The sequence below is a fragment of the Armigeres subalbatus genome, chromosome 2 (assembly GCF_024139115.2).
Source record: "Armigeres subalbatus isolate Guangzhou_Male chromosome 2, GZ_Asu_2, whole genome shotgun sequence".
Taxonomy (NCBI): Eukaryota; Metazoa; Arthropoda; class Insecta; order Diptera; family Culicidae; genus Armigeres; species Armigeres subalbatus.
Window position 1 is genome coordinate 441,567,415 of NC_085140.1, and position 59,000 is coordinate 441,626,414.

The 59,000-nt window shown below is 39.4% G+C and overlaps 3 protein-coding genes across 3 annotated transcripts; 1 reads left to right on the forward strand and 2 right to left on the reverse strand.

The window, feature by feature from the left end:
- Positions 1 to 22,074: 22,074 nt before the first annotated feature.
- Positions 22,075 to 23,689, reverse strand: LOC134218111 (very-long-chain 3-oxoacyl-CoA reductase-like). Its single transcript, XM_062696979.1, has 4 exons — positions 23,441 to 23,689; positions 23,148 to 23,381; positions 22,514 to 22,956; positions 22,075 to 22,457 (listed from the first exon to the last, which is right to left on the reverse strand). Exons 1-4 carry the CDS (start codon positions 23,583 to 23,585, stop codon positions 22,371 to 22,373), a joined length of 909 nt encoding a protein of 302 aa, XP_062552963.1. The 5' UTR covers positions 23,586 to 23,689; the 3' UTR covers positions 22,075 to 22,370.
- A 1,603-nt stretch (positions 23,690 to 25,292) lies between these two features.
- LOC134218114 (very-long-chain 3-oxoacyl-CoA reductase-like) lies at positions 25,293 to 27,404 on the reverse strand. The gene is made up of 4 exons (XM_062696981.1): positions 27,134 to 27,404; positions 26,841 to 27,074; positions 26,334 to 26,785; positions 25,293 to 26,268 (listed from the first exon to the last, which is right to left on the reverse strand). Exons 1-4 carry the CDS (start codon positions 27,297 to 27,299, stop codon positions 26,173 to 26,175), a joined length of 948 nt encoding a protein of 315 aa, XP_062552965.1. The 5' UTR covers positions 27,300 to 27,404; the 3' UTR covers positions 25,293 to 26,172.
- Positions 27,405 to 43,567: 16,163 nt separating this feature from the next.
- Positions 43,568 to 44,842, forward strand: LOC134218115 (inactive hydroxysteroid dehydrogenase-like protein 1). The gene is made up of 4 exons (XM_062696982.1): positions 43,568 to 43,794; positions 43,863 to 44,096; positions 44,157 to 44,605; positions 44,662 to 44,842. Exons 1-4 carry the CDS (start codon positions 43,635 to 43,637, stop codon positions 44,767 to 44,769), a joined length of 951 nt encoding a protein of 316 aa, XP_062552966.1. The 5' UTR covers positions 43,568 to 43,634; the 3' UTR covers positions 44,770 to 44,842.
- Positions 44,843 to 59,000: the final 14,158 nt, after the last annotated feature.

Genomic DNA, 59,000 nt, shown 5'->3' on the forward strand with positions numbered 1-59,000 from the left:
AAGATACAACCTGCAACACGGCAAACTAACAAAATGCTGCCCTACGAAAACGCGCGCCACCATTCGAAGTAATCGATTGTCATTTTCAACCAATCGGCAACCGGTACGATTGTGACAGCAAATCGGTACGATTTTTACTGACTACTTGGCACATCCTATCCTAGCGCAAGCGTGATGTACTCTGTGGATGGCTCCTTTATTTGTTTATTTATTCAGACTAAGGCCGAAGTGGCCTGTGCGATATATAAGAGTCTTCTCCATTCGGTCGGTCCATGGCTGCATCGCCAACCACGCAGTCTACGGCCGCAAGTCATCTTCCACCTGATCGATCCACCTTGCCTGCCGCGCACCTCGCCTCTTGAACCTGTCGGATCGTTGTCGAGAACCATTTCACCGGGTTATTGTCCTACATTTGCTACGTTCCGCCCACCGCAGTCGTCCGATTTTCGCGGTGTGAACGATTGATGGTTCTCCAGCAGCTGATGCAACGTGGTTCTTCTGCCTCCACGTACCGTCCGCCATCTGTACCCCACCATAGATGGTATGTAGCACTTCTCTTCGAAAACTCCAGGCGTTGGTCCTCCACGAGCATCGTCCAGGTCTCGGTTCGTAGAGGACTCACGGTCAAGCGTTTTGTAGATTGTCAGTTTGCTGGCGGCGAACTCTATTCGATCGGAGCGTCTTGCGGAGTCCAAAGTATGATTTCCAGCCACTATGCGTCTCCGAATTTCTCTGTTGGTCATTTTCGGCAGTCACCAGTGAGCCCAGTACACAAATTCTTCTACACTGATTTCGTCACCACGATGCAAACTCGTGGTGGGTGACTCACATTGTCTTCTCTTGAACCTCTTCCTATAATGTACTTCGTCTTCGACGTGTTGATGACTAGTCCGATCCGCTTAGCTTTCCTCTTCAGTCTGGTGTAGGCTTCCTCCATCCTCTCAAAGTTTCGTGCCATAATATTCATGCCGTCAGAGCCAAATTGCTGGACGACTTATTGAAAATTGTACCACCTGTGTTAATCCCTCGCTCTTCGTATTACCCATTCCAAAGCGATGTTGAATAGCAGACACGAAAGACCATCACCTTGCGTAACCTCTGCGGGTTTCAAGGAATCGAGAATGCCCCCACTCGAACTACGCACATCCGATCCATCGTCGCTTTGATCAACCGTGTCAGTTTATCAGGAAAACCGTTTTCGTGCATCAGCTGCCATAGCTGTTCTCGATCGATTGTATCATATGCGGCCTTGAAGTCGATGAATAGATGATGTGTGGGCTTTCTATTATAGCAAGGGATCAACTATGGTATACTAATTTTGACATTTACTGTGTACAGATTTATAGCGCTGTTCTAGTAGGATAGATTTATGCAAAACAATTCAATTGTCAAAATATTGAGCTAGCAAATATGTTTCGATTTGTACCGTTTAATTATCGTATTGTATAATAACTAATTTTTTATTCTTTTTAGGAAATGCAAGCACCTGCAATACTCTTTCCTGGACCGTTTCATTTGGACCGTTTCATTTTTTATGAACCTTCATTTTAAATACGGTTCAACATTATTCTGGTGTAAATATCAGTTTTAGTTTGAGAAGCCCCACATATCGTGATTTTTTCTTACGAAGGTGGTCGTCAAGTAGTTTTCATAAAACGATGTTTCTGACTCAACATTTAATTCTACAAATTCTATCCCTCAAAAACACGCGGAAAATCGTCCCAATGTGTCTCACACCAATTTATCTATTCCCATATAAGGATTTTTCAGGAATCTTATTTCCGTTACGGTACGTCGAAATCTGAATTAATTTGTTTCATCAATTTCTTCATTTCTTCATTCATTCTTCATTCTTCGTCAATGATAATTCTTTGACACATGTGAGTCGTAGAAATATATATTTGTTAAATGTGTTTTCTAAAATAATATTGAATCAATCAAGAGCCTGGTATAAAAATGTGTAGAATTCTACGTCATGTCGAACTATTTAGAAGGATTTTGAATATCAAACACTTGTTGATCACCAATCAAACAAAACTACAGAGATATTTGTTATAAATCGTCATCTTTATTAGAAGGTTATTTCAAACCTATGTCAAGTGTTGAAGTAGAAAATCCAGTAAAGTGGTCCTTCAATGTTAAAATGGGCGTAGAAGCAAAACGACATTGTCTTTATGTAACTTTCAAGTTCTACGTATACTTATAATGCTGAGAGCAAGAGCAGAACGCGATTATAATACCAACTAGAATGCGAGGATTTTGTCCGCAATTAACTAAACGCGACCCCAAAAGTTATTGTAGTATCAATATTCAAGCTCCAAATACAATTTCTATACTCGTCTGCCTTATATTACCTTCGTTATCCATTGTCTTGGAAAAGATTGTCTGCACTCATAAAACTAGAATAATATAATAAATTAATATGAAATTAACCCAATATTATCCACGACCCATCATCTTAAAGTAAACAAGATGAAATTTTTATGAATGTAAACTGTTTAGTGAACCTAGGCAACTGCGATATCGATATAAAACTGTACAAGGTATGTGCAGAAATGTATTACATAGTTGATTTATGGCAAGCGTAAAAGCTGGTATCCGGACGTTTCTCAAGTTCCGCTTGCAATATTTCGGGACTTTATTTAAACAACCCACACTCGGTACGTTATCTAAAACTCATGTAAGTCACACAACAGGGGAGAGCCTGTCATCCACGAACAAATCTAGTACCTAAGATGTATTATCGGCCTCGCTGTTGGGAAAGGCGGCCACCCTTCACACCCTGCTTGGCAAGTGTAACATTTTCGAACTGGATTCTTGTAGGATATTGGTTAACCTACACTACTGCTGACTAACGAAAAAATTGTGATGTTTATTTACATTTGCTTCATACTACATGCAGAGGAGGCGCGATGCACCGCATATTACCCCCCTGCACACACCGGCTTCAACGAATTCAACGAAAACATCGATGACACGGAAAACAAAAATGGTTGATTCTGCGCGTCGCTTGCTTTGATATGTTTTTCTCGTCGACAATTTGCTTGCGTCATGACGTTTAGTTTTTTTATTTCGTGTTAAGTATCTGGATCTCCCTTTCATTACCAATGAACAAAGTCCCAAAGTTTATTATTTATTGCCCGTCAACAAATACAACTTGTATATACACGGAAGAAATAAACTACCCAATAGTGAGTTCAATTCACCCAACCTCGAACATCCGTACGGGAAGCCAAAATTGAGTAAATGGGGTCGAAGTAGTTTTCCTTTACTCCCATGTTAAAAAGTACCCAACGGAATATTTATTTACCCAAATGGAGGTTTATTTCACTCAACTTAGACCTCAGGTAATAAAACCAAAATTGGCTTCCTATTGAACTGGCGTCGTTGGATCTAGTTGTTGGATTGTTTTTCCTCTTTGTTTTTGACAACAGAAGAAAGAGTGGATGAAAGAGAAGAGAAAAAATAACTCAAAAGGAAGTTTAAAAAAACTCAACGCTGGGTACTTTCGTGTAGGATATTGTGACCATACGTCCCGCATTTTCATTGTTTGTCCCGCGCTGAAAAGTGTCCCGCGAAACGTCCCGCATTCAACTTATTATTATCGAATTTACTTTCTTTGCCTAAAACACTGCAAAATTAATTCATAAGTAACATAAAATACGCTTTTATCTTATGCTGCGCGCCATTGACAGTTGCATAAGACCTCCGCATATCGTTTCTATCCATGTTTTCCTGCGTTTCATCTATCACACTCTCTTCGTGTAGCCTTTTTTTCTGCGTGGATTGTTCTCTTCTGCCCTTGCCAAACTGTAGGAGATCAGACTTGATCCCTTTTCTGATTTCCGATGTATCAAAGCCAAAAATAAAACATACGCGATTTTACACAGATCTCTAAGAAATATAGTATTTTTTTCTGAGGACAGTCCTAAATTATTGTTGTTATTGATACATAATCGATTTTTGGAGTGTCAAAATCGACTTTTAAAATATCTGGGGAAATTGATCCTCTCCAAGAACTTGCTTGAAAAATTAGAAAGGTGCCTCAGATTTTTTAAATATTTTCCTTCGAAATACGCGAATTTTCGAATTCGTTCTGTATACGTGAACGATTTTGATTATTGAATTGGACAACACATGTAATTTTAAAATTTGGGAGACTTGATCCCTTTTGTTATATTTACGCAATGAATAATTTTTCTTGACAACCCTTCATCAAATCTGTCAACATAAAAATTAGAAGCCTGAGAATAAATTTATATTTTTTTATTATTTCGCCAAATTTTGTATGGGTGCTAATGGGGATCAAGTGTCCTCATATTGAGGCAATATCAAATCGAAATATACTAAAACTTTAATGGAATGTTAGCATTTTCTACTAGTACAGATCATTAAGCGTATTTATGGCTTTGTGCTGTGAAAAACGAAAGCATTTGGTCATTGTTATGAAAAGGTCAAATTTTGTTGCCAATCAAAAATCTTAGGAAGGTCAAAACATACAAACGCCCTGCAGAATAAATATGTGTCAATCCAAAAATAACTCACACTTAATGGTTATTTGTCTAGAGCATGGTTTCAAATGTGGGTCCTGATCAGGGGTGCGAGCGGATTGTTGGTGGGTCGCGTAGAACAAATATTAATTGCAGCTCGAAGCCGAACCATGTGATCATTTTTTTCAGAAACATAATTTAAGTTCAAACTGTTATTTTAAACATCCACCTGCTATTTTAGAAACATTTATGCCTAAAAGCTGTTCCTGAAGTAAAATAAATGCTAACATTTTGACAAACAATATCATGTTCGCATTTTTGTATATGTTCATGTAAGGTAACGTGAATATTTTTATGTGGAAGAAGCCGAAACAGATGACATTCTGATTCAATTAATGCTTAACATCACTTGGTAAATGCATTTTTCATCGGTGGGTCGGAGACATATAGAATTTGAGGTGGTGCATACCCAAAAGTTTGGGAAGCTCTGGTCTAGAGGATCTATACTAAAAAATACGCTAGAACAAAACTTCTTTAGTCCTCGATAAAACAGGGGTGATCAAGTCTCCCCGGGGATCAAGTCTACCCACCTTCCCTACCGCTTTCTGTTGTGGAACGGAGGAGTTAGGAGAACGGTCCAAAATGCACCTGGGCAAAATGGCCTCACTATAAAATCACTCATATAATCTGTTGTAGTACATTCATGAACGAATATTACCATTACAATTCATAATTAGTTATCCATCATTGAGCTCCATTGGAAAAATATGGAAAACCTTCATATTCACTCAAATTAGATTTGCTATTCTTCCAACATCCGTAAGATTGCAGTTCAATCCATTAAGAAAAACAAACAACCATGCGTTCACCATCATTTTACATGCAATTGAGTATTTAGACCACCATTCAAGGTTTTGCCAGGTCTGTTTTTAAACATTTTTAAATGCGTTAGAAAGTCATGAAAACCTTATTGTTTTGAACAGGAGATCATTGTGAAATGTAGCTGGTTTTGTACATTTTGCATCTATAGTTGAAATGGTTGGGTATTCTTGTTTATATGGGCGAAAACATCGAAAAAGCTTAAGGGGTGCATTTTGGACCGTTCTCCCCTACTAGCATTCAACTCCTAACAACATTTTTCTCGTTCGTCACTCGCTGGCACTCCTCATCAAACCAACAATTTCGTTAGCGTCGCTCTGCAGTACATAACACTTCCTGCGCTGTTGTAGTCACAGCTTCGTGGATATTTTCCCTCAATCTGTTGACGTCGCCAGATCCGGTAGCATCTCCTATCCCCTGGTCCAGCTTCTGGTGGTACTGTTCAGCAACTGACAAGCTTTGGATATTGAAACGCATCGTTCTGTTGTTTCGTGAATTCGTGACGCTGGAAAGTCGCGCCCGAATGTTTGCAACTACAAGATAGTGATCCGAGTCGATGTTCGGACCTCTGAAGGGCCCTACATCCACAACATCCGAGAAATATCGACCGTTGTGGTCTATCGCAGAGTGCGTCTTCACTCGGGTGCCAGGTGTGGTTGGATATTCACGTGCGAAGTAGGTACTGCTTATTGCCATCCCTCTAGCAGCAGCAAAGGTTACAAGTCGCAGACCATTATCGTTGGTAGTAGATTCACACCCGCACCAAATGTGTGATGTGCAAAGCGCTCATAAGACCGGCAGTCCTCTACGGAAATAAAACTTGGAGCATGCTCGAGGAGGACTTGCAAGAGCTCGGAGCACTCGAGAAACGGATGCTTATGACCATCTTTGGTGGTGTGCAAGAAGACGGTGTGTGGTGGCAAAGGATGAACACGAGCTCGCTCAGCTCTGCGGCGAACCCAGTATCCAGAAGGTAGATAAGGACGGAAGGGTACGATGGGCAGGGCATGTTGCAAGCATTCCGGACAGCTACCTTGCGAAGATGGTGTTCGCTTTCGATCCGGCAGGTACAAGAAGGCGTGGAGTGCAGCGAGCTAGGTGGGCTGAACAGGTACAGAACGAGTAGGCGAGCGTGGGAACATCGTAAATGGAGAGATGCGGCATCGAACCGTGTATTGTGGTGCCAAATTGTTGATTCAGTGTTATCTCTTTAGATGTAAGCGAAATAGTTGAAAATCAATTAATGGACAATCAATCATACATCAGTTTTAAAGAGCTACGAATTTAATTTGACTTTACAAGGATATTCAACTGAGTTGCTCTTCTGGCATAGATAAAACATTTGAGAGTGTTTGACGTGAAGGTTTGTTTGAAAATTGAATTTTGATTTTCCTGTACATTATTAAACTGATCCAAAATTATTCATCTGCTCGCTCACTGCAAGTGAACTAATCTGATAGATTACCCGTAAGAGCTATGCAACATACTGGGGCTATAAGTGAGCGTTCCCTTACTCGATACTGAAAGAACCATTGAGTTAGGAGGTATCGAGATAGGGAGCATCATATTTGGCGAATGCCGTTTGATCAAATAGTTCAAATTTGTATTCTTATCTCTAGGGAAGTGAGAAGGAATTGAAATGAATCTGGAAAGTGAGAACGGTAGTGAGAAACTGATGCTCGAAAATGAGAACAGTAGTGAGATGTGAGCAGTAACATGCGAGCAGGGAAAGTGAGACATGAGAAATAGTGGTGAGAAATGAGTAGTGTAAGAGAAGGAGATGAGAGTTGCGAAGTGAGAAGTACGATGTAAGAGTTAGAAAACAGAATCAAGGGTGAGAAGGAGAGATGATTTAAGGAAATGAGATATGAGTAGTAAGAAGTGAATGGGGAGATATAAGACAGAAAAAGAAGGAAGACAGATGAGGGAAGCAGAAAAGAAAGAAGGAAAGATGAAGAATCTTTCGTCACCTATCGTTTCTCGGTCCTCACATCGCCTACTAATCCCCACATCTCACATCACACTTGCACTACTCACTTCTCATTTTCACTTTTCACTTCGCTCATAGCTTCTTATATCTTGATTCTGACTTCATTTTGCACTTATCACTTCACTTGAAACTTTTCATTATTCACTTTTACATTTCGCATTTCGATTTTCTCAATTTTAACTTCTCATTTCTCATTTCTCACTCACTTCTCACTTATCACTTTGAGTTTCTCTCTTCTTACATTTCTCATTTCATTTCTCACTTCGCACATCTCACTTCTCACTTCATACCCTTCATTTCTCGTTTTTAAATTTTCAATTTCATCATAACTTCTTATATCTGACTGACTTTTCAATTCTCTCCTATCACTTCTCACTGTTTTATTTTTCACTTTTTACTTGTCACTTCTTACTTTTTACTTCTTACTACTATTTCGCGCTTTGAATTTCTCATTTCTCATTTCTCACTTCTCACTTCTCATTTCTCTTTCTTACTTCGCACTCCTCACTTCTCATTGGTTAGTCAAATATTTAGGACTTATGCTAGACAGCAACTCAGTTTTCTACTCAAGCTGTTTACTTTCAGATTTAATTTATAGCAAATCGTATCAGATATCTCTCAACTCCATAATTGGGTTGTTTAGCAGATAAAAATATGAGGTTTTTATAGTTTAACATAAAGAGCATGCTTTTCTGAAATCGAACATATTTTTATTTTGTTTGTAAACGTTCTATTTACATTTTTGTATAGCAAACAATAAGTCATATCAATCGATAGAATGACACTAACATTCATAGAATGACAGTTGAGGCATTCCACGGAGGCATGCCAGTCGATCCTGAGCGACCATTTCAAAAATATCTGAAACAAAATTTCAGAATTTTTTTAACTCATGGTTTTCTATTTCTTTGCACAATTTTTCAATATCATCCAAATCGTCAATTTTCGACATCAAATCTTCATATTGAGTCACGACTAACTTTTCAAAAGGGTGTATATGAAAATAATTCAAAAATATTTAAAAAGCTGCACAGCAAAAACGGAATGTTGATTGTTATGATTTTTCAGCAAAGTTAGAAACTAAATAGTGATTCTTAAAATGCGCATAGTGGAAAAAGTTTTTTTGTTCAGAAATATCATTTTGTCAGAAACTCAAATCTCAAACCCTATCTTTTTACCAACGTAATTCACGAAAGGCCCTTAATAAAATCAGCATCAAACTGCAATTCTCGAAAAACAAACGGAATTTTTTTTTTGCTTGCTATATGTCAAAATTGTGAAATGTTTGAAATGTCATAACTTTTTGACGTTAACTATACGTCTAAGGGGAAGCCTCGGATACAGGGTGCAAAATGAAAATTTCCAAATTGGGGACCATCACGAAATCATGTAAGATTTCAAACGGTAATGGCGACTTTATCTTTTGACGGATTTTCGAGATTTTGTTATTAATAGATTCGGAAACTTTCCACCAATTTGCTTATTGTATTAAAACTATTTATTATCAACGGCAAACTATTGAAAATGTTATTTCTTTTCAAACCGGGTGAAAATTCAAAAATAATCAATCCGTTCAAATCCCAACACGGACATCAGATTGTAGTAAGGCATGGGCCTTTGATCCACTGCTTCGTTTTTCCTGTATAAAAAGCCCCGTGTTTCATTCTGGATTTCATGGAAAGCGGACCAAGGCGTCCAGAAGCGGTCCTAGCGACAACGGCTGTGGTGTGTGCGGATGAAAATTTTTCGTTCGATAATGGTGGCGGTCGGCAACAGCAGTACATCTTACATCCGTGTTACAAGCAGCATTTGATCTGGCAATTAACGGCGTGCGTAGAGCCGAATCATCAGATGGCTGTCGGCAGTCCAGTAGTTGTTGTTGGTGAGGCACATAATGGTAATGAATCGGATCTTTTCAGAACCACCATATGTTTGGGAGGAAGGTTGAGTTGAAATAATTTGTCTATAGTGCAAATGTAGTAGAAAAATTTTCAGTGAAATATTCTAGCGTGATTCTGAGCTCAATTATATGTTGTTTGTTCAGACTTAACTACTTCTTGCTGTGGATTTAATTATGAACAATGATTCAGTGATTGATAAGTGATTGAGGAAGTTGATATAAAACGAACTTTTTCATAGAACAAAGTCAATTGTTTGGTATCGGTAGCGGAATCATAGCATTACTGCCGGTCCGAGCGCGCGTCAGAAGGAGAAGCTGCAAATATGTATTCGCATGGATGGAAATAAAACCTTAAGCAAGTAGGATCACTACTAAAATTATAATCTTGATGGGAAATTTCACTTGACTGGCTTGCTATCCACGCGAATAATAATTGGCAGCGTCTTTTATAACGCGCGCTTGTGGTTTCTACCGATGGAAAACAATCTGCCATCACCAAGCAATTAAGTTTTGCTTTAAACAAAATTCATCTCGCCTCAAGTTGTGACTTTAAGAGCTATTTTCTCTGATGGCAGCCAATCATTAGTACTTCAGACAAGAAAATTCAATCTGAGCGCGAACGACGCATGAACCAACCATCGATGAGAATGAAATTTCCGGTAGCATCCGCCGAAGCGATGGTGGGACTACGATCTGTTTTTCGCGACATCTCGACGAAATGGTCGCGCGAAGAGTTGTTTTTAATCAATAATAAAGTTAAACCTGTAGTCACGCCCTTTAGTAAGTGTTTGACGGGTACACAATATTTGCAGTCTTACCGGACAACAAAGAGGGACCAGGGTCATCTTTATTGATTATAAGAAAACTGCTTTCCCCCGTGCGCGTGAGATATCGCTCCATCATCGGTAGAGACGTTAATCGATAATAATCGAGAGTAATCATCGATTACGATAACGTATTAGATTTCATATCATGATCCTATGATAATCGATTAATTTTGGTCTATCTCACACGATCTCTATAATCGTCAAGAATCGAGAATAATCGATTAGTTACTAATCGATTAATCGAGATTTTACGACATCTCTAGCATCGGCGGAGTTACTGAGCCAATTTTATTCCAAATACATGGGATATTGGAAAATCGGTTCTTCTCAGGGCTTCCATTCTATACAAAGGAGGATTGAGAGGCGAACTTTTTCAAAGTTGCCTGGCGTCTGTAGCAGAATCACGAGCGCGCCTCGGAGGGAGATGCTGCAAATATGTATTCGCATGGATGGCGTCAGTGGCAGCAAGTTTAATTCTTTCAAGATTCTTATTTGGTTTTGTTATTCCAGCCTATGGCGTGGGTCGTGTGGTTGATTCGAAATATGCTATTGGGAATTAATCGATTCTTCTCGACACCTTTAAACATAGGAAGATTGAGGCGAGACGAATTTGTTCAAAGTACGACGTCGTAGCAGAATAACGAGCGCGTATTGTAGAGAGCTGCTGCAAATATGTATTCTTGCATTGGCACTAGATTCTTCATTTCACCAAACTGTTTTACGTAGTTTACGTCTTGCGGTCGTGTCTTGTACACAACCCTTATGATTTTTGTTTATTAGTTTACCATCACCAAATTTGTATGGTAGATAGCTAATATAATGGACCAATTTCCCATAAAAAAAACGTTAGTTAAAAGATAGGGTTTTGAGATATTTGAGTTTTTTTGACAAATGATATTTTTAAAAGCAAAAATTTTTTTTACTTTGTACATTTTTAAGAATCACCATTTAGTTGTTCAATTTTGCGAAGAAATTATACAATCGAACATTCCGTTTATGCTGTGCAGCTTTTGAATATATTGAACCATTTTCACATACACCCTTTTGAAAAGTTATGTGACTCAATATGAAGATTTGATATCGAAAATCGACGATTTAGAAATTGAAAAACTTTATTGAAAAACTGTGCAAAGTTTCAACTCAATAGAAAACCATGAATTAAAAAATTTCTTAAATTTTGATGCTGTTGCTTGGAATCGTTCAGCTGTAAAATTTTCAACCTTACCAGGGTTGCGCTACCTACATCGCGTTGCCTTCTCGATGCAGCATGATGTGCAAAGTTTTGTTTAGAGTACCTCACTGGTACTTGGACGATGATCAGCAGCCTCTAACATGGGGAACAGACGCTGTTGTGAGCCGCTCCTAGCATGGAGGACAGACGCTCGATTAGATTTGCATTTCCGGAGGAGAATTGCTAATTTCAAAGAAACCTGTTTGGCATGAATTAATTTGAGACTGCAATCAAAAGCTTTCAGTTGTTCTTTTGATTGCGCTATTCAAATTAATTCATGAAAAAATGTTACTTAGGTCCTTTGAAAGTTAAGCGAAATCTCACTTCCCTTTCAGCATACGACCATAGTTCCCACCTGGGTTGGTTACCCGATCTTCCCTAAAGTTGCTCGTATCCCGACCAGTAGATAGTAACAGATTCATGTCAGACCTTGTTATTCTGTTACAGCAGTTTTATATAACAGCGGTTGTTATAAAGCCATTAGTAGTTTTAACAAAAATATTACTAAATATGTTATTAAGTTCCTATCTAGTTGGTCGTAAAATGTCTGTCAAAATCGGAAATAATATATCAACATCTTTCAACGTTACATCAGGCGTACCGTCAGCATCTCGGACCATACCTTTTCTTACTATATCTAAACGATGTAAACTTTCCATCGACTGCTTCAAAGTTTCGATGCAGATGATTTCAAACTCTATTCGTACCAACCGATGCTTTATACCTGCAATCTCAGTTGATACTTGCGAATGGTGTTGCCAACGATGGTTTTGAATGTCTAAATGTTCTGTTATAAGTTTTGCTCGCAAGCATTCAATCATAAATTTGACTACAAAATCTTTGACATAACTTTAAGGAAGGATACAAACATGAAAGACTTAGGGTATGCTTGACTGTAAGCTCTCATTCAAGGACCATAGCGTACATTTCTTCGCGGAAAAGTCTTGGATTTCTATTTCGAGTTACAAAAATTTCAAGTTACGTGTTAAAGGCTATACTGCTCCTTAGTTAGACCAATATTGGAATATTATAGTGTGGTCCCGTATTACCAAAATGGCATCCAACGCATTGAGTCTATCCAGCGCCACTAAGGGTAATCGGACAAAATCCTGGCCAAAATTATATTTCGGCGTTTTCTGGTAGGTTTTGCTTTTATGATGCAAAAACATAATAACAATCGATTTTCGAACATTTTTACAGGTGCAGATTCACCTACAGATAAATGACCATTCTTGATATGTTCAAAAATGAAATTGAACCGTTTGTTCGAGAAACTGCATATGTAACATTTTTGGCCAAAATGAGATTTTTATATATTCTGAATCCTCATCCAAAAATACGTATTCTGGCAAAAAAAAAGAAAAAATTTGTTCAGGAAAGTATGAATTTTTTTCGTTTGTTTGAGAAACTACATATGTCCACGTACTTTGAAGAGCAATTGTGGAGTACTGCTTACATTTTTTGCACTGAAAGTGTCCCAGTGTGTTGAGTTTTGCCAAAAAACTATTGATCTGCATCGAAGAAATCGAAAGATTCGATGCGTGTCTCACTTTACTCGACTTAGATACACTAAAAGAACCTTACTGTTGAGGTCGAAATACGTATCTGTCAAGGTAAAATTATGGTGGAATTAAATGGATTGTACATACTCGTCTTATGGCAAGTAAAGATTCCACTAAAAGCTCATAATAATTTTCTTAATAAAGTTTATTATTTTTATGAAGCTACTGAGAAGTACAATCATCACGCATAACATCAGTTGCATCGGAAAATTTAATTGATTAAACAAAAGTCTGGCTATTGTTTTTGCAACTTAGGGTCGTTCATAAACTTTTTGCTTAAATCATCTTCATCTTACAATAACATAGGATTGGTATTTTTGGAGAGGAAATGTTTCTTTCTATTTCCTGTTTGGGTCCTATGTACAAAGTTGCCTCAAGTGGTTACTTCACTTAAGACCAAGTAAACTGCTTATTCAATTGTTTCTATTTAGCTTGAAGTGGCACTTCCGTTTTATCCCCTACCCCATATATATCCATCAGTAAAAACAACTACCCCAGTACAATCCGTAATAACTTCAGGACCAGGTGGCCAATCCTAATTCTGAGTTGCTTGTCATAATCTAGAAACCTATCCGGTTCTTCTGAGAAAAACAGATTAATCAACCTAGCGGCGACGGTGCCTTTCTCGTTCTCTCGAGTGAGTAATTTCTACGCACTTTTGATATGGAAAAATATATTTTAATCATAACTTCCGATCCTATAGTTCGATCCAGCTAATTTTCAATAGGAAACAATAGAACAATAGAATTTGTTGCGAGCAAATCAGTTAAGGGTAAGTTCCTGAAAAATAAGCGAGACTTTTTTACGCGTTTTTAGCGTAAAAAATGTATTTTGACCATAACTTTTGATCCCATAGTTCGATCCGGCTGATTTTCAACGGCGTTAATCGTTGATCAACATTAACAAGTGTCACTGTTAGAAAAATATTTCAACGATGTAGCAGATTTTTAATGGCAAACAATAAGACAAGATTCTCCGTCGAATTCAATTTGCCGCAAGCAAATCGGTTAGCTAAAGTGCCCGAAAAATGACTGAATTGTGCGATCGAGCCAATTTTTAATAGTCAAAAACCAACGGGATTTCAGTCGGATGCAGCTTGTCGCGAGCAAATCGGTTGAGAATCTTTTTTACGCGATTATTCCGTAAAAAAAGTATTTTGGCCATAACTTCCGATCCCATTGTCCGATCTGGCGAATTTTCAATGGGATAGAATTCTGCGTCGGATGCAACTTATTGCGAGCAAATCGGTATCCGGAATCCTTTTCGGATTTTGTACGGAAGTCTTCCACAATTCTATCCTGAATCCTTCTCGAATTCTGTCCAGAAACATTTCCTGATTCTATCCGCAATCCTTCCCGGATTATGTCTAGAATCCTTTCCAGATTCCGTGAAGATTTTTTCCCGGTTCTGTCCTGAATCTTTTCCGGATTTTGTTCGAAATCCTTTCCAAATTCTGTTCGGAATTACTTCTAAAATTTGTTCAGAATCTTTTCCGAATCTGTTTGGAATCCTTTTCTGTTTATGTCCCGATTCCTTCCCGGTTTCTGTCCGAAATACTTTCATCAATTCTGCCTGGAATCCTTCTCTAATTCTGTCCGGACTTCTTCTCGGACTTCTTCTCAGATTCTGTCCGAAATCCTTTCCGAGTTGCTGTCCGGAAACTTTTTTGAATTCTGTCTGGATTCTGTCCGCCATCCTTTCCGGTTTCTGTCCGGAATCCTTTCCGAATTCTGTTCAGAATCTTTTCCCGATTTTGTCCGGAATGCTTCCCCGATTCTGTCCTGAATATTTCCCGGGTCCTGTTGAAAATTCTTGCTGAATTCTGTCCGGAATCCTTCCCGGATTCTATCCTGAATCCTTTCCGGATTCTGTCCAGAAACCTTTTCGCATTCTGCCCTGAATCTGTCCCGGATTTTGTTTGGAATCCTTTCCGAATTCTGTTCGGAATCGTTTCTGAATTCTGTCCAGAATTCTTTCCCGATTCCGTCCAGAATCCTTTCCCGATTCTATTCAGAATTTCTTCTAGATTCTGTATAGAATCTTTCCCCGAATCTGTCAGAAATACTTCCTCAATTCTGTATGGAATCCTTTCCTTATTCCGTCCAGAATCTTTCCCGAGCTCTGGCCGGAATTCTATTCAGATTCCGTCCGAAATCTTTCCGGATTCTGTCCGAAAACCTTTTCGCATTCTGTTCCGAATCTTTCCCGGGTTTTGTCATGAATCCTTGCTTAATTCTGTTCGGAATCCTTGCCTTATTCTGTCTGAAATCCTTCTCTAATTATGTCGAGAATCTTTCCCTAGTTCTATCCGGAATCCTTTCCCAGATTCTGTCCGAAATTCTTCCCGAAATCTGTCCGGAAATCTTCACGAATTCTTCCTCGACTCTGTTCGGAATCCTCCATGGATTATGTTTTGAGCCCTTCCCGGATTTTGTATGGAATTCTTTCCTGGATTTTGTCCGGAAACCTTCCCAGAGTCTGTCTGGAATCCTCTACGGATTTTGTGTGGAGTCCATCCTAGGTTGTGTCGGGAATCGTTTACGAATTATGTCTTAAATCCTTTCCGGATTTAGTCTGGAATTCGTTTTGGATTCTGGTCGGAATTCTTCCCAGATTCCGTCAGGAAACCTTTTCTGATGCTGACCGTAATCCTTCCACAATTTTGTCCTAAATTCTTCCCGGGTTCTGTCCGGAATCCATCCCGTATGCTATCCGGAATCCTTACCGGATTCTGTTCAAAATTCTATTCGAATTACGCCTGAAATCCTTTCTTAATTCAATGCATTTCGCTTGAATTCATGAATTCTGTCCGAAATCCTTTCTGGATTTTTTCCGGAATCCTTCTCGATTTCTATTTGGAATCATTCCCGAATTCTGTTCTGAAGTATATTTGAATGTTGACTAGAATCCTTCCCAGATTCTGTTCGTAATCCTTCCTGGATTTTGTCCGGAATCCTTTTCGGATTCTTGCTGGATTCTGTCTGGAACCTTTTCAGGATTCTATCCAAAAAACTTCTCAAGATTCTTTTCAGCATTTTAGAAAAAAAAAAAGATTAGTCCACCTATCGGTGATGGTGCCATTCTCGTGCATTATAAAAAAAATAGTATTTTGACCATAACTTCCGATCCCATTTCCCATTGTCCAATCTGGCCAATTTTCAATAGGAAACAATGGAATAGAATTTTGCGTCGAATGCAAGGATAAGTGCCCGAAAAATGAGTGACCCTTTTGCTACATTTTGGTACGTGGGTGCGCACACACACACACACACACACACACACACACACACACACACACACACACACACACACACACACACACACACGCGCATTGCAAAATCGCTGGGCGCAGAGGCGGAAGTTAAATCCCTGACCCCAGAGATGGTGATTATGTGCAGGGATCTAGACGAGATCACGTCGGTAGAAGAGCTCAAGGATGCTCTGAAGTCACAGTGCAACCTGGGCGAGGTTCAAATGGCAATCCGAATAAGGAAAACATTCGTAGGAACACAAACAGCGATAATTCGTCTGCCAGTAACCGCTGCTTACAAGGCTCTAGCGGTAGGCAAACTGACTGTAGGATGGTCTAAATGCCCATTGAAAGCTGCCCCGCCAGTGAATACAAACAAGCGGAGAGATGCTTCAAATGTTTGGGCTTCGGACATCGGGCAGAGGCTTGTAAAGGGCCGGACAGAACAAACATGTGTTGGAAATGCGATGAAACAGGTCATTTTGCGAAAGCCTGCACGCAAAGACCAAAGTGCATGCTTTGCTTTCCAGAGGATGGAAATGACCATCAGACGGGTGGCTACAAATGCCCTGCCTACAAGAGGGCGATCGCAGGTCAACAGTAGTGGAGATAATCCAAATTAATCTGAATCACTGCGAAACCGCACAGCAACTGTTGTGGCAGTCAACAACGGAAAAGAGGTGCGATGTCGCGATAATTGCAGAGCCGTATCGAGTTCCTCCTGATAACGGCAACTGGTTGACAGATAGTTCGGGAATGGCTGCGATACAAGTTATGGGCAAATTCCCAATTCAAGAAGTGGTGGAGAGCTCATGTGAAGGCTTCGTGATTGGCAAAATCAACGACGTCTTTGTATGCAGTTGATATGCACCTCCACGATGGACCGTGGAACGGTTCAGCCATATAATGGATCAGTTAACCGACAAGCTGATTGGACGAAGGCCAGTAGTCATAGCAGGTGACTTTAATGCCTGGGCTGTGGAGTGGGGCAGTAGAGTGACCAACACAAGAGGATATGTCCTGCAGGAAGCTCTAGCGAAGCTAGATGTACGATTGTGCAATGAAGGCTCCGTGAGCACATTTCGGAGAGACGGGAGGGAGTCTATAATTGACATCACGTTCTGTAGCCCTTCACTGACGACAAACATGGACTGGAAAGTAAGTGAAGACTACACCCATAGCGACCATCAGGCGACACGTTACCGTATTGGCCAACGAAACAATGGTGAAACGCGGGGAAGGATGACCAGTGAGAGGAAGTGGAAGACGAAAGCCTTCAATAAAAACCTCTTCGTCGAGGCACTTCGATCAGACAGTGGTACCGAGATCGTAAATGCAGTCGAGCTAACAAAGAGAATGGTAACGGCTTGTGATGCAGCAATGCCACGTAAACTGGAGCCGAGGAGCAATCGGCGTCCAGCTTACTGGTGGAACGAGGGACTCAGTACGCTTCGTGCTGCTTGTCTCAGAGCCAGGAGGCGGGCACAGAGAGCGAGGACGGAACCAGAGAAAGAGGAGCGCAAGGCGGCGTTCCGGGTTGCTAGGACCGCTTTAAAAAAGGCCATAAAAGTTAGCAAGTCAGACTGCTACAAGGAGTTGTGTCGAGAAGCAGACGCCAACCCATGGGGGGATGCTTATAGAGTCGTGATGGCGAAGATGAAGGGTCCGTCGACGCCGGCCGAAAAGTGTCCGATCAAGTTGAAGGAGATCGTAGAGGGTCTTTTCCCGCAACACGACCCGATCACGTGGCCACCAATACCGTACGGTGAAGAAGAAGAAACAATCGCTGAGTACCAACAAGTGTCCAATGAGGAGCCTGCAGGCGAAGAAAGCCCCCGGTCCGGATGGAACACCGAACGTGGCGCTGAAAGCTGCGCTCGTGGCATGTCCGGATATGTTCAGAACAGTGCTGCAAAAGTGCCTGGACGAAGGCAACTTCCCAGAAATGTGGAAGATTCAGAAGCTGGTGTTGCTGCCGAAGCCAGGAAAGCCTCCGGGTACTCCGGCTTCGTACAGACCTATATGTCTGTTGGACACACTCGGGAAGCTCCTGGAGAGGATTATCCTGAATAGGCTTGCGAAATGTACGGAGGGCGAGTTCGGACTGTCGAAGATGCAGTTTGGGTTCCGCAAAGGAGTATCGACGGTGGATGCTATTCGGACAGTACTCGAGAGCGCTGAGAAGGCGTCCAAACAGAAGCGAAGAGGAGATCGATATTGTGCAGTGGTAACAATAGACGTAAAAAATGCGTTCAATAGTGCCAGCTTCGAAGCCATCGCACCAACGCTGCATAGAATGCGGGTCCCTGGCTACCTGTGCCATATTCTGAAGAGCTACTTTCAGAGCATAGTGTTGGTGTACGACACTAATGACGGGCGTAAGTCAATGCGGGTTACAGCGGGCGTTCCTCAAGGCTCCATTCTCGATCCAACTCTTTGGAACGGGATGTACGAGTCCTGAGTCTGTGGTTGCCCATAAAATTTAAAATTGTGGGTTTTGCGGACGACGTGTCATTAACGGTAATGTGCGAAACACTTGAAGAAGTAGTTGGTGTTGGCGACGTAGGCGATAGCAATGATCGAGAGCTGGCTAAACGGAGTGAAGCTGTAAATAGCTCACCATAAGACGGAGGTGCTATTAGTCAGCAACTGTAAGGCGATTCAGCGGATGGAGATCGTCGTTGGTGATCATGCGATTGCATCGAAGCGATCACTGAAACATCTGGGAGTGATGATCGACGACCGGCTAAATTTCAATAGCCACGTCGATTACGTCTGCGAAAAGTCGGCGAAGGCTATGACCGCAATAGCAAGGATCATGCCAAACGTTGGCGGTCCAAGAAGTAGCACCAGACGTCTACTAGCTAGTGTCTCGTCATCGATACTGCGGTATGGAGTCCCTGCTTGGGGTAATGCGCTGGAAACCATGCGGAACCGTAGAAGGCTACAAAGTGCGCCTACAGAACGATATCGTCGGAGGCAGTATGCGTTATCGCTGGGATGGTCCCTATCTGCATCAGCCCTAGCGGAAGATATTGAGTGCTATCATCGGAAAGACACGAGAAATGTGAGAAAGATGGAGAGAATCCGTTCAATGGAGAGGTGGCAGCATGAATGGGACAGTACAGACAATGGGAGGTGGACCCACCGACTCATTCCAAACCTGTCAACGTGGATGAACAGGAAGCATGGCGAAGTAAACTTTCACCTGACACCTGACACCTGTCAGGCCACGTCTGCTTCAGGAAATATTTACATCGGTTTGGGCATGCTGCTTCACCATTTTGCCCGGAATGTGAGAACGTCGAGGAGACGGTGGAGCACGTGATCTTCGAATGCCCTATGTTTCAGGCAGTTAGAAGGGAAATACACGGTTTCAACCAAGAGAACGTGATAGGAAAAATGTGCCGAGAGGAAAGCACGTGGAATGCAGTCGACAGGGTAGCTACACGGATTTCATCCGAGTTGCAGAAGAAATGGCGTAACGACCAAAAGAGCATCGGTATCAGGAGAACTTCCTTCGTCGGGAACTCTCCGTCGGCGTAGGCTAGATCCGCCGCCGGGGACTAGACCGAGTAGTTCGCGATGAAATACAACCAGTTACGGGTCGTCAGGGCACCAGTGAACCGGACGCCCTGCTCCCCGGAATCGCTGGACTGACCTTGGCACTCGGCTGGTTGGCGTCGGTATCGGAAGAACCTCCTTCGCCGGGGCACTGTTAGATTCCCCGTTGGCACGAGGCCCAGTAGATTGTGAAGAATGAGCTGCTAAAGTCGCCGAGACACCAGTCAATTCAAGGTGAAAGCTGGGTACACCGGCGATAGTATTAAGGAGTGGTGCTGAACAGCACAACAGGCCGACTTTTCCGAAGTAAAGCATATTGGTAGTACCGGAGAAGTTTAGGCAAAGACACGAATAGGATGGAAAGATGGAAAGTTCGAATGGTAGAATCCATGAAGTAGACACTTTATCTTGCGGTCCGAGAGGAAGCAAGGTAACAAAACAAGTAAAGGAGGTTTTTTTTCCTCAGTCGAGGGTTTTTCCTCCCACCACGGTGGAAGCAAGCTTCCATAGAAGCAAGATTACCTAATTGTGGAAGATAACTTAGCAGGCGTGATCCCCAGAGCCCAATTCCCCTAGCAGGCCGCAAGAGGAGAAGGTGAATGTTTCCAAGCAGTTTTGCGAGGAAGTGCAGACGAAAGTGTCATAACTCAATAAAAACACACACACACACACACACACACACACACACACACACACACACACACACACACACACACACACACACACACACACACACACACACACACACACACACACACACATATACGCACACACACACAGATATCACCTCAATTCGTCGAACTAGTCGAGCGAGGTTTTGAAGCCGAGTTACCCTTTGTAGGCGCGCATCTTATCGCACGGCTAAGGAAGGCCCCTTATTCTCGTATTTATTGCCGTATTGCGTTCATAGTTTCGTATTTTGTGTGATTTTTGATCCGATCGAGTTTTGTATGTATAGTTTATGGTACCGGTTCCTTATCGAAAGTTAATGTCCAGCTTGCGATAAATGTGGATTTAGTGCGAGGAAAATGTGTTTTGCAGTTTCGGCTGGCATGGAATACTTCTATCTCCAGATCACATCAAGATATTACTTATAAGTACAATTTTCAGAGTTTATGCCTTCCAGAGAATAAAAGTGGTACCTAAGAATCGGTGAGCACGGGTGGCGGTAAAGTTTCGCTGAATAGTAATCAATCAGTGAATTATCAGCTACACCGGTAGTTGGTGACAATGAATAGTGAAGTAATGTTTTGATGGAAAGCAGCGTTACGGGAATACCGTCGCGCTGTGTGAAATGACGAATTGGTGACGATGCAGCTGAAGAACTAAAAAGTTTGCGGGAGCTGCAATATGGTTTTATAGAATAAGGGTTAAGGTGGTTAGGGTGGTTAATTAAAAAGTATCCAAAATATTACCATGTTAAATATTAAATTGGGTTTTATGATTTTTTTTGAAAGTTTACGGTTTTCAAAATCCTTTACTTTGCTTGCCCAGCTGTCGAAACATATTTCTGACTCCTTCATTATACAGATTAGGCTCAATTCCTGTAAATTTGAAAATTACATGCTTCCTGATAATTGAGTTTTCCTGATATTCCAAAACAGTTTTATTTCCTTTCGACTTTCATTATCATTATCAAGAATGAAGTCGATCATTTGGTCAGAGATTAACATATTCTACTGAGCTTTTGGATCAGTTTTTTTTCTAGAACTATATTTGACAGAGTGTTGTAAGAAGTCTAATATTCACTGCGTGAGAATGCTGCCATCAGTAAGAATAATAATTTTCAATAATTTGGTACACGTGGTTTAACTATAGGGCTCTAACTCAGTATCTAGAGTAATTCAAATAATATTTTTTAGCGAGTCTATAGGAAAAATACAGTTTAGCAAAATTAACAGAACCTTATTGCGAAATCAGCTTCTGGAATGAGTGATTGGTTAATTAGTCAAAGCTCTGCCTTTAAATGACTTATTAATTCCGATTGGAAACAAATGATGGGTAGGGTCATTTGATATATTTTACTTTCTTTCTCGTTTCAGAGAGCGAAAAATGGCGCTTAAACCTAGGCGTATTAGCCAGGACAAGTTTAATAGCTTCGTCCCATGCCAGGACAATCATCAATGGAGTGACATTAATTTTCTTAGCATGGTCACTCCCAACGTTCGTTCAAACTCATGATATCATTTGCTTATGATGATACTCCTAAAATAATTTCCCAAAACAATCCAACCCCTTGACATCTATGAGGGCGTCGGTGAGTCGCTGGCCTCTCGTTAAATAGATGTCATATCATCATTTCCTTCCCTTTCCTAGTAACGGAGAAGATTGACGTGGCCGGCAATAGTAGTTTTCATGCTTTAACATTTTGGACCAATTGGGTTACTATTAAATCCCAAATAGTAATCCATGAGCAGTTGGGGTAAGAAAGATAAATAATATACATGACAGCTATCAGTTTGCAATCTACGAAATACTCCGTTACAACGCAACGCAACGCAATAACATGATGTCCACCAGACGTAATAGAGGTTAATTATTTGTTCCATGTGGCGATAGATACATCCATGATTTATTTCAAAGTTTCAAGTATCAAAGAATATCCTGTTTACAAAAACTAGAAAGAGAAGTTGTAAGAATGACATTATATTAAAATAATTCACTTCACCTTTTCTTTTCATTTCATTTCTGGAAATGACGATCTCATAAACAAATGATATAGTCTGCATAGCACATCCGTAGGAGCTAATTTGGCAAAAGTTATCTGAAATTCACAATTTGCTAACAATGTACAATAACATCCTCTCAATGGAACCTTACCTCAAGTGCATGTTGCCAATATCCCGATGTCCGAGCCGTTCTACCGATCATCGTTGTTAGGCACTTCCCATAACGATCCACATCGACGCTAAGAAACGCCAACTTGGTCCTTAAAAAATCCTTCGCCAAAGTCGTTTTCACGAAGAATGGAGTAACGGTTTGGCACTCGACTCCAAAGGGGCGCAATTCCTCACGCAACGCCTGGCTGAAGCTCAGCACGAACGCCTTCGATGCTGCGTACATCAACACGGCGGGCACCGGATGGATCCCGAGGGCGGACGACATGTTGATCACCAATCCACGGTGGCGCCGTTTCATCTGCGGCAGCACGATTCGGCTCATCATGACGGCTGCATTGATGTTAATATTGACCAAACGCTCGTGGGTTTCGCATTCGATGGTGTCGAAATATGCCGGATCCTGAGCCGTGCCGACGTTGTTAACTGTTTGAAACGAGAAATCGAAATAACCTTTTTAAGGCTTACCTTCGTTTTGTAAGACAATACAAAAGGTATTTTAAATTTAAATTGTTATGAAAAAATAAATTATAATTCTGGACTCCTAGACTTGAACGATACAATATTCTATTTTTTATTTTAATAATGGACTACCATTTAAAATTGCATGCACCTACCGAGGACTCCAATTTCTATATCAGCAAGTTTTTCTTCAATGAGCCTGTACTCTTGGAATCCTTTCGAAAAATCAACGGCAATTTTCTTCACTTCGACGCCATACTTTTCCTGAATTTCCTTCGCTACTTGCTCCAGCTTCATATCCGCCAAGGCCAGCACTGCAACGTTGAGCCCTTTGCTCGCGAAAAAGGCTGCATACTGACGACCAATCCCATCCGAACCACCAGTGACAACTGCAAAGTAAAACATGTATCAACACTTCTTCAGAGGATCGAGTTAGCGCAACACAAACCGGCCCATTTTCCATATCGTCGCACGTAGTCAATACCTTCGGTGCGTTCCTTCCATAGGTTCCAGCAGAGTTCGAGAAGCGATTTAAAAGTGTCATAGCTCCACATCAGCAGCGCGTAGATGCCAACCAGCGTGAGCACTTCCATCGCGGTACACGTTTTGCGACTAAACTGTTGAGATGATGTAAAGCGACGCGAATGTAGCTGTCGAACCAGTACTATGGCGTAACTGGTGACCAAAAGACTGATTAAAACTGAGCTCTGCATCATAGGCTGAAAAACAGATGTAGTACGCACAAGTACTCCATTAGATGTTAACATCATTTTTAAACAAAAATTTGCATATGTATTACCCATAGTGATAGATCGCTCATCTTAGTATTGTGAGCTGCATGTTAGAATGAATCTTTATCATGCAAGTCTGTGACTAACTGTGAAGCAATTGAAATGCCTAGACGCTGAACGCTGATGTATTACATCACGAGTGATGCCTTGAATAAAGTCATGGTCGAATCAAGTAAATGGGAGAATGGTCTAAAACTAACCTGTGGGCTGAACGGTCTTATACATAAAATCACTCCAAAATCGTATATCCCCCAGTTTTCCAATAGTTATTAAATATTAATTATCGATCAAAACGAATAGTGGACCGCACGTACTCGCTGGCTGCAATCAATCGAGAAAGATGCGCGTGCAGCCGTTGTTCAGGGAGACTGGCGATTGGCGGCCCTAGGAACGAGCGACCTGGAATATGACATTACATTCGGTTTTGCTACGGAAAACATGGAGTGAATGACTATCATAGATAGGGATACAACGAAAAGGTTGAAAAACGCTTGAAAATTAATTTAACTGGAATTCAGCGGCTAATCGTGGTTTATATGATTCATATATTCTGCATGTATGATTTTCATTCTGATCAATAACAACAAACCACATAAACACATACTGTTTATATATCATACTTAAAAATATGTCGGACGAAAGCATATCAGATAAAAAGAAGTTTTTTAAAAAACACAGATTAATCCACCTAGTGGTGATGATGCCTTTGTCGATCATCATAAAATGTATCAGAAAAAGTTGAATCGGGAGAACCAAACAGCACAAATAAAAATAGCGAAATGGTGCGGGATGGTGAAAAATTTGAAGTGGTAGAAGAATTGGTGTATCTTGGAACATTAGTGACGTGCGATAATGATGTTACCCGCGAGGTGAAAAGGCGTATTGCAGCTGCAAATAGGGCTTATTACGGACTTCGTAACCAGCTTAAGTCCCGTAGTCTGCAAACGAAAACAAAACTCGCGCTGTGTACTACTCTGATTCTTCCGGTGGCTTTATACGGCCATGAGACATGGACATGGACGTTAAAGGAGGCTGATCGGAGAGCTCTCGGAGTGTTTGAGCGTAAGGTGCTGCGGACAATACTCGGCAATAAACAGGAGAACGGTATCTGGCGGCGTCGCGTGAATCACGAGATGAACCAGGTGTATAAATGGCTGGTTATTGTTAAGCTTATACAACACGGTAGACTACGGTGGGCTGGACACGTTGTTCGTATGCCGGAAGAACGTCAAGCGAAGATATTATTAAGTAGATAACCTTGGAAGGCCGCGTATACGATGGCTTTTTGCAGTTGAAGAGGACCTGAGGGCGCTAAATGTTCTGGGCGATTGGAAGCGATTGGCCCAGGATCGAGTCCAGTGGAGAAGGATACTCCATTCGGCGTAGGTGCATCGAAGAGCTGTAGCCCATCAAGGTGGCAGTGCCAACAGTGTTAGTGGTGGTGGTGTCAAGAACTGGGTGCGGCATTCATTTTTAGAGAAATGATTCAACAAAGCAATGCAGTAGACACTTAAGCATAATGTTGTAGTTTATTCCTTTAATGTGATAATGATTTCACACTATAATCGAAGATTATACCACACTTTGATTTAAGATATCATTATGGATAGGAATTGCTGAATATTAATAATGTCCAATATACTAAGTAAATGGCGGTGTCAGGTTCTTTCTTCTTTCATCTTCCTTCTATCTTCTTTCGTTTTTTCTTCTTTCTTCTTTCTTTCTTCTTCCTTCTTCTTTGTTTCTTCTTCCTTCTTCCTTCTTCCTTCATCCTGTTTCCTTCTTGCTTCCTACCTGCTTCGTCCTTCTACATTCTTCCTCCTTTCTTCTCCCTCCTTCCTCCTTTTTTAACTTCTTCCTCCCTTTTAATTTCTTCTTCTTCCATTCTACTTCTTCCTCACTTCACACTACTCATTCCTCACTCCCAGTTCTCATTCGGCCTAACGTCCTTCCGCCTAATGACCCATCATCGTAAATGGCAATATGTACAAGCAAGAGCATGCTGAAAGGGCCGGATTCAATTTCCGGCTCAGTCTAGGAAATCTTCGGGTTGCAAATTTTCTCGACTTTCCTGGCCATCTATTGTCGTGTAGAGGATAACGGAAATCTGCAACCAGACGCTAGAACAATTAAAACCAAACTCTTCTTATCCGTTCAGTACCTCCGGCCCGCAATTAACAATACATCGGGGGACTTCTCTGGCAGTTAAAGTATGAAAGTTTTAGGATCATGATATACGAATGCACGAATTGTAACTTGGCTTAGAATCCTCGCAGTTAGTAACCGTGGAAATGCTCAATGTCCCAGTGGGGGATGTAATGCCATGAAGAAGAAGAATACAAGCTCAAATTTATAAGAAATTATATTCATAGACAATGCTTTTATAACATCATGACGCTTTCTCTTGTTCTCTGGACATTCTTCTCATGTAGAACAAAATTATTTTGGTAAGAATCCATCGCGGGAACATTCTCAGTCCGGTGACCTGCAATTTAAATACATATTACTTTGTTTGCATCATATAACATATGTATCAAACAAGCATCTCACTTGCACTGCATGATACCAGCATCCCGTGGTGTAATACGTCTTGCCAATCAGCCAAACAGCCATCTTTCCAAAATTCTCCAAGTTCGCGGATAACAGCTTGACGAGAAACCTTTGCCCAACATAAACAAGAAAAGAAGTGTCCGCCACAACCATCGGCATCACCAGCTGACATTCAACTCCGCTGTCTCTGAGTTCCTCCTGTAGGGCTTCGCTATACGAACAGAGAAACGCTTTAGAAGCCCCGTAGAGGGCGACGAATGGCATTGGAACGTGTCCGCCCTCAGAGCTCATGTTCACAATGATCCCCCGGTGACGTAGTTTCATGCCGGGTAGAACCATCTGAACCATCATCACAGTGGAGAGCATGTTGACGGTAAACACTTGATCCATTTCCGATTGTGTGATTTCCTCCACCGTAATCGGGTGCTTGTGAATGACTCCAACGTTGTTCACTAACAAGAATACAATATTTAAAAAATGACTCAACACTGAATATTGCAGACTCACCAAGCACTCCAACGTCGAGTCCTTCAAGCTCCTTACGAATTCGGGCGTACACCCGATAACCATCGGAAAAGTCAATGTCCATTATCTTCACTTCCACATTGCACTCGGAACGAATTTCTCGTTCTACCTGTTGCAGTTTGGATTTGGTTCTGGAGATCAGCAGCAGGTTCATGCCATTGCGAGCCAAATTCAACGCGTACTGCTTTCCGATCCCATCGGACGACCCCGTTACCACTAGAATCATGTTAGTTAGTCTAATCGGAAGTTCTATGTGATAAATAAAGGCAACTCACCGGCCCATGGACCATATCGGTCTTTGAGACTAGGCTTTGGAAATAAGACCCTCCAGATGATACGAACTGGTGAATTAAGCGTTTCGTACAGAAATATGAGGCTGGCGTACAGACCAATGAAACTAAGCAAGTAAATTGCAAATAAGCTGCAGCCGTTCTCGAACATGCTGTTCAGCAGACAGAGCGAAGTGATACACTACGATGGATGTTCTGACGGTATGTTGCCTAGCGCTTCAAAAAGACAATTTGTGTACGTACATCGGGTTGATGACTACGCGTATAAAAGCTACTTTATAACGGAAAATTAATTGCTTATTATTTCACCCGTACTCGCTACTCATTACTGTTCACTTTTTGCATTAATAAATAGCCAGTGATATAGACTGTGTTTACAGCATCCATTCATTTTTAGCTTCGAACATACACAAACATGAATAAAACTTATTTGTTCACCTACCGATATTGGTGCCTTTCCGGATTTTAAGAATGCAAAAGTTACGTGCCTGTGTAGTACAATTCCGACTGGTAGCACAAAAACATACTACAAATATATGGTAATAGCCTCATGATATATTCATGAATGCAAAAATGGTACTTAACTTGGTTAAGAAACCTCGCAGTTAATAACTGTGGAAGTGCTTAACGAACACTAAGCTGCGAAGCGGCAATATCCCAGTTGGGAGATGTAATGCCAATAAGAAGAAGATCAACAAATCGAATGATATTTAGATATGTACACAGCAATGTATTTACCGTCAAGATTTTGGTGTTTGTTTTTTTATTATTTATATTTTTATTATTATAATGCTCCATGCTCTTACAGGGTGCCAACCGACAATTTTGCAAAACATGTGACTATTTCAGAAACGTTTATTTCATCTTCGGAATTTGAACCCAGTACGGTACGAATGGCAGCCAGTGCAATAGAACGGTAATTAGGGCAGAGTAGCCTTACCCCACGCTAAGCAGCAATGACTTTTTACTACAATGTATCTAATGACATAAGATCTGCTTTAGCTGCTGTGATAATGATTTGTTTCCAGGAGCATGTTCGAGTGCTGCATAAGTCATTGATTGGCAATCTCGATCATGGATGCATCGCACGCATTTGCTTTCTGAGTGCCGTTGGTCTTTACACCTTCATTCAGTATCTATACGCAACTATTGGATCAATTATTCATATAATGGGGAAGCAGTACGCCTTGAATCTGGCACGGTTTGGAATGAGCTTGGTGCTGATCTCACGAACCAAAACCAAATTAGAACAGGTTGCGCAGACAATTCAGTCCAAGTGCAGCGCGGAAATAAAAATTGTGGTCGTTGTCTTTTCTGGCGGTATTCAAGTAGGTATACAATCGAATTCAAGTCGAACTGGAGAATCTCGACATTGGATTGCTTGGTGTGTGTCGAACATATTTCATGAATTTAGGCAACTAATTTATCATATTTCCCAAAACAAAGTCAACAATGTTGCATTTGTTCAGAAGCAATTTCACAGAAAGAAATAGACTTAAACATTCTCCGTGAACATGTACTCAACGGTGATGCTCACTCGAATGGTGCTATAAGGAATGAAACGACGTCGCCGAGGTATTTTGGTGAACGTAAGTTCCAGAGCTGGGCTGTTCGTCACGTTGTACGCGGCATCGAAGGCTTTCGCAATTCTTTTAGTCAAGCGTTGTCAGAGGAACTGCGAGGCACTGGAGTCGAGTGTCAACTGGTGACGACGAATATGGTTGACACAAAATTGGTCATACAGTGTATGACTGTGTGGCAGGAATGGAGCACCACCAAACTGTTGATCATGAGACTGAAGTCTTATGGCTGGTTGATAGGGAAGACCAGCTTAACTACAAGTGAGTTCAATGATTTGTCAGGAAGATATTATCAATCTTTTATTATTCATTGTAGACCACGGTTAGTAAATCGATACCCCCATGTTTTGTTTCTAAAGTGTAGCATGGTACCTGCGAAGAGCCAGAGTCGATACATTGAAAAATAAACAAGCATGAAAAAATATAAATGTCTGTGCAAAGTCATATAATTGTAAAATGTCATTTGCATTCGTTTGTATAATTTTTCCAGAACTTTTTTCAGAAGTTTGCTATTGATTCTTGATGTATGACGTACTTATAGCGCTTAAATGTGGCTACAACTTTGTCTAACAAGACATTGCTGTAAATATGTAATCTGGGGCGTGGGAGGCAAAATGTCATTCAAATGACATTATGTCAAATGACACGTGACATTTTGGAGAGTTTTCACTCTCCAGCCTTAGATGTTATATTTAGAGCAATGTACCCTTAAACAAAAATATAGCCCTACTCAAGCGTAATGAGTACATCTAAAATTATGATGTGAATTTTACTTTTGAGGAAAGTTATTAATAAATTAGTCAAATGACATGCAGATGACATTTTACAAGCCTTGTGCAGACCTATCTTTAGTTGTCATGAAACGTCACGGCAGACCTAGCTAAAAAATTTCTATAAAACGGTAAAGAGCAGAAAATTATATTGAAAATAATCAACCAATTTTTGACAAGACAAGAAATACACTGAAAACCAAAACTACCCAAAAGTGGGTTGTTTGCACTCAAAACCGTGGTTTGGGCCAATAACCCAAATTTGAGTAAAATTACTTTTCTGGCACTAGGTAGTTTGCCTTTAATCCCATGTAAAAAATTTACCCAAAGCTGAGTTTAATTCATCCAAAGCGGACCTTAATCAACCCAAAATAGAGAATATTGAATTTACTCAAATTTTTTCTGCGATATTCTCACCAGTGCGTATATTGAACTCAAAGTTTGGGTTGATTTATCTGTCCGTGTACGTAACAGAAGAGAAAATAGTTTGGTGTGAACAGTAAAAGCAAAAAATGTTGAAAAGTAAATGAAAAAACAAATGGATTACAAGGTGGCGCTAACCCTTGCTTTAAGTTTCAAAGTATCAAATAACATCATTTCTTTTTGGAATGGGAGATAAACAACGAGATAATTCTTAGTTCAACAACTCAAACAACAAAAACAAAATTTATCATGCTTCTATTGTTAAACTTTCGTTGCTCCTTTCCTGCATCGCCATTTAGTTCTCTGTACACATTATCCGAGGTAAATTGCAAATCTCCATTTGCACTACAGTCTTGCAGCGCCCGTCGGTCAAACGTATCCTGCTTTTCCTTGTGCGCTTCGTTTTCTAGTACACATGACCAGACAACTTCATTCTCACCACACTATATTCTTGCACTGTCCATCGCTCTTTAATGTTTATTCGCTGCATATCGCTCGATTCATGTTCCTCAAAGTCAACCCAATCCGCAATTACGGTAATAAAATTTGCGTAATTTTGATCGGGAAGATCAGGGATTCGACGAAATTTGAATAAAATCTGTGAAGTGTTCGTCGTCCGAGTTCGGTTCCACGGTGAAAATAGTTTCGTATTATATTTACACTGTATGTCATTTGACATAATGTCGAGTACTTGGCTTGATTTCCACATCCTGATTCAAGCGGCAAAATTTCATCCGCCGGTATTTTGTGATTCCCTCTGTAGAGAAGCAACAAATAACTATAGAATCCATAAAGTACGTCACGTATAAACCGGCGATTTTCAACCCACCTTCTTCCTTCTTCCACACGTTTTATCTTAAACCTCAACATTTTTTGTATAATTCGCCAAGTTGCTCTGAAAACCCGGATAAAAATTTACAGTACCTCGTATGGCATAATCCATTGGAGTACAATAGATTGTATGGTAAACAAAAAAATGTATTGTACGTTTATTGTAGTTTTCTTCACGGTCATAAAAATCTTTTATTGTGCTTACTTTAAATGTACAATAAATTTAACTGTTACTAATACATTTTATCTTGTTTTTATTGTTCGCTTATGTTTTGTATTGCTCATCCCAAAACTAAATCTATCTATCTTCTTCTTCTATCTTCTATCTTCTATCTTCTTCTTCTATCTATCTATCTATCTATCTATCTATCTATCTATCTATCTATCTATCTTCTATATATATATAAAACTCAATGTTTGTATGTTTGTATGTATGTTTGTATGTATGTTCCAGCATAACTTCTGAACCCATTTACCGATTTTAACCAAATTTGGAACACACATTCTTTATCTTAAGGAGACGACGATAGACGGGTTAGGCATGCCCTTTGGAAAAGAGGGAGGGTGTGGGGGGAGGGGTATTGCTTAGTTATCGGTCAACTCAGTGTAAATTCTGAACCCCTTGGCCGATTTCAATCAAATTTGAAACACAAATTCTTTAACTTACAGAGGCAACGATAGGGGGGTTAAGCATGCTCTTTGGAAAAGGGGGAGGGTGTGGGGGGAGGGGTATTGCTTAGATATCGATCAACTCAGTGTAAATTCTGAACCCCTTGGCCGATTTCTACCAAATTTGGAACACAAATTCTTTATCTTAAGGAGACGACCATAGGGGAGTTGAGCATGCTCTTTGGAAAAGGGGAGGATATGGGGGGAGGGGTATTGCTTAGATACCGATCAACTCAGTGTAAATTCTGAACCCCTTGGCCGATTTCTACCAAATTTGGAACACAAATTCTTTATCTTAAGGAGACGACCATAGGGGAGTTGAGCATGCTCTTTGGAAAAGGGGGAGGATATGGGGGGAGGGGTATTGCTTAATTATCGATCAACGATGTATAAATTCGGAACCCCTTGGCCGATTTCAACCAAATTTGGAACACAAATTCTTTATCTTAAAGAGACGACGATAGAAGGCATTAGGCATGCTCTTTGGAAAAGAGGGAGTAACAACTCAGAGTAAATACTGAACCCCTTGACCGATTTCAAACAAATTCGGAACACGAATTCTTTATCATAAGAAGACGACGATAGAAGGTTAGGGATGCTCTTTACAAAAGAGGGAGAGTATGGGGGGAGGGGTATTGTTTAGCAATCGATCAACTCAATGTAAATCCTGACCTCATGACCGATTTGAACCAAATTTGTATCAAATATTGTCTAATAATAAGGAAGCGATTTTAGTGGATGTGGTTAAGTCATTTTAGAAGGTGGAGGGTGTGGGAGAGGGGTATTGTTTAGTTATCGATCAATTCAGCATGACTTCTGAACCCATTTATTGATGACCACCAAATTTGGAACCTATATTATCTGTCTAAGGAAGACTATATCAGACTGGGTAGGAGTGCCATAGCTAAATTGGAGAGAGGGTATATTTATTAAACGAACAGTTTAGTATACCTTTTTATCGCATAGGTCATTTAAAACCAATCACGTAAACACGTAATCTCCACCCAAAGGAAACTATTATAGAGAGGCTGGTTGGAGGTCTTTTGGAATGGGAGGGAGGGGGGTATTGGGATTGGGTTGTTTAGAAAACGACTTAATTTAAAATCCCTTTATTTAGTACATCCGAGGTTCTTTGACATTGTACAATGCTCCGAAAACAAATTGCCCGAATTCCTTAAAAATAGCAATCCCTGAATGAAGCAGGCCATTAACATAACACTATTTGGCCTAAGGCCATTCGACATAGGACATTTGTGATAATTATGAACAGCATCAGAAAAATCTTGCATAGAAATCAAGCATTTGCTGGGTATAAAACAATGGTAATTGTTGTTTATCGGAATAATGGTATGCCCAGTGAAAAGCAATGATTAATGTGTTTCCTCCTGAATGGTGGATGTGATTGCTTCTTTAAAAGTAGGCATTTGCCCGGAATAAGGCAATGGTGGGTGTGACCCCTTCTTTAAAATATGCGTTGCCCGGAATATGGCATCGATGGATGTTTTTCCTTCTTTAGAAATAGACGTTTGCCCGGAATAAGACCTTTCAAACCCACGATCCCTTCTTCAAAATCAGTCAATGTTTCCAAAAGCCTTCTTTTAATCAAATGATAAAGTATGAATAAGTAAACACAATTACCCTGTTGACCAATTGTTTTTTATCATTTTCCGATTGTAAAAGAAAACTGCAAACCAAACTGGCAATTCCGAGCAAGGCCGGGTACATAAAGCTAGTGTATTATACAAGTATTCTAACTGTATGATCAGAAAATTCGTCTTGAAGAAAAAATTATATAATTTTTAGCATTTAATTTGTTTATTGTATTAATGAAATAACAATTGAATACAATGTAGTAACAAAAGATTTAATCATTAAATGAAAATAAAAGTTTGATCGATTTTTAAATAAATACTTTTTATTTTAGGTTTTGAAATATTCATGTTATAACCAGATTGAATTACAAATATAAAAAGGAACAAAAACTTTTGCATATCATTTTACTCGGAGATTGGCTGGATTTATTTGAGCGTGTACGTTTTGTTTTTGATAAGTGGAATGAAAAAATGAAACTGATTTTGTGGTGTAGGAAGTGGCCCTTCATTACGGGCAAGCGGCGGATCAGAGGCTGCTGTATCGTGATGAGTATCTATAATGTTAACATCATAATACTGGATGATTTTGATGCGAGAGAACTTTTCAAAGTACCTTTAGGAAGGGGTTCTTCATTTCCATCGCCGAAGCAGTTCGGAACATTTTTGTTAACATGTATCCTTGTTCCTTTTCAGATTTTATGCTAAGACCACGTGAGACTGAATATCGTTCGACAGCTATTATTGGCCTATCTTACCAATTAGATACAATAATAACTGATACAGGTAACTTTTCCTTTTTTTCTCGTAGTACTTTTTGTGAGACAATTGACATGATTTTATAATTTACATTTTTTACAGGTTCATACATACAACGACTAACTTCGATTCATCCACTCAAGAAAAAACAAGTTGTATTAGACATATCAAGCTCCCTTCCCTGGTGGCTGAAATTACAGCGTGCTCAGCGAGTATAGCAAAGTGCATCATCGGCGCATTTGATTTTAACGCCAATACATCAGTGACTAAAGCCCTCAGTACACTGTTTGTCATTATGACAAATATTTGTCAAGTTTATCCGGATATCTATCAAACTGACCAGAAATCGACATGGATGTCAGGCTGACTTGACAAATATTTGTCATTATGACAAACATTGTACTGATAGCTTAAGTATGAAACAGCAAAGCGCCAAACAACATTACTAACAAATTAAATTTTGGATTGAATGAAAACTAATTTGAAATCGAACAAAAACTGAAATAAAACTAAATTTAAATTGGATTCAAATGAAATTGAAATATAATTAAAATAAATTAAAAAAAATAATAAAATTAAATTCAAATTAAAATTATTGTTGAATCACATTGAATTAACATTAAATTAAAATTAAGTTCAAACTGATTAAACATTAGGCTTATACTAAATTAAATAAAATTGAAATCGTAAAAATCGTAAAATAAATTGTAGGACAAAAAGTTGTATTGTATTTCTATTGTAATATTAGAGTAAAATGTATTCTAAATCCTATTATATTTCTACTGTAAAACAATAAAAAAAGTGAGAGAAAACATTCAACATACCACTTGTCATAAGACGAGTTAATACAATCCCATTGAATTCCACCACTTAATTGTATCTTGACAGATACGTATTTCGACCTCAACAGTAAGGCCGTCTTCAGTGTCTCGTACTTGACTCGACTTTCGAAGTCGCTTAAGCGAAAGACTAACAGAGAGAGGTTTTCGCTAATGAAAATATGACTTTGATATCCAAAATGACAGAAAGGTGAATCGTAATGCGTAAAATCAACAGTTTTAAACCTCTACAAGCCTTGAGAATAATTTATATTGCGTTTGCAGTTCAAAATAATTTTATTTTTTAACAAAAAACTGTAACTCAAACATTTACGTATTTTGCTTAATATCAACTTTACAAACCTGCAACACGGCCAAACTAACAACATGCTGCCCTACGAAAAACGCGCCGCCACCAATCGAAGTAATCGATTGTCATTTTCAACCAATCAGAAACCGGTACGATTCTGACAGCAAATCGGTACGATTTTTACTGACTACTTGGCACATCCTATCCTAGTGAAATACGAAGGTGCATCATCTGTGGAAGTCGGGCCTACTTCGGGCTCCAGAAGAAACTGATACGGTAAACAGATTCACACCTATCTACCTGGATACCTGGTTGCCTAAAGCGTCGATACACCTATGCCTGGCGTATTGTAGAGCTCCGTATTCGTCGGTCTTGAGCGATGTTCCTCCAGTATCCCCGAACGTTCAGGGTCCCCAGGTCTGATTCCACCGTGTACAGCCAGCGTGCTCGTGGTCTTCCACGAGGTCGCCGGCCCCAATCTGGTTCTCTGTTGAATATTGTTTTTGCTATTCTTTCTTCCGACATTTGCACTAAGTGACCAATCCACTGAAGTCTGCTGTATTTTAAACGATTCACAATATTTTCTTCTTTGTATACTTGATACAGCTCATGATTCATGCGTCTGCGCCACACACCATTTTCTAGTATCCCTCCGAGTATTGTACGCAGCACTTTTCGCTCGAAAACCCCGAAAGCTCTCCGGTCCGCTTTTTTTTAACGTCCATGCTTCATGTCCATAAAGGGCCACTGGTAGAATCAGAGTTTTGTATAGCGCAAATTTCGTTTCCGTCTGCATGTTGCGGGACCTAAGCTGGTTACGTTATCCGTAAAAGGCTCAATTCGAAGCAGCAATACGTCCCTAGCAACCCTAGTAATATTTTGGTTTCATGCTGGTTTTATAACACTCTTGTAGAGTAAATTATAGTCTTCAAGAGCTTTATAAAACTTAAAATGTCACTAGGGATGTCACAAGCGTCCCAAAGTAAACAAATTCTTCAACCTATCAGACATAAAACTTGGAGCGTGCTCGAGGAGGACTTGTGAGCTCTCGGAGCACTCGAGAGACGGATGCTTATGACCATCTTTGGCGGTGTGCAAGAAAACGGTGTGTGGTGGCAAAGGATGAACACGAGCTCGCTCAGCTCTACGGCGAACCAAGTATTCAGAAGGTATTCAGTGTTATCTGTTTAGATGTAAGCGAAATAATTGAAAATTAATTAATGGACAATCAATCATACATCAGTTTTACAGAGCTACAAATTTAATTCGACTTTACAAGGATGTTCAACTGGAGTTGCTCTTCTTGGCATAGAGAAAATATTTGACAGTGTTTGACGTGAAGGTTTGTTTGAAAAATTGATGAATTTTGATTTTCCTCTGTACATTATTAAACTGATCCAAAATTATTTATCTGCTCGCTCACTGCAAGTGAACTAATCTGATAGATTACCTGTAAGAGCTTGCAACATACTGGGGCCATACAGTGAGCATTCCCTTACTCGATACTGAAAGAACCATTGAGTTAGGGAGGTATCGAGATAGGGAACACATTTATATTTGGCCGAATGCCGTTTGATCAAATAGTTCAAATTAGTTATCTTATCTCTAGTGAAGTGAGAAGTGAGATGTTCGAAATGAATCTCGGAAAGTGAGAACCGGGTAGTGAGAAATCAGATGTTCGAAATGAGAACAGTAGTGAGATGTGAGCAGTAACATGCGAGCAGTGGAAAGTGAGACATGAGAAGTTAGTGGTGAGAAATGAGTAGTGAGAAGTGAGATGTGATAGTTGCGAAGTGAGAAGTACGATGTAAGTAGTTAGATAAACAGAATCAAGGGGTGAGAAGGGAGAGATGATAATTGGGAAGGGAAATGAGATATAATGAGTAGTGAGAAGTGAATGGGGAGATATAAGACAGAAAAAAGAAGGAAGACAGATGAGGGAAACAGAAAAAAGAAAGAAGGAAAGAGGAAGAATCTCGTTTCTTACCTATCGTTTCTCGGTCCTCACTTCGCTTACTACTCCCTTCCCACAACTCACTTCTCATTTCTGACTTCTTACTACTTACTTCTGACTTCTCTCTTCGCACTTCTCGCTTCTCACCTCCCTCTTCCCATTAATCACTTCTCACTTCGCACTTCTCACTAATAATTTCTCACTTTTCACTTCGTACATCTCACATCACACTTCGCACTACTCACTTCTCATTTTTCACTTTTCACTTCTCGCTCATAGCTTCTTATATCTTGCTTCTGACTTCTCATTTTGCACTTATCACTTCTCACTTCAAACTTTTCATTATTCACTTTTCACTATTACTTCGCATTTCGATTTTCTCAATTTTAACTTCTCATTTCTCATTTCTCACTCACTTCTCACTTCCTATTTCTCACTTATCACTTCGAGTTTCTCACTTCTTACATTTCTCTTTTGATTTCTCACTTCGCACATCTCACTTCTCACTTCATACCTTTCATTTCTCGTTTTTAAATTTTCAATTTCATCATAACTTCTTATATCTGACTGACTTCTCAATTCTCTCCTATCACTTCTCACTGTTTTATTTTTCACTTTTTACTTCTCACTACTCATTTCGCGCTTTGAATTTCTCACTTCTCACTTCTCATTTCTCACTTCTCACTTCTTACTTCGCACTACTCACTTCTCATTGGTCTAGTCAAATATTTAGGACTTTTGCTAGACAGTAACTCAGTTTTCTACTCAAGCTTTCGTTTAGCAGATTTATTTTATAGCAAATCGTATCGGATATCTCTCAACCCCATAATTGGGTTGTTTAGCAGAAAAAAATATGAGGTTTTTTATAGCTTCACATTAAGAGCATGCTTTTCTGAAGTCCAACATATTTTTATTTTGTTTGTAAACGTTCTATTTACAATTTTGTATAGCAATCAATAAGTCATATTAATCGGTAGAATGACACTAACATTCATAGAATTACAGTTGAGGCATTCCACGGAGGCATGCCAGTCGATGCTGAACGATCATTTCGAAAATATCTGAAACTTTGCACAGTTTTTCAATTTCATCTAAATCGTCATTTTTTATATCAAATCTTCATATTGAGTCACGACTAACTTTTCAAAAGGGTGTATGTGAAAATGGTTCAAAAATATTTAAAAAGCTGCACAGCAAAAACGGAATGTTCGATTGTTATGATTTTTTCAGCAAAGTTAGACAACTAAATAGTGATTCTTAAAAATGCGCATAGTGGAAAAAGTTTTTTTTTGCTTTCAGAAATATCATTTTTGTCACGAAAACTCAAATATCTCAAACCCCTATCTTTTTACCAACGTAATTCACGAAAGGCCCTTAACAATAAAATCAGCATCAAACTGCAATTCTCAAAAAAAAAAACTACGCTGATTTTTTTTTTGCTTACTATATGTGAAAATTGTGAAATGCATGAAATGTCATAACTTTTTGTTTATTAGTTTATCATCACCAAATTTTTATGGTAGATAGCTAATTTAATGGACCAATTTCCCTAAAAAAATTACGTTCGTAAAAAGATAGGTTTCTGAGATATTTGAGTTTTTGTGACAAATGATATTTTTAAACGCAAAACAAAATTTTTTTTACTGTATACATTTTTTTAAGAATCACCATTTAGTTGTCTAACTTTGCTGAAAAAATATAACAATCGAACATCCATTTTGCTGTGCAGCTTTTTGAATATTTTGAACCATTTTCACATACACCCTTTTAAAAAGTTAGTCGTGACTCAATATGAAGATTTGTTATCGAAAATCGACGATTTAGATTTAATTGAAAAACTGTGCTAAGTTTCAACTCAATATAAAACCATGAATTAAAAAATTTCTTAAATTTTGATGCTGTTGCGGTTGTTATAAAACTATTAGTAGTTAAAATAACAAAAATTGTACCAAAATCTCTCCTAGTTTTAACAAAAATATTACTAAATATGTTATTGATTGAACAAAAATATAACTCGTTGTGTAACATAAAAGTGGTGAAAATACTTATACTATAACAAATTATGTTCCTGAAAGATTATGATTATCCATAATGTAGGCAATTAACCCTTCCGTTAAGGTGATTATACAATCAAGCCATGTAATGAATTTCAAATTCACCACACGGGTTTCTACTCCTATTATCAAAGTTCAAATCTAGCGTAATAGTTTTCGTACAATGCTGAAATTAAAGTCGATTGTTTAGCACAAGTAAGCGAACGATCTACTGATGTTTCATCGCCATGGGCATTGTGGTTCTCTCAATTCGTGCTCTTGAAAAATCACAAGAAAAATCACGTGGTTTCCAAGATGGCCGATTTGTGGCTTTGTTGTATAACCACCTTAACAACCCCCTTTTGAAAACGAAAATAAAAATCGTTTTGGCTGTAGCTTTTTTGTCTTTCAACGTTTTGTTCGCAACTTTCACCAAAAGAAGCGGAATTTATTCATGTTTCAAAAGCTCTATGGATTTTTAGGACTGGCAGCTTGATACCGGAGTAATTCCGGATTTAAAATGAGTGTTAGCTTTTGGCCATATGCCAGAACGCATACTTCGGAAATGATTATTTTAGATGTTTTGAATAGAAACGATGCAAAAACTATACCAAATTTGATCAGAACTTTGATCGGTCCGAAATATGGCCTGTTTTCCGGAATCTGGACGCTCCACCGGAACCTGTTACGGAGTCACTTTACGGAAATAGGCGAACACCATCATGTGACACATCAAACTTCATGATTTCTCAAGTTATGGCATTCCATAATAGATTTGTACTTCCGTATATGAACCGTTTGCAACCGGAAAACGGTTTAATCATATACCAGTTCAAGGGACAATTTCGATAAATAAGCAAACCCCATCATGCGGCGTATCAAACTTCATGATTTCTCAAGTTATGGCATTCCATGGTAGTTTTTAACTACCTGGACCATATTTGAACCAATTGGAACCGGAAAACGGTTTAATCATGTACCGGTTCAAGGGACAATTTCGAAAAATAAGCAAACCCGCTCATGCGGCGTATCATACTTCATGATTTCTCAAGTTATGGCATTCCATGGTAGATTTGTACTTCCGTATATGAACCGTTTGCAACCGGAAAACGGTTTAATCATGTACCGGTTCAAGGGACAATTTCGGAAAATAAGCAAACCCCATCATGCGGCGTATCAAACTTCATGATTTCACAAGTTATGGCATTCCATGGTAGTTTTTAACTTCCTGGGCCATATTTGAACCTATTGGAACCGGTAAACGGTTTTACCATGTACCGGTTCAAGGGACAATTTCGGAAAATAAGCAAACCCGCTCATGCGGCGTATCAAACTTCATGATTTCAAAAGTAATGGCATTCTATGGTAGTTTTGTACTTCCTGGACCGTATTTGAACCGATTGGAACCGGTAAACGGTTTTACCATGTACCGGTTCAAGGGACAAATTTGGAAAATAAGCAAACCCCATCATGTGGCGTATCAAACTTCATGATATCACAAATTATGGCATTCCTTGGTAGTTTTGTACTTCCTGGACTGTATTTGAACTGATTCAGGTTCAAGAGACAAATTTCTAAAATAAGCAAACCCCATCAAGCGGTGTATCAAACTTCTAGATATCACAAGTTATGGCATTCCATGGTAGTTTTGTACTTCCTGGACCGTATTTGAACCAATTGCAACCGGTAAACGGTTTTATCATGAACCGGTTCAAGGGGCAATTTTGGAAAATAAGCAAACCCCATCATGCGGCGTATCAAACTTCATGATTTCACAAGTTATGGCATTCCATGGTAGTTTTGTAGATTATTATTTCAGATATTTTGAATAGAAACTATACCAAATTTGATCAGGAATTTGATCGGTCCGAAATATGGCCTGTATTCAATCGGAAGTACAAAAATGCCATAGAATGTCATAGCATTTAAAATCATGAAGTTTGATACGCCGCATGGTGGGGTTTGCTTATTTACCGAAATTTTCCCTTTGAACCGGTACATGGTAAAACCGTTTGCCAGTTCCAATCGGTTCAAATACGATCCAGGAAGTACAAACTACCATGGAATGCCATAACTTTTGAAATCATGAAGTTTGATACGCCGCATGATGGGGTTTGGTTATTTTCCAAAATTTTTATTTTGTTTTCAAAAGGGGGGTTGGGGGGGTTAACTTTGTCCAGCTGGTTCAACTTTGAATGTAGATTCAAGTTATACTGTACTAGGTAGGTGGTACCTTACTTTTTTTTCCAATTCCTATCTACCAAAAATGAGAGCAATTTTTTCTGCAGAAATAAACATAACACATTATGTTATAATCATGTTATGACAATCAAGAAATTATATTTCTGCCATCTTTGGCAAAGAATTTATAACAAAATTATTGCAAGTTTTGTTATTTGTAACAAATGTTGATATAATTGTGATAACATTTTTTTTACGACTAACTAGTCGGGATCACGTCCTGCGCCACGAGGAGGCTAAGGACCGCGAAATGGGGTCTATTTTATTCTTTCAGGTACGCGAAGTACCAATGGTACGCGTTACCCAGCATTTGCCGTGCCATTATAATTTCTACATGGTTCATTTCAACCAGCGGAAAAATCTTAACTACCAAAGGCCATTGGAATGTATTAATTAATAATAACTTAAAATGTAGCATAGCAATAAAGATGATAGTGTTAATCGAACTCTGAACACCTAGTCTAAGAGAAGAATGCATGTAATAGATCATTAGCAAATAAAATAAGCTAAATAAAATGTTTTACCTTATTGAGCATTCGAAGATGCGATTTGTTATTTATTGTTCAACATTCGCGGGTGGTACAGCAAGATCAAGATTGCAGGCATGACGAGCGCTCATTGATTTAGCTAAAAGATATTTTAGTTACTAGATAAAGATTGTCGCTTCGGTTCCCTTTGTTCTGCTGTCCGAAACATGTGTGGTACATACCTGTCAAATCGTATGGATTTTCCTTCTTTGACATTTAGCTCCCCTATCCTCGCCAGCAAAAGATGTTCCGGACAGCGACGACAGCGACAATCTTTATCTAGTAACTAAAATATCTTTTATTTAGCTACATTAGTGATGATCTGATGGGGTCTCTAGTAGCCTTGCGAGCAAAGGCGTAGGATTGCCAATCCGGAGATGACGAGTTCGATTCTCGGTCCGGTCTAGGATGTTTTCGGGTTGAAAACATTCTCGACACCCTGGGCATACACTCAGCGAACTGGACTATCGAAATTCATAACTGGCGCCTTATGAATCTTCGACTGATTTTTCTACCAACAGTGATTCTTATACGCAGTTACCTTCCAGAGTAATCAAGCGTCGATGGGCGTGTGGTCTACATACCGGCCTCCCGACCCCGACGTCCATGGTTCGAACCCAGTCTGCCGCACTTCACTTTTTTTTCAAATGAAAATCATCATTCATAAGGCAACTTATTGAAATTCATACCGATTCCTTGTGGCAAATTTTCATAAGGCGTTTGATTGAAAATCATACGTCCATTTTCCTCAGTGTAGGGTATCCATTGTACTTGCCACACAAGATACATACTCATGCAATGGCGGGCATAGAAAAGCTTTCAATTAATAAATGAGGAAATGCTAATAGAATACTAAGTTGAAAAGCAGGCCAAATTTCAGTTGGAATGTAGAGCCTTAGAAGAAGAAGTGATGATCTAAGTTGCGCTCATCATAGCAAAAACAATGTTGTAAGACAGCGTTCATTTTAAAATGTGTATTGAAATCCGACCTTACACTTAATTGTTGAGAGACATTCAGAAAAAATACAAGCCTGGAAAAATAGCGTTGCTGAACCTATGAGGCGCAGGTCATTTAACTGAAAGGTGTTCACGATAAAATTGCAACACACAGAAAGCGTTGTGTATGGGTATATTATTTGCATTCTTTAAGAGACTTTGTATGCGGTGAAATGTTTTCAAAAAATGGGCTAGAAAGAAAAATTTTGGAAAAAATTTTGTACACGAAGTTTGATAATCGGGTTTTTTCGCATCGTTCGTTTGACAGAAAGTTGTTATTTTGTTTTTTTTTTATGTTCGTTCGATCGCCTATGGTGAAAACATTACGGAAAATGTTTTGGACTGCGTTAAAATTACAAGAAAGTGGTGGTTGGTTTCATGCTCGAGGTCCACAATTGAAGTAATCGAAGTCTTGTAAACTACATATTATGTACAAAATTTTATAAAGAATTTTGAGATAATGTTGCGAAACATAAACTTAGCAGTGAAATTGAATAAAGTTAATATATCTTGCTGGGGAAAACACTCGATTTTTCCAGAAAACTTGTATGTTGAAATTTAATCGTGGACATCCTTTACAGTGCATTTCGATAACTAGCACAAACGCCCGAATACTGTTCTCCAGAATGATAAACAGATGTTTGAATTCCATTCGCCCGAAAAGACTATTCATGTTTGTAATATTTATTAGGACGCATTATAATAAGTTCATATTTTCGGGCAAATGGAATTCGGGCCAATATCAAACATGCATTTATGATTTGCATTGTAGTTACGATCTCTAGATGTGGATGCTTGATAATACTTATACCGCCGAGTACCAAACGTTTGCGTTTACTCGCTGAGTGAGAGTTTTAAATGTGGGAACATTTCCACTACAAACAATATAGAAATGCGTCGCTGCTTAGAATAAGTCATAACATCTTGAATCGTTGTAAGAATCGAAACGTTCATCTGATGCTTCAAAACAGTCGTTTCCATTCGTAATGGTTCTGCTAATATTGTTGTCAATCGTCGGTGCGTATGCCGCTGCTTGCTGGCTGCTGGAAAACCTAATCATTCCGTTGGCTGCCATAGTATGGAGCTTGTTGAAGCTTTCGATAAGTCGGAAGAAGTCGCTATCCGATCGATATGGAAAATGGGCAGGTAAATCTATTTCAGTTTCGTGTTAATACTATATAATATTATCGAGTGCTTATAAATGATCTATTCAGTGATTACGGGAGCAACGGACGGCATCGGTAAGGGATACGCCCAACATTTAGCAGCGAAAGGAATGGATTTGGTGCTGATTTCCCGATCGCAGGAAAAACTAATCAAAGTCAGTCGAGAAATCCAAAAATCCACCGGAGTGAATATTAAGTTAATCGTTGCGGACTTTTCCATTGGCGATTCCATTTACAAGAACATCCGAAAGGAACTTGAGGGTATAGATATTGGTATACTCGGTTCGTACCTCCGATAACTATTATTTATTAGTATTTTGCTAAACCATTCAATAATTTTAGTAAACAACGTTGGCACCGGCACAGAACCGTTGGGTTTATTTGAAACCCACGCGGACAAGTTTCATCTACAGATTGTCAACGTCAACATTCTTTCAGTACTCATGATGACGCACATCGTTCTTCCCAAAATGAAGAAAGCTCAACGGGGGATCATCATCAACGTTTCGTCACAAACAGCAGTCATCCCTGCCCCATACGTCAGCTCCTACACGGGGTCTAAAAGTTTTGGTTTCAGCTTCACGTTGGCTTTGCAGCACGAACTGCGGGGATCGGGCGTTGAGTGTCAACTGGTGGTTCCCGGATTCGTGCGAACCAATTTGGTGCACACTTTGCCGCTGACTATCTTTGGGGGGAAGCTGATACCAGATGGGTATCAGTTTGGTGCCTGCGCCACATGGTTGGTTGGTAAAACGGATTTTACTGCAGGCCATTGGTATCATGAGGTTTTGGTAAGTGTAGTAATGAAACGTTATTCAAGGTGATAACTGATTGGACTGCTTTTCAGAATTTTTTCATCAATTTGCTTCCTTTCTTTGTGCAAAGAAAGGTAGCTGCCGTAATCTGGACGAGTTTTATGAACGACCAAGAAAGTAAAAAGCGTACTAGCTTGTAAAAAATTTGCATCTGCATTGAATTGAAGAAATTTATGACGACAGTAGAATGTAAGCAGTAATGTAGTCATAAAAATGAAACTACCTGGAAATTATTGGAGTTAAATTTAAATCTGTGCAATAATTCGAACCATATTATTTAAAACGCCTTTTTCTGTTTGATGACGATCGTCCAACAACAAACCGTCGCAACAACGAGAGGTAGTTTTTAAAACTTTGACTCGAATCATTGTGTTTGTAATCTCTTAACCTGAAAACGGCTGGGCAATTCTGTCCGTTATATTCTCCGACGGTTTTGAAAATATCATGTTATAAGAAAACCTCGAGTCAAATTATGAAATTCGTAAAAAAAACTAAAATAAAAACATGTCATAAGACGAGTTTGTACAATTCCATTTAATTCCACCACTTGATTGTACCTTTGACAGATATTTATTTTGACCTCAACAGTAAGGTAGTCTTCAGTGTCTCGTACTTAATTTGATTCGATTTAATTAGAATTGTAAGTAAGTCAAGTCTCAAAAGATGTAGTAAGATCTTCAATTGTCCTGGAGTTGAATCAAATGATCTACCGAATCAACGTCAGCTTCCATGATGTACTCAGCTGCGATATCAATCCAAGTATGTTCTTTGAATAATTGTATTTCATTTGCGACTCAAATCCAGGTATATTTGGTGTAGTAAGATCTTCAAGTTTTCTTGGAGTTGAGCCTAAAATGTGTACCAAATCAACCACGACTCCCATATTAGCCCAAATATGTCCACCAAGTATATAAAATGTTCTCCACTTACGTCCTAAGCTCAGGCATATAATATGTTGTAAGATCTTCAAATTGTCCTGGATCTTGGACCAAATGATCTACCGTCTGTTAAACAGGAGGTGCGGCTTAAACAGCGTCTGCCTGGTACTCAGCGGGTGAAACGCTGTATCGCGTAAGGTGGCAGCCCCACCAGCGCGATGTAGGTAACGCGACCCCGGTAAGGTTGCTAACTGAAAAATGGAAATAGAAGAAAAAGAAAACGTTTAGAAAAAAATATTTTAAGCTCTTTTTAGTGGAATGTATTCAACCATCTAAGACGAGTTAGGCACTCTCCATTTAATTCCACCAATTATTTCGATATCTTTGCAGATACTGTGGTAGTAGCGGATTGTGTTAAAATAATAATCGGATATACGAAATGAAAGCATAAGTTATTTGACTGAGATGACGTGAACGTGGCCGCTATGAAAGAAATCTGATGGCCTAGATCCGGAGAACGTGAATTCAGAGCTGTGGAACCCACGACCAACACTGTATTCAAATATAACATCTATTACAGCGGCGGCAAAAAGCAGAGCATGGAGTTGGTTTCGTAGTTATGGGCAAGCAGATGAAGCGTGTAATGAGGTGGAAACCCATTAGTGAACGGACCTGTGTTTTGATGATACGGGGAAAATTCTTCAATTACAGCCTAATCAACGTTTTCACACCGACAAAGATAAATCCGATGACGTGTAGGACACGTTTTGTGACTAACCTATTGAGCCTATTGAGAATGCCCAAAGCATGACGTGAAAATTGTTATCGCAGACGCTAACGCTCAAGTCGGTAAAGAGGACTTCTTCTGTCCCGTAATTGGTAGGGAGATCCTTCATTTTGCTATCCTTGACCACGGTCTACGGCTAGTAAATTTCGCTGCGCCAGAAGGATGGCCATCAATAGCACCTTATTTGCTCGAAAGAATATCTGAAAGCACACCTGGAGACACCCAAATGGTGAAACTTGATACCAGAAAAACCATTGGTGATTTTTCTCGGATGTTATTGATGTGCGGATATTCAGAGGTCTAAACATTGACTCTGACCACTATACCTCGTTGTCAGTAAAATTCAATCACGGTTGTCAAATGTATCTAACGGAAGATCACATCGAATGATGCGTTACAATATCCAGCGATTGTCGGCGGAAGGAGTATTGGCTCAGTACCTCCAGAGCCTTTTTTCACAAGTAGTAATGCTAATGCACTGACTTAGCACACGCGTAGTAGTTACCAAGTTACCACATGGCAGTGTACTACACTCACCCACTAAACGCTTCTTGAGCTCCAACCCTAATTTCCCCCCAGGACAGCTTTCCAGCATTACTTCTGAAGGATAGGCTGTACTTAATGTACACATTCACACAGACTTACTTGGATGCTCACTCTAACACTCCACTACAGATACTATGTTGAGACACTCCTACCTCATCATGTATAGTTTATATACAAACTTCCACCATGCCTAGGCTGACCATACGTACCGTATTTAACGGGACAGTCCCGTTTTTTAGACCTTATTGGGCTGTCCCGTCGTAATCTGAAAAATCCTTAATTTGTCCCGTTTTTTTTATTGATTTGTCCAAAGAGCTTCAAATATTATTTGAACAAACTTAATTTTTTAGGCAGGAATCTAAAACCAAATACAAGAAAAGCGGACGAAACCCATCAAAAAAGTTTGAGATGTTATGTTATTTGTGTTGCTTTTAAAATAATGCTTTCTATGTCGTTCTGGATTTTGTCTGGATCGACTTTTCTTAAGGTTTTGATCAGTTAATGACAACATGTGACAACGGGAGATTTTTTTATACACTTTCATTTCCATGACTTTTTTCTGCTTATTCCATCATTAGTGGATAGAACGGAACCGGTAACTTGCTAGGCAAGTATGTCCTGAAAAATATATTAAGCTCTTTTTAGTGGAATGTATTAAACCGTCTAAGACGAATTAAGTACTGTCCATTTAATTCCACCAGTTAATTTTCGTTATCTTTGCAGATACGTATTTCGACCACAACTGTGTGGTCGTCTTCAGTGTCTTGTACTTGACTGAGTATATCCTGAAAATCAGGTCTCGCCTCAACGCTAATAAAATGAAGCGACATTTTATTTTCCAGATAAGGTTCATTTTCGATTTTTATTCTTGCAAAGTAGGTAGGGTATCTGTTCCATTATTAATAACATGCTCCTATATCAATAACATTTGTAAAACAGGCTATTTCGGCTCAAATTGTGTCGTGTTTTGTTGTTATCCTTAAAATTACCAGAAACGTATAAAAAAATACATATTTTTCAATCATTTGATTTGTTTCGAAACATTAAGAATCATTCAAAGTATTTCTGAATATTTCGAAATCATCCACTGTAAAAAACGACGACACTAAAAATAGTTTATAAATCAGCAAAACAAAATAAAATTAAGGAAAACTGAGGACAAATTAGTTCGGATTTCGGTCCTCACGTACTTCAAGACTAGTTTACAAATCAGGAGCTTGTCACTTTCATATATGTACGCGGGTCTATGGGATTTCGTTGTAGAAAATTAGAATTTCGGCCCGATTTAAAATATAATCCGGCGGAAATCTCCGAGAGTCCTAGCTGTACGAGTACGGATTTATTTTATTGTATGAGTCCCGCCTTTTTGTAAGCAATTGACAACACCAACTATATTTATGGAAACAGTTCTTTTCTTGTTTAAATTATTGTTATTCTTATCGGGAAATCGGGAAATCAAAAACCCTATTGCTCTTTTCAAAGTTGTCTTTTGAAATTTGTTTTTCCTTTTTTTCTTTCTTCATAGTGTACTATGACTTTTTTGTTGTTATTTTCAATTGTTCAGGATTGGAACAGCTTTATTGATTGATCAGTAATAAAAACCTTAATGCATGTTTAAGAGTTAATTAAAATAAAATTTTAAATACCACTTTTTTGATATTTTGAAAAATGCGTAATTTTTTGTTCCTTCGTGTTTTTGTCCGCGCCCTTTTGAAGAATGAAATATGTGTAGGTTAATATTTTTCCACAACTAACTGATTACAATAGAAGGATATGGCTCTAAAATGTTTCTCTAACTTCTGATACAGAAAATTAGGCGCATAAATTTTGAAATTTTTACAACTTGAATTTTGCACAAGGTTTTTGACATGTCCCGTTTTGCAACTGCGTATGTCCCGTTTTTTCACCGAAATGATCTGGTCAGCCTACATGCCTCATGGTGACCAAATTGGTTACCCGCTACGACACTCCTTCCTCAGCACAGGCCGATAACTCACTCTTCTGCCAAAGCAGACCACGTGCTACTCTACTGAAGTAGGGGCACTCCCCAAGCACCACTTGTGCCTCAGTGTGTGGTGTGTGGATTCAATCCACTACTACACTGCCGCCGAAGCAGCTTCTCCAAATGTTACTCGCCCCATGTGAGTCTTTTTTGGGTGCTCACCCTAACAATCCACTAGCATGCCTCGAGGTGTCAATAGCGATATGTAGGAACGATACTACGCTACTACACTCCTTCGGCATGCACAGTCCACACTCAAACTATGACACTCCTGCCTCAACACAAGCAGATCACTAGCTCTCTGCTGAAACAGCACACACACTAGGGGTATGCGATAACACACTTTTTCCTGACGAAACGAAACGAAACGAATATTGAAATGTTTATGTTGATTCGAAACGAAACGAAACGAAATATAGATTTACTTTCGAGACTTCGAAACGATACGAAATCAAAGTCCATTTAATTCGAAATTTTACGAAACGAAATTTGATTTTTTTTCCCGCGAATTTTTTATTGCATTGGTTTTACATTATGTGCTCAACTCTGATTTCATTTTTACGAAGACAAATAACTTCTTTGCGACCAACAGAGTTATATTAACAGTTTATATACCATTGCACTATGGCCCAGGATACAGATGTACGCGGAAAGATGCATTTTACGCCAAAACTATTTTTTTAGAAAAGTTGAATTTTTTGAGCTCTAAAAGTCTCCTGAAGACGACTTTTTCGAGAAATCTAAAACAAATAAAGTAGAATATTTTTTGAGGTACACCCCAATCCAGTTAGGTAAAATTGCTCTAAATCAGCCAACTTAAGAGCCACAGAAAAAGTTTTTTTTAGCAAAATTGATTGGAATAAACTGCGCTACAACTTTGTAGAACATAACATGTCAATATTCCGAGAAATAAAAAAAAATTCCAACTTTTTTATATGATGGGCCACTTTATTTTTTGGAAACTCTATAATGAACAACAGTTGATGTAGAACAACAGTTTTTTTTCTAAAAAATATAGTTTTGGCGAAAAATGCATCTTTCCGCGTAAATCCCCGAATCTAATCAATTTTATATCAGTTCAGTTTTATATCAGTAGGTACAAAAAAATATAGAAATTGTTAGTTTTTTTTTGTGTTTTGATTAAAATTCTGTTAAAAACCTTATTTCACTTAAGAATTATGTGATTGAGCTGAAGCATACATTCATATCAGCGTAATTTTATGGTTTTGATACTCATTTATATATACACATCTGCAAAGCGTATACGCAGATAAAGAGTTGTTAAAAGCATACATTTTCTCACTAGAATAATTTTCTAAAATGCACAAAGATATGAATTTCAGATTGTATTTGAAAAGAAATGTGATAGCAAAGTTTTTACGGCAGCAGTTTGCCAGGTATAAAGAAATAATTCTTCCTTTCTCATACAAAAAGTTGCACCAGAAGGCTATCATTTCCTTTCATATTCAATTCTTTGAAATGAGACTCGGAGACCAATAGTCTTAAATACAATCAGCTCAAAGAGCTGCTATTAGGAGAGGAAAATTAGTTTGACACTCAGTGTTATAAGAGACCAAGTAATGCTTTGGATCACTTTTGAAAAAAAAGGATAGAATAGTTAAAGATACTTTTCGTTTTCTGTTGGGCATTTTCAACAAAACACTGAACACGTTTTATAGAAGAAAATTGATAACGTATTTGTCGACTCAGAATAAGATTATATAGTAAGCGTTAATAGAAAAAAATGTATAACATTAAGTTTTGAAAACAGCTTTATGATTTTTGATAATACACGACCGTACGAGGCAGTATGGTTTAAGTTTAAATTTGTTTCGAAATTCCATTAAATTTCGTTTAAAGCAAGTTTTTTCTAGCGAAATTTTTGAAATTTTACGAAACGAAACGAAATCAAGAAATCAGATTTCGCCATGCTCAAATTCCGCGAAATTCCGCGGAATTTCGTTTCGAACCACCTGAAACGAAATTTTTCAAAATACCGCATATGCTTAACACGCACTGCCCTACCAAAGTAGGGACACTCCCAATGCCAATTGGCTTTCATTGGGCTCCTGTGCGCTTTAAACAGCACACGGTCGCTATGATAAGACCTGCTTGCGGACACATGTAGCTTTTTGTAGAGGTTTAACAGAGCCCACTGCCAACCGCCAGAGCCTTGACGAACGGATAAAGTGCAATCAACGTTCACGACAACATCAACGATCTATGGGAGTCGATCCATGGAGCGGTGAGCACAACAGCACGAGAAGCGGTAGGCACTGCACAGAGGTGACCTAGGGCGAGTTGATTCGATGTGGAGTGTCAGAGAGTGACAGACAGAACAACGTAATCAGAAGTCGCATGTTGGTGTCGGGTACCTGATCCAATAGAGATCGGTACAAGGAAGCAAGAGCAGCCGAAAAACGAGTGATTAGTAAGGCGCAGGAAAGAATGGAGCAGAATGATATGCGGAGGTTTAGGTTTAGTCTGACAATGGCGTGCGGAGAAAGACATCGCCATCTCCCTTCATGTGCAACGATCAAGGAGGGAATTTGCTGACAGATAAAACCGAAGCGGCTGCGAGGTGGAAGCAGCACTTTCGAGGCTTCGTTAAATAGTGGAAGTGACGGTGCATCGGTGAACAGAGTAAATATTGGCGACGATGGAGAAGCTGTGGAGTCACCTACACTAGATGAGGTTAGAAAAGCTATAAAAGAGCTGAAAAAAAATAAGGCTGCAGGGAAGGACCAGCTCCCGGCTGAATTTTCCAAACATGGCAGTGTGCAGCTTTATGAATTTCTGCACCACATTCTGTCAAAAATATGAAAAGACGAGGAATTGCCTGCTAGCTGGTTGGACGGCTTCATTGGCCCTCTCTTCAAGAAAGGGCAAAGACTGGAGTGCGCCAATTACTGAGGAATAACCCTCCTTAGTTCGGCGTACAAAATTATGTATTGTATTCTGTTCAACAGATTATTGCTTGAAGAGTCCTTCGTCGGCCAATACCAAGCAGGTTTTTGTGAGGGCCGATCAACGACGGATCAAATGTTTACCCTGAGACAAATCCTTAATAAATTCCGGGTGTACAACTTGTAGTCAAATCATCTGTTTATTGATTTCAAGGTGGCGTACGATTCAATGAAACGGAATGAATTATGGCAAATTATGCTTGAACATGTTTTATCAGGCGTAACTGATACGGCTGATTCGTATAACGTTGAACGGTTGGTAGTGAAATGGTGCTGGATGATGAAAATTTGAAGTGGTAGAAGAATTTGTGTATCTTGGAACATTAGTGATGTGCGATAATGTTGTTACCCGTGAGGTGTAAAGGCATTTTGTAGCCGCAAATTGGGCTTATTACGGACTTCGTAACCAGCTTAAGTCCCGTAATCTGCAAACGAATACAAAATTCGCGCTGTATACCGAATGCAGTATCCTTCTCCACTGGACTCGATCCTGGTTCAATCGCTTCCAGTCTTCCACGGCCTACGGTCTCTTTTGGTTTTTCTACTAAATATTATTTTCACTTGACGTTCTTCCGGCATACGAACAATACGTCCAGCCCATCGTAGTCTGCCGTGTTGTATAAACAACAATATCCAGCCCTTTATACACTTGGTACAACTCATGATTCATGTGACGCCGCCAGATAATTTTAGTTCGTCGAAGAGCTGTAGCTCATCAAGTATAAAGTAGGAACCTTTTTTGCAAATGCTACTATAGACCATCTCTTTCCAGAAATAAATATTATAATTCTGAATCAAATTAAAGATTGATTTTTCATTATTGATCCATCATCTTGTACAACATCTTTGAGCAAAAGTTGTCAAAAGGTCGAACTAAATTCTTTAACAATTTAATCACGAAGATAGTGTTATGATGCATTCAAGAACCCAAAAGTTCATTGGGTAGACCTGCACGTAGCACGCTAATAAAAAGATTTAAAACAATCCGGTGGCCACTCAGGTCTATGTGGATGGTTCACGACAATTATTTCTTGCTCAAAGTATGACAAATTTTGTTTGAAAAACTACGCTCTTCTTGAATGAGTTCCATGATTTGATCTCTGTTACAGATGCTCTGTTCCGAGAAAGTTAAGTTCGTGAAAATGGGCCACAACAATGATTTATTTTCAATACCTACACCACATCTTTGAACGTTGAATAGTATTTGCTCTTTTTATGATAAAATCGTGCTCTTACAGGAAAATTTTCATGATTTGATGACCTCCAATAGTCACTCTGGTCCATGAAAATTGGGTCACGTCAATTATTTGCTACTCAGAGTACGCTTTGGAAAAACCGCGCTCTTCTATGATGAGATTTAGGATTTGACTACTTTTACGGATGCTCCGGATCTTCCGGAGGGACACCGGAAGGAAATGTGATGATCCATTGAAATAGACAATGGCTCACTTTTATTGGGACTGTTGCTACACAATGTGAGCATATCCAAAAATAGTATTTGAAACGCAAGAAATTAGTCGGCTGTCCGGCCACATTGAGATTTGACGTAAAGTCAATGTCAACTTCTCTCCACGAACAGCCTAGATAGCCGTGTGGTGTCGGCAGCGGGTTATCTGGCTACGAATAACATTACGGATTGCCTGTTCCAGTGGTAAAAGTCCACCATACAGGTGACCCCTAATTCTCGGTGTGATGCGGCTTCATGCTTACCGTGTCTACGAATGAATGGTTAGGGTGGTTTAATAAGAACCTAACCGCAAACGGAGCCTGTGAAGCACCAGGGCCCCCTTCACAGTATTTAAATAAGAGTGGGGTTATGAATACGTGTTTCACTTAGTTTTCAACAAATTGTCACCTATATTGATTCGCATTATGCGTTTTTTCACAGTGTACTCTGTGTCTCGTCCTTGACGTTCGGCTTCGGCTACTCTTGTTCAATCTCAACGTGAGGTTAAATAAGAGTGGGGTGAATATGAGGTGAATATGAATATGTGTTTTACTTAGTTTTCAACAAATTGCCACCTATATTGATTCGCATTATGCGATTTTTACAATGTACTTTGTGATTGTCACCTATATGGATTCGCATTATGCGTTTATCACAGTGTACTCTGTATTTCGTTCTTGACGTTCGGGTTCGGCTACTCTTGTTCAATCAGTCAATCAATCAATCAATAAGAATGGGGCTATGAATATGTGTTTTACTTAGTTTTCAACAAATTGCCACCTATATTGATTCGCATTATGCGATTTTTACAATGTACTTTGTGATTGTCACCTATATGGATTCGCATTATGCGTTTTTCACAGTGCAATCTGTGTTTCGTCTTTGACGTTCGTCCATTGTGACGTCCTCTGTGTTTTTGTGACACCTCTCTTTAGTCCCTAGCTGAATGCGTGTGAGTCTACATAATTGGCTTTCCTATAAATGGTTCCATTCTCCTTTCCAACTTCACTTCCTCTTCCTTTCCCCTTTTCACTTCCTTTTCCGTCAGGTAAATGATGAAAAAGGCCAGTGAAGGCGATGGCACAAATCTCCCAAATTGAGGGGAACGTGCCTCCTGAGCCGACGTTCTGATACCTGATACCTGATACGCTTTGGAAAAACCGCGCTCTTCTATGATGAGATTTAGGATTTGACTACTTTTACGGATTCTCCGGATCTTCCGGAGGGACATCGGACTGTCAAATAACCAGGAAATGTGATGATCCATTGAAATAGACAATGGCTTACTTTTGTTAGGAATGTTGCTACACAATGTGAGCATATCCAAAAATAGTATTTGAAACACAAGAAATCATCAGAAACCCAAAGCAGAGCGAAATGCAATGACAGCAGCTATCCCTGGGTACGTGTGCACACCACGTGATCTGACAAGAAGATGCCGCTGCTCATCGATTGACATGCTGAGGTATTAATATATAATCACACACTGATGGTAACTTACTCAAACCCCACATTCATGTTCTTCACTCATAAAAAAGGACAAAACAATCTCGAGCATAGGACGCAATGATTTTTTTTTAGTTATTTGCGTGTGACGAAGATGAACATTGAACATGTTGCATTTGAGAAACCGATTAAATCCTTTAAAAAACTGAACTCCAAAATAAACTTGTCTTAACATCGTGGTTTTCAATCGCAGAACAAACTGACGACGATATTATCGGGTATCTGCGAGAAACCATCAACATCGACCAGTCTACGCTAAATTGTGTTTAACTAGTGCCGCGTAATAAGGACATTGATGAATTATCATTTGTATCGTTTAAACTTTCTGTTTCTGAAGATCTTGTCGCTGTAATTAACGATCCTTTTTATTGGCCAGAAGGTGTAGAAATTCGCGAGTTTCAGCCAAAAAACGTGAACGTACCAAGCCTGCTTGTACCGAAATTATTAGCGTAAGTAACTCTAACACCAATGCACAGCGCCGTAGCGTGGGGTTGGCCGGGTTGGCCCCCGCCAAGGGCGCCAGCCTCTAGGGGGCGCCGAAAACAAGAATTACGCTATTAGAAATATCATTAACATTTATTCGTTAAGGTGCCAATTGATAACAAACAAAGTTGAGTAAACTGGAGCAAACAAAGATATTATTTATGTCTATACCAATATGTCATCTAGATGGCTCAAATCAAATAAGAGAAATTCTTATTTTTATTATAATTATTAAGTTTGACACCCACATTGTAAGATAGGTTAGATTCATTTTAGCCACTATTGCGTCACCGAGTGACTTCTGGAATAGCAGTACTGACAATTTACTCTCAAATCATCGGTTTGAAAAGATACATCTTTTGCCAGTGGATCCTTTTAGGGAATACTTTCATCCATCCATCCAAATGGTGCTATGGTTGAAGTGTCATTTCCGATTCCCGGAAATCATTTTTCTTGGCCAGAATAGGTCTGATGGCGAGAGTTGGATTTCATTACCCCAATAAGTCGGATAGCGATTTCGAACATCGATCACACCACTTCAGAGCTGATTTTCATTGACACTACTAGGTCCAGGTGTGTTCCCAAATCATCGACAGACCTACTCCAGAGTTGTATTTTTCTTGATCCGAACAGGTAAGATGGCGTTTCCTACCTTCATTCAATCTACAACCGCCCCACATTCTCCGTAGCTGAAATTTCAAAAACATTAGGAGCTGTCGACCCATCGAAAGGTCCAGATCCAGATAGACTACCTCCTGTTTTCATTCAACGATGTGCTGACGTATTAGGATTGCCGGTTTGCTTTTTGTTCAACATGTCGCTTGCGCTAGGAGTCTTCCCAGATGAGTGGAAAATATCAGCAGTTACTCCAATTCATAAGGCGGGTAGCTCCCATAATGTTGAGAACTATCGTCCAATCTCGATTCTTAGTTGTCTGGCTAAAACACTCGAACTGCTGATTCATGAACGTATGTATGTGGCTGCTAAACCTGTTATCTCTGAGTACCAACATGGCTTTGTACGAAATCGCTCAACTGTAACAAACCTGATGACCTACACTAGCATGCTGAATTCTAACCTGGAGAAGAGATGTCAAGTTGACAGTATTTACATCGACTTTTCGAAGGCTTTCGATAAAGTTCCTCACGGATTAACTTTAAAGAAATTAGAACGTTTGGGATTTCCTGACTGGATTGTCACTTGTCTGCGTTCGTACCTGAGCCAGCTGGTGTTGTTTAAATGGTATGGAGATAAATGCTTCAAAATGCAATTCAATAAGCTTTACGAGATGCAGAACGCGGATAAACTTTCGTTAATCGGTATGCGAAAACGAATTGAATAGTGTGAGCTCCATAAAAGACATGGGAGTTACGTTTGACCGCAAGCTGAGCTTTAATGAGCATATTGCAACGACTACTGCCAAGGCTTTCGCCGTACTAGGCTTCATACGTCGGAACGTTGCAGAATTTGATGACGTTTACTCTCTGAAAAGCCCGTACTGCTGCCTCGTGCGAGGTATACGCGAATATGCAGTGCAGGTGTGGGCCCTATCACGAAATCCAGATGACGCGAATCGAAAGGGTCCAACGCAATTTTGTTCGTTTTGCCCTCAGGCGATTGCCGTGGGATAATCCTTTCAGGTTACCGCACTACGAAGAGCGGTGCCAACTGATTCGACTCGAAACCCTTCGACAACGACGTGGAGATTTGCAGAGGGTTGTTGCATTTGACATTATAAACAACCTCGTGGACTGCCCTGAGCTCTTGCAGCAAGTTAACTTTCATGTCCCAGCCCGTCGCTCCCGCCAACGTCAGCTCTTCCAGTCTGTCCGACACTCCACAATGTTTGGGCAAAACAACCCGCTGGAACGTTGCTTCAACCTCCTCAACGACATTGATTGGTTCGATTTTAATTGTAGCAGAACGATATTCAAAACTAGATTAAGGCAAATTTTAAGTTAGCATATAAGTTTTAAACCAGTCTGTACAGTTAACACTGAAGATGAAGATAAATAAATAAATAAAATACTACAAAATAGAGACTAAAGACGAATTAAGTACTGTCCATTTAATTCCACCAGTTAATTTTCGTTATCTTTGCAGATACGTATTTTGACCACAACTGTGTGGTCGTCTTCAGTGTCTTGTACTTGACTCGACTTAGTTGTGGTCGAAATACGTATCTGCAAAGATAACGAAAATTAACTGGTGGAATTAAATGGACAGTACTTAATTCGTCTTAGACGGTTGAATACATTCCACTAAAAGAGCCATATATATTTTTCTACAAAATAGAGGTTTTCTTGAGTTCGATGGCGATTCTAAACATCGACCATCTTATTGGAGAATTTATTGTCCAAATTGATCCAGTAATATGGTACAAACCCATCGACACATCCACATAAAAGTTAGATTTTCTTGATCCGAATACGTTCGATAGCAATTCCGACTTTCAATTATATTCGGGCATAAGTTTCAAGGGCTAAAAGGACCTGTATTGCATCGCGTGAAAATTGGTGATTGTGAACATCTGAAAATTTTATTTGATGTATATGTTTCTTAAGACCCGCCTTTCCATGTCATACTTTGTAAATTTCTTTAAAGAACTTTGAACAAATTTTATGATCTTCCATTTAGGGGAATTTACTGTAATCCATGTAGACTTTCAGGTATAAGTGCAGGTTAATATTGAATGTTTATCAAGTATCTGAACTTTTAATCTTACTTCTTTTAGGTAGGTAAGATACGAATTGCTCTTTAAATGTTATTTATTGCACTTTAATTTTGGTAAGAAAGGGGCGCCCAATGAGCTTTCGCCAAGGGCGCTGGGAGTCCACGCTACGGCTCTGCCAATGCACAAACTGATTCAAATATGTTGAAAAAATTATTTTGAGTAGTATAAGTCGAGTCAAGACACTGAAGACGGCCTTACTGTTGAGGTCGAAATACGTATCTGTAAGATACAATTAAGTGGTGGAATTCAATGGGATTGTACAAACTCGTCTTATGACAAGTGATTCCAATACTTCTTCAGCTCCTTTGCGGTTAGATGGGTCTATATACGATTCGAAACTGAAGCTACATTCCCTCGGTTATGGAAAAATGAAAACTATTCTGGAGCAGTGATGGGAAATGTCAAAAAAATGTCATGGCAATGCTAACTTTTTCCAAAAGTCTATTACAGTTCGGATTTTTTGATTGACATGGAGTATTTAAAGAGTCCTAGAACTTTGTCGAACAGATCATTGTTCTTAATACAAAGTGTGAGCCATGAGAGCGAGATTAAAAAAATGTCACGGAATGTCATGACATTAATGTCATTTAACACTAATTCGGCTCTCACGTCGCCAATATCATGTTTAGAGAAATTACCTGTTAGAAAAAGTTTTCGGGTCCTTTGAGGGCTACATGTTTACATGTAAAACAAAATTATAAATGACTTGTGAAAAAAGTTATTAGCAAATTAGTCTCATGACATCGAAATGACATTTCCCGTCACTGTTGGAGAAACGGTTCAATAACTTTATTAAAATAGTTCTCCACAACGCAAGGAGTTTAAGTAGCAACATTGAAAACTATCGCTCTTTCGTTGTTATTTCAAAATTAGATGTTCTATCTGCTGTAGAAACCTGGCTCAAACCTTCAAATACGAGCATATCAGTTAGACTTGAGGGATACAAAATTATTAGATCCGATCGCGATAATAGGAAAAAATCAAGAGGGGGTGGAGTCGCCTTTTCTTCTTCTTCTTCTTAT

Bases quoted from the DNA above. Each gene is read 5' to 3' on its own strand.
- LOC134218115 (XM_062696982.1), top strand. From the start codon at position 43,635: ATGGTTCTGCTAATATTGTTGTCAATCGTCGGTGCGTATGCCGCTGCT. The intron at 43,795-43,862 runs GTAAATCTATTT...TGATCTATTCAG, and splicing joins TCGATATGGAAAATGGGCAG to TGATTACGGGAGCAACGGAC. The intron at 44,606-44,661 runs GTAAGTGTAGTA...ACTGCTTTTCAG, and splicing joins ATTGGTATCATGAGGTTTTG to AATTTTTTCATCAATTTGCT.
- LOC134218111 (XM_062696979.1), bottom strand. From the start codon at position 23,585: ATGGAAGTGCTCACGCTGGTTGGCATCTACGCGCTGCTGATGTGGAGC. The intron at 23,382-23,440 runs GTTTGTGTTGCG...TTTACTTTGCAG, and splicing joins ACGATATGGAAAATGGGCCG to TTGTCACTGGTGGTTCGGAT. The intron at 22,458-22,513 runs GTAAGGTTCCAT...TGTGAATTTCAG, and splicing joins ATTGGCAACATGCACTTGAG to ATAACTTTTGCCAAATTAGC.
- LOC134218114 (XM_062696981.1), bottom strand. From the start codon at position 27,299: ATGTTCGAGAACGGCTGCAGCTTATTTGCAATTTACTTGCTTAGTTTC. The intron at 27,075-27,133 runs GTGAGTTGCCTT...ACATGATTCTAG, and splicing joins CCGATATGGTCCATGGGCCG to TGGTAACGGGGTCGTCCGAT. The intron at 26,786-26,840 runs GTGAGTCTGCAA...TATTCTTGTTAG, and splicing joins ACTCGACGTTGGAGTGCTTG to TGAACAACGTTGGAGTCATT.